General features: G+C 46.6%; 2 protein-coding genes across 4 annotated transcripts; one reads left to right on the top strand and one right to left on the bottom strand.

Moving 5' to 3' along the window:
* Positions 1 to 24712: 24712 nt before the first annotated feature.
* On the top strand, positions 24713 to 30068 carry LOC119296243 (probable inactive receptor kinase At5g58300). Its single transcript, XM_037574639.1, has 3 exons — positions 24713 to 24887; positions 27422 to 28775; positions 29238 to 30068. Exons 2-3 carry the CDS (start codon positions 27497 to 27499, stop codon positions 29870 to 29872), a joined length of 1914 nt encoding a protein of 637 aa, XP_037430536.1. The 5' UTR covers positions 24713 to 24887; positions 27422 to 27496; the 3' UTR covers positions 29873 to 30068.
* A 245-nt stretch (positions 30069 to 30313) lies between these two features.
* Positions 30314 to 35008, bottom strand: LOC119296245. Of its 3 annotated transcripts, none has more exons than XM_037574640.1 (10): positions 34877 to 35008; positions 33848 to 34322; positions 33504 to 33566; positions 33196 to 33258; positions 32982 to 33044; positions 32460 to 32522; positions 32282 to 32341; positions 31681 to 31818; positions 31402 to 31491; positions 30314 to 31201 (listed from the first exon to the last, which is right to left on the bottom strand). In XM_037574640.1, exons 2-10 carry the CDS (start codon positions 34277 to 34279, stop codon positions 30794 to 30796), a joined length of 1380 nt encoding a protein of 459 aa, XP_037430537.1. In that variant the 5' UTR covers positions 34280 to 34322; positions 34877 to 35008; the 3' UTR covers positions 30314 to 30793. The 3 variants fall into 3 exon arrangements, with proteins under 3 accessions (XP_037430537.1, XP_037430539.1, XP_037430538.1); XM_037574642.1 differs by having other exon boundaries at positions 33848 to 34319; positions 34877 to 35002; XM_037574641.1 differs by lacking the exon at positions 34877 to 35008 and having other exon boundaries at positions 33848 to 34845.
* Between the last annotated feature and the right edge of the window lie 36856 nt (positions 35009 to 71864).

Here is a 71864-nt window from a genome sequence, read left to right as displayed (position 1 = left end):
GGAGGGCTCCAACACCCTCCTAAAACCAAACCCTAGCCATCCCTGCGTATATATGGACACCCTCCTTCCAAATTTGGCAGCCTACCCCTTCCCTAACCCAGCCGCAGCAATCCCCCCTCCTCCTCGGGATCTCCGCCGCCTCCCACCTCCATTTCCACGCCACCCGCTCCAGCTCCGCCACTTGGCGCCGTCGCCGCCGCGCCCCGAGCCAACCGGGGACCTCCACGTCGCCCCAACACTCGCCTCCTCCAACCCGCGCCCTACACGCGTCCCCATGGCCTTCCTCGCGCCGCCCAGGGCCCGGCCGGCCCATCCGAAGCCCGCCGCAGACCGATCTAGGCCCGAGCGCCCCGCGCCTCCCGCTCCCGTTCTGGATCGAGGGGAGGATCCCTCGACCCCGAGCCCTCGTCGCCGCCACCAGCCTCCACCGCCACCGGTGCCCTCCGCCACTCCCAGGCCGTCCCTGCACCCTGGTCTCTTTCTTCTCCTTCCCCGTGCCCTCTCCCTCCTGACCGCTCTTGCCCTTTCATCGTCTGCAACAGGAAAACGCCATGGCCGCCCCTGAGCTCCGTCTGCGCCATCGTTGCCCGGATCCGGTGCCGGCCAGCCGGATCCGCCCTGTCCCCACCTCGTCGGGCCTTCTCTGCAGTCCCTCGCCTCGCCGCCCCTTTGCCTCGCTCGCCGGAGCTCTACTCCAGGCGCCGCCCGCAGCTCTGCATCGAGCAAAGGACGAGCGCCTCGAGCCCGCTCGCCCGCGTTGACCGCGGCCACTCCGGCGCCTGGGCTAGCGCCTCCCCAAGGCCTAGTGCCCCTTCCCGGCCTACCTCTCCATCGCCTGGGCTTGGCCCATGGTGAGGCCACCCCGCCGACGCCCCTGTGTTTTTTTCCTCTTGTTGGTCCAGCAGTTTCAGCCCATTCTTGTTTTTTTCTGTCCAGCGATTTTAGTAATTATCCAGGAATTAATGTTTTACAGAAAACCCCCTGTTGTCATGCATTTAATAACTCACAAAATATGCATCATATGTAAAAACTTCATACATGTAAAATGCTTAGAATTTTGCGTAGATTAATAATATGCCACTTTTATCCATGTTTAAAATGTTTAAAATGCTGTTTGCATTTATCTTTGCTAAATGCCATGTTAAAATGCTTTATTTCATAACTAATTAACCGTAGCTCCATTTTAAATAAACTTTATATGTAAATGGGGTGGAAAAATGCCTAGATTAACATGGTGCGCTTTGTTTTACTGTTTAACAACTCTAAAATTGTGTTTAGGGCAGAACAGTACCAAATTCATAAATTGCACATGAGGTTTTTCCGGAATTGTTGTTTGTTGTTCCGGCCTCATTTAAACTTGCCTAGATAGTTAGTTTATTTATGCTTCACCTCTTGCCATGTTTAACAACATTTAATATTGTTTGGTAGCTTAAACGAGATCAAACTAAATAATTGCTTGTGGTGTTTTGTCAATATGCAACTGGTTGCATATTGAGCTCCATTTAACTTGTAGTATTGTTTGGTTGCATTTGCCATGCCACGCCTCTTTAAACCGGACATGCATCATACTTGTTTGTGCATCATACCATGTTTATGCTTGTGCATTTACCATGTTGTTTGCTTCTTTCCGGTATTGCTTCTTCTTGATAGTTCCAGTAACATTGCGATTGTGAGGATTTGTTCGACTATGCCCATTCGTCTTCTTCATGGACTCGTTCTTCTTCCTAGCGGGATTTCAGGCAAGATGACCGCTACCCTGGATCTCACTACTATCATTGCTATGCTAGTTGCTTCGTTCTATCGCTATGCTGCGTTACCTATCTTTTGCTCATCAAGCCTCCCAAATTGCCATGAACCTCTAACCTTTGACACCCTTCCAAGCAAACCGTTGCTTGGCTATGTTACCGCTTTGCTCAACCCCTCTTATAGCGTTGTTAGTTGCAGGTGAAGTTGAAGATTGCTCCATGGTGGACAGGGTTTTGGTTGGGATATCACAATATCTCTTATATTATTAATGCATCTATATATTTGGTAAAGGGTGGAAGACTCGGCCTTATGCCTGGTGTTTTGTTCCACTCTTGCCGCCCTAGTTTCCGTCATACCGGTGTTATGTTCCCGGATTTTGCGTTCCTTACGCGGTTGGGTGATTTATGGGACCCCCTTGACAGTTCGCTTTGAATAAAACTCCTCCAGCAAGGCCCAACCTTGGTTTTACCATTTGCCTCACCACCACCTATATTTCCCTTGGGAGTAATTAACCCAAGGGTCATCTTTATTTTAGCCCCCCCCCGGGCCAGTGCTTGTCTAAGTGTTGGTCCAAACCGGGCAGACTGCGGGGCCACCTCGGGGCAACTCGAGGGCTGGTTTTACTCGTAGGCTGACCTATCCGGTGTTGCCCTGAGAACGAGATATGTGCAGCTCCTATCGGGATTGTCGGCGCATCGGGCGGCTTTGCTGGTCTTGTTTTACCATTGTCGAAATGTCTTGTAAACCGGGATTCCGAGTCTGATCGGGTCTTCCTGGGAGAAGGTATATCCTTCATTGATCGCGAGAGCTTATCATGGGCTAAGTTGGGACACCCCTGCAGGGTATAATCTTTCGAAAGTCGTGCCTGCGGTTATAGGCAGATGGGAATTTGTTAATGTCCGGTTGTAGATAACTTGACACCAGATCCGAATTAAAATGCATCAACCGTGTATGTAGCCGTGATGGTCTCTTCTCGGCGGAGTCCGGGAAGTGAACACGGTCTTTGGGTTATGTTTGACGTAAGTAGGAGTTCAGGATCACTTCTTGATCATTGCTAGTTTCACGACCGTTCCGCTTGCTCTCTTCTCGCTCTTGTTTGCGTATGTTAGCCACCATATATGCTTAGTCGCTGCTGCAGCCTCACCACTTTACCCATTCCTTCTCTTTAAGCTTTCCTAGTCTTGATACCCATGGTAATGGGATTGCTGAGTCCTCGTGGCTCACAGATTACTACAACAACAGTTGCAGGTACAGGTTATGCGATGATCATGACGCGAGAGTGATGTTTGCTTGTCTTGGAGTTCTTCTTCTGCTTCTTCTTCGATCAGGGGATAGGTTCCAGGTCGGCAGCCTGGGCTAGCAGGGTGGATGTCGTTTGAGTTTCTGTTTGTGTTTCATCCGTAGTCGGATGATACTCTTTTGTATTGTGATGTTGTATTCGTGTGGCATTGTATGCCTCTTTTATGCATCCCCATCTATTATGTAATGTTGATGTAATGATATCCACCTTGTAAAAGCGTTTCAATATGCGATTCTATCCTTGGTGGGACCTTCGAGTCTCTTTAGGATAGTATCGCATATTGGGCGTAACAAGTTGGTATCAGAGCCTCGACCGACCATAGGAGCCCCCTTGATTGTTGGCCGTTGTTGAGTCTAGAAAAAAAACTATTTTTGAGTCTTAGGATTATATATATCGGAGAGTAGGATTCTTTTTACTCCTCAGCCCCTTCGTCGCTCTGGTGAGGACTCTTAACGTAGATGTTTTGTCTTTCCTCTCCTCAAATTTCACTAAAAAAAATTTAGGATCACGCGGGTATCTTGGAATCGTTCCGATGGTTTTGTGACGAGAACATTGTTTTTGGTGCCTCCTGTCTATTATGTGGCTTTGACCCGGGGAGTTGAGCTCCGAGGTGTTGTCGTCACAATTTTATCGTTGCAGTTCTGGAATACCTGAGTTTTGCCGACATCGAAAATCTCTTTTATGTAGTTTTTGGTGAGATAACCTCGACGTCACCCAATACTGGGGGGTTCAGGAGTATTGCCATAGCTCGTATAACGGATGCTTTTCGAAGGTTGAGGTACATGATTTCCAGAGTTTTCTTGGTTATGTGTTGACGGATGGATACAGCTTGGATGTAGGTATTGTTAGTTTGGGTGAGATATATTGCTTCCCCTGTATCCCCAACACCAGATTGCATAACCAGAAAGTTTCGGGAGTTTATAGGTGGGAATTCAAGTAGCTCTAGTTTTATCTTTCCAACAGACACTTGATACGACATGGGGTCTATCATATGTTTGTTCCGGCTTATTCTGCAAGCCAAATCCTTTGTATTGTTTTACTTGTGGTATTCGAGTTGCTTCGAAGTCAAATGTTGAATCCATACCTTTCCTAAACGGTGTTCTCATATTGCTTTGTGAATACTAATCCTTTTGATCATTGAGGTTGTCATGTTAATCCTTTTCCAACTGGTGCGCTTCTCTTCGAGATGATCCCATCATTCTCCCCATCCGCAAGATCAATTCTAAGTTTTCTCAACGGTGTTTGTTTCGTTCATCCCAAGTTGCCTTTGTTTTCCCGCCCTCCCACCCTTTTCTACAAGGACTCATATATTTTAATTAAGTATCCATTTACTCATGTGAAGTCTCTTCATTCTTTTCAATCAATGTTCTGATCCGGTGATCCCTTGTGAAGATGCTCATGAGCTTCAAGTTCATCGTCCTTCATTGTTGTTTCTTCTCCAGTGGATTAATTCCAAGCTTTCAGTGTTGATCATATTCTTTTCCTCGTGTCAAATGCTTTTTCATACCGGTGCACCTCTTAATCTTTCATTTCTCGCTATTCATTTGTCCTGGAGTGCTGAAGATAATTCACAAGACTTGTGTTTCCATTCTCAATCCGTTCAAGATATTTTGAGGTTGTTATCTCATTCAAGCCATTTAATTCAACTGGTGCAATCCCCCCTTTCAATCAATCGTTCAACGGTGTATATTTTGAGTGGGCCCTAACCCACAGGTCTTTTCCCAGGATCTTACCTGACTCTTCGAATTATGAGGAGTGATTCTCAAATTCATTTGAAAGTTTGACGTAAAAATGAATTCTCATCAGTCATATGCCTTCTCCAAGGTCGTTTTCAAATTCTTTTCATCTTTGGCTCAACCTTTCCTCTTTTAATTCTCCCGGAGTATCTCAACAATTCATGGTGGTTCTCATATTCATTCTCAACATTTGAAGACCGAAGAAGGATTTCTCTTAAATCTTGGTCCATTCTCTTGAATATTCATGGTTCTGGCTTCATGCTATCCTCATAATTGTTTTGGTTGTGACAATTCTTTTCTTACCATCTGGAGCATTTCATGAGTTGTTTCCATTTCTTTCCTCCGAAGGCCATCATGTCATAATTCTTCATTCTCAGCGCGTAGCTATCATTCTCAAAATCTTACCGGTGAATCATTCTAATATCCTCTAAACAGTTCATGATCTCTTTGTTCTCAGGTAGCTAAATCCCCTCAAGTATCTTCATTCGTTTTCCAATTCTTCCGGGTGAATTGTGCCTTTGCTACTTTCATTCTCAATTCTTACGGTGGTTTGTTCAAGATTTCACTTCCTTCGTTATCATGTCAAATATTCGTTGTTTCAAACCCCACCGGTGGTTCCATCAATACCTTCTAAAGTTTGTGCTATATCTCTTTTAATCCTTTCTATGGGAATAAGTGGTGTGCCAAATCTATTGCTTGTCATCAATTGAATTTGATGAAGGATATGCATACCGTAATTCTTATTATTGTTTCATCCAAGTGATCTAGTTTCTTCTTTCCAGAGTTATTCATCATGTCACATTTCTTGGTTCTAGTGATCATCTTTTCTTTCCGGAGTTCCAAGTTTTCCGCTTTATCATCGTCACGAAGCTCCATCTAAATCATCGCAAGGCTTCACCTTGTGTTTTCAACTTCTCTTTCGTTTTATCATCTTTTTATTACCGGAGTTCTTCATAGAGGCTCTACATGATGGTTGATCAAGGATTTCTTTCATTCTCATTTTTGTTCTTCAAGATTTCTCTCGGAGCTAAGATCCGCCAAGCTATACTCAAAAAATAAACATGGTGCTCAACACATGTCTTGTTTTGAGGAGTTCAAGTATTCTTCATCTTGCATTCCAAAGTGCAATTCTTTCTACCTTATCTTTTGAGGTGGTGTTATGTCACTCTTGACAATTTCCTTCATGTTTCATGATTCATATGTTGTCAAGAATGAGGTATTTTAAATCCATCATTTTCTCTTCGTTCAAGAGATCTTTTCGACCAATCAACTTCTTCGTTGCAGTTATCTTGGGTTATATTTAACCTAAAGCCTTCCCTAAGGAATGTTGCTATTGTGGTGCTTATCAATGATCCAAGTTTTTCTCCTATCCTCTCGGCGAAAGGAGTTATCATCTCCATGTTGACCTCAATCCAATCTATTGTTTCCGTTAGTGGCAGAATTTTGCCTCAATTTTGAGAAGTTTTCCATAAGCCCACTACAAACTTGTGTTTTTCGTTGTTGATTTTCCAACAACTCCGTTCAATCCTTCTTTGCAAGGATGCTTTCCAAGTTCATTTGTGGCAGAAATTGTCATTTTCTTCTCCGCCCCTTTATCCCAACAATCTAGCTTCTATTCTTTCGTTCCGGAGGCATTGTGATGTTGCTCATTTCACTCATCATCTTGCTTTGGCAAGATCATGTTCTTCTCCTTGCTTCTCCATTTAACCGGAGTGTTGTGTCATCTCTTCAAGTTCTTTCATCTTATCAAGTTTTGCCTCTCTTTTCAACCTGAGTGCTGTCTGAAATCCTTCTTACCCATTATGTCATTCTTTCAATACTTCCGGAGGCAGTGTGTTGTTGATTTCATCAAGTATCTTCCCATCTTCTCAAGTTCATGTTCTATTCCTTCCATGTTCAACCGGAGTGCTGCCCGGATTCTTCCTCTCTCATCTTGTTGTAACCGGAATGGTTTTGAACCCTATCTTGTCCATTAAACTCTTGATTCATGTCTTTGCAACCTTCAAGTTATCGTAATGTTCCTTGTTCCTCTTTTCTAATGGATTGTTGCAATCTCATTCATCTCTGTTGTGTTCTTTTTTTCAATTTGTTCAACCTCTCAAGGTTCATGGTTTCACTCGTTTGTCGAAGAAGCAACTTAGTTTACCTCTTCTCTTCCTCTTCCGTTTCTCTCCGGTGCCATCCTAGATCTCGGGACGAGATCTCTTGTTAGTGGAGGAGTGTTGTAACGCCCCGGATTCGTTGCGCCAGGTGTCCGCCAGTTATTTGCCTTCGTTGCCATGTCATTTGCTTGCGTGTTGCATTTTACCATGTCATCATCTGCATTTCATCTGCATGTTTTTCAAAACTTGCATCCGTTCGGGTCCTCCTGGTTCTCTCCATTGTCCGTTCGAAGTCCAGACACACTCGCACGCGCCCGCGGCACCTCCGAAATATTATTTTATAAGTGGCATAAAAATGTTCTCGGAATGGGTTGCAACTTTCGTGCTGTCTTATTATAGTGTAGACAGGCCGCCTGCCAAGTTTCGTCGCATTCGGAGTCCGTTTGACTGCCCAACCGTTAAACGTAGCGGTACCGTTGCCGGTACCTTCGTCGGACGTTTTCGGTATCTGGAAACAATTGTCGGGCTGCATTTATTCCCTCTGCTCTCAGCCCAACCCTCTCTTCACAGCCCACCTAGGCCTTCCTAACCCCCCCTCGCGTCCGGAACCGCCCGATCAAGATCGGAGGGCTCCAAAACCCTCCTAAAACCAAACCCTAGCCATCCCTGCGTATATATGGACACCCCCCTTCCAAATTTGGCAGCCTACCCCTTCCCTAACCCAGCCGCAGCAATCCCCCCTCCTCCTCGGGATCTCCGCCGCCTCCCACCTCCATTTCCGCGCCACCCGCTCTAGCTCCGCCACTTGGCGCCGCCGCCGCCGCGCCCCGAGCCAACCGGGGATGTCCACATCGCCCCAACACTCGCCTCCTCCAACCCGCGCCCTCCACGCGTCCCCCTGGCCTTCCTCGCGCCGCCCAGGGCCCGAACGGCCCATCCGAGGCCCGCCGTAGACTGATCTGGGCCCGAGCGCCCCGCGCCTCCCGCTCCCGTTCTAGATCGAGGGGAGGATCCCTCGACCCCAAGCCCTCGTCGCCGCCACCAGCCTCCACCGCCGCTGGTGCCCTCCGCCACTCCCAGGCCGTCCCTGCACCCTGCTCTCTTTCTTCTCCTTTCCCGTGCCCTCTCCCTCCTGACCGCTCTTGCCCTTTCATCGTCCGCAGCAGGAAAACACCATGGCCGCCCCTGAGCTCCGTCTGCGCCGTCGTTGCCCGGATCCGGCGCCGGCCAGCTGGATCCGCCCCATCCCCACCTCGCCGGGCCTTCTCTGCAGTCCCTCGCCTCGCCGCCCCTTCGCCTCGCTCGCCGGAGCTCTACTCCAGGCGCCGCCCGCAGCTCTGCATCGAGCAAAGGACGAGCGCCTCGAGCCCGCTCGCCCGCGTTGACCGCGGCCACTCCGGCGCCTGGGCTAGCGCCTCCCCAAGGCCTAGTGCCCCTTCCCGGCCTACCTCTCCATCGCCTGGGCTTGGCCCATGGTGAGGCCACCCCGCCGACGCCCCTGTGTTTTTTTCCTCTTGTTGGTCCAGCAGTTTCAGCCCATTCTTGTTTTTTTCTGTCCAACGATTTTAGTAATTATCCAGGAATTAATGTTTTACAGAAAACCCCCTGTTGTTCATGCATTTAATAACTCACAAAATATGCATCATATGTAAAAACTTCATACATGTAAAATGCTTAGAATTTTGCGTAGATTAATAATATGCCACTTTTATCCATGTTTAAAATGTTTAAAATGCTGTTTGCATTTATCTTTGCTAAATGCCATGTTAAAATGCTTTATTTCATAACTAATTAACCGTAGCTCCATTTTAAATAAACTTTATATGTAAATGGGGTGGGAAAATGCCTAGATTAACATGGTGCACTTTGTTTTACTGTTTAACAACTCTAAAATTGTGTTTAGGGCAGAACAGTACCAAATTCATAAATTGCACATGAGGTTTTTCCGGAATTGTTGTTTGTTGTTCCGGCCTCATTTAAACTTGCCTAGATAGTTAGTTTATTTATGCTTCACCTCTTGCCATGTTTAACAACATTTAATATTGTTTGATAGCTTAAACGAGATCAAACTAAATAATTGCTTGTGGTGTTTTGTCAATATGCAACTGGTTGCATATTGAGCTCCATTTAACTTGTAGTATTGTTTGGTTGCATTTGCCATGCCACGCCTCTTTAAACCGGACATGCATCATACTTGTTTGTGCATCATACCATGTTTTTGCTTGTGCATTTACCATGTTGTTTGCTTCTTTCCGGTATTGCTTCTTCTTGATAGTTCCGGTAACGTTGCGCTTGTGAGGATTTGTTCGACTATGCCCGTTCGTCTTCTTCATGGACTCGTTCTTCTTCCTAGCGGGATTTCAGGCAAGATGACCGCTACCCTGGATCTCACTACTATCGTTGCTATGCTAGTTGCTTTGTTCTATCGCTATGCTGCGTTACCTATCTTTTGCTCATCAAGCCTCCCAAATTGCCATGAACCTCTAACCTTTGACACCCTTCCTAGCAAACCGTTGCTTGGCTATGTTACCGCTTTGCTCAGCCCCTCTTATAGCGTTGTTAGTTGCAGGTGAAGTTGAAGATTGCTCCATGGTGGACAGGGTTTTGGTTGGGATATCACAATATCTCTTATATTATTAATGCATCTATATATTTGGTAAAGGGTGGAAGACTCAGCCTTATGCCTGGTGTTTTGTTCCACTCTTGCCGCCCTAGTTTCCATCATACCGGTGTTATGTTCCCGGATTTTGCGTTCCTTACGCGGTTGGGTGATTTATGGGACCCCTTGACAGTTCGCTTTGAATAAAACTCCTCCAGCAAGGCCCAACCTTGGTTTTACCATTTGCCTCACCACCACCTATATTTCCCTTGGGAGTAATTAACCCAAGGGTCATCTTTATTTTAGCCCCCCCCGGGCCAGTGCTTGTCTAAGTGTTGGTCCGAACCGGGCAGACTGCGGGGCCACCTCGGGGCAACTCGAGGGCTGGTTTTACTCGTAGGCTGACCTATCCGGTGTTGCCCTGAGAACGAGATATGTGCAGCTCCTATCGGGATTGTCGGCGCATTGGGCGGCTTTGCTGGTCTTGTTTTACCATTGTTGAAATGTCTTGTAAACCGGGATTCTGAGTCTGATCGGGTCTTCCTGGGGGAAGGTATATCCTTCGTTGATCGCGAGAGCTTATCATGGGCTAAGTTGGGACACCCCTGCAGGGTATAATCTTTCGAAAGTCGTGCTTGCGGTTATAGGCAGATGGGAATTTGTTAATGTCCGGTTGTAGATAACTTGACACCAGATCCGAATTAAAATGCATCAACCGTGTATGTAGTCGTGATGGTCTCTTCTCGGCGGAGTCCGGGAAGTGAACACGGTCTTTGGGTTATGTTTGACGTAAGTAGGAGTTCAGGATCACTTCTTGATCATTGCTAGTTTCACGATCGTTTCGCTTGCTCTCTTCTTGCTCTTATTTGCGTATGTTAGCCACCATATATGCTTAGTTGCTGCTGCAGCCTCACCACTTTACCCCTTCCTTCCCTTTAAGCTTTGCTAGTCTTGATACCCATGGTAATGGGATTGCTGAGTCCTCGTGGCTCACAGATTACTGCAACAACAGTTGCAGGTACAGGTTATGCGATGATCATGACGCGAGAGCGATGTTTGCTTGTCTTGGAGTTCTTCTTCTGCTTCTTCTTCGATCAGGGGATAGGTTCCAGGTCGGCAGCCTGGGCTAGCAGGGTGGATGTCGTTTGAGTTTCTGTTTGTGTTTCATCCATAGTCGGATGATGCTCTTTTGTATTGTGATGTTGTATTCGTGTGGCATTGTATGCCTCTTGTATGCATCCCCATATATTATGTAATGTTGATGTAATGATATCCACCTTGTAAAAGCGTTTCAATATGCGGTTCTGTCCTTGGTGGGACCTTCGAGTCTCTTTAGGATAGTATCGCATATTGGGCATGACACCCTCCCCATATACCCATGGTATTTCCAGAGCGTAATTATGTACGCGTGGTACTGGTTTCGCAATTTCGTGAGGGCTGGGGTTGGGGCCGCAGTGCTACGCGTGCTCGAGACCTGCCAGGCGGTCTTGTTGTAGGTGACTCCGGGCACGCTTGACGGTGTCCGGATGTTTAATAGCCGGACTCGAGAATTGCCTTGAGAGGTTGCTTTGTATTTCCGCCGCGTGGGCCGTCGTATGCTCCTCCGTACGGAGAGATCGTTCGGTGTTTCCATTGACCGTAATGACTCCTCGAGGGCCTGGCATCTTGAGCTTGAGGTATGCGTAGTGCGGCACCGCATTGAACTTTGCAAATGCGGTTCGTCCGAGCAGTGCGTGATAGCCGCTGCGGAACGGGACTATGTCGAAGATTAACTCCTCGCTTCGGAAGTTATCCGGGGATCCGAAGACTACTTCAAGTGTAATTGAGCCTGTACAATTGGCCTCTACACCTGGTATGATGCCTTTAAAGGTCGTCTTTGTGGGGTTAATCCTTGAGGGGTCTATGCTCATTTTGCACATTGTATCCTGATAAAGCAGGTTTAGGCTGCTGCCGCCGTCCATCAGGACTCTAGTGAGGTGAAATCCGTCAATGATTGGGTCTAGAACCAATGCGGCGAATCCGCCATGACGGATGCTAGTGGGGTGGTCCCTTCGATCAAAAGTGATCGGGCAAGAGGACCACGGGTTAAACTTTGGGGCGACTGGCTCCATCGCATATACGTCCCTTAGTGCACGCTTCCGCTCCCTTTTGGGTATGTGGGTTCCGTATATCATGTTCACCGTCCGCACTTGTAGGGGGAAGCCCTTCTGTCCTCTATTGTTCGGCGGCCGGGGCTCATCTTCCTCATCGCTATGCAACCCCTTGTCATTGTTTTCGGCATTTTAACTTGCCTGCCTGCTTGAACACCCAACAATCCTTGTTGGTGTGGTTGGCTGGTTTTTCGGGGGTGTCGTGTATCTGGCACGAGCGATCGAGTATTCGGTCCAAATTGGACGGGCCCGGAGTATTTCTTTTGAATGGCTTTTTCCGCTGACCGGGTTTAGAGCCTCTGAATCCGGCATTGACTGCTGTATCCTCAGCAGTATCGCCGTTAATGCGGCGCTTGTGCTTGTTGTGACGCGACCTTCCGTTGGTGTCCTTGGTATCCAAATTACCAGGGCTCTTGGTCATGTTGTTACTACGAGCTAGCCAGCTGTCCTCTCCCATGCAAAAGCGGGTCATGAGCGTTGTGAGGGCTGCCATGGATTCCGGCTTTTCCTGTCCTAGGTGCCAGGCAAGCCACTCGTCGTGGATGTTATGTTTGAAGGCTGCAAGGGCCTCTGCGTCCGGACAGTCGACGATTTTATTTTTATTGGTTAGAAACTGTGTCCAGAATTGTCTGGCCGATTCCTCTGGCTGCTGAATTATGTGGCTTAGGTCATCGGCGTCTGGTGGTCGCACATAAGTGCCCTGGAAATTGTCAAGGAATGCGGCTTCCAGGTCTTCCCAACAACCAATTGACTCTACTGGCAAGCTGTTAAGCCAATGCCGAGCTGGTCCTTTAAGCTTGAGTGGGAGATATTTGATGGCGTGTAGATCATCACCGCGGGCCATGTGGATATGAAGGAGGTAGTCCTCGATCCATACCGCAGGATCTGTTGTGCCATCGTATGATTCAATGTTTACGGGTTTGAAACCCTCAGGGATTTGATGATCCATCACTTCGTCTGTGAAGCATAGTGGGTGTGCGGCGCCTCTGTACTGGGCTATATCACGACGTAGCTCAAATGGGTTTTGTCGGCTGTGTTCGGCCCGGCCGGATTTGCTGTATTCGGCATGACAGTTGTCGTCACGTGTAGTGAGGCGCCCACGTGATCCGTAGATCGATCTTGCCTGCCTTGCCTTGTCCTCCAATATATTTCACAGGTCTGGCGCATTTCCCCGTGCCTTGGTATTTCTTGAGTGGCGCTGAGGTGCGGCTTGAGTGGAGGGCCGAGAGGCCTCTCTGTCACGGCCACGAGGTGGCCAGTCGGCCGCATCATGCGCTGGTGATGTAGGTTTGGGTGCTTCATCCTCTAATCGGGGTAGCAACCTGCGTTTCGGGTAGCTCTTGGAGGGGCGTTCGAGTTCGTACTCTTCGGCCGCAAGGACTTCAGTCCATCTGTCAGCTAGCAAATATTGGTCAGCTCTAAGCTGTTGCTACTTTTTCTTGAGGCTGCTTGCCGTGGCCATAAGCCTGCGTTTGAAACGCTCCTGTTCGACGGGATCCTCGGGCACGACAAATTCGTCGTCGTCGAGGCTTGCCTCGTCTTCGGAGGGAGGCATGTAATTATCATCCTCTACCTCTCTGTCTGTCGCTCTCTCATGAGGGTTGGCTTCTCCATCCTCCTACGCTGAATCCTGCTGGAGGGGGTTGTCTTCGGCACTTTCCGGGGTGTTATTGTCTCCTGTGCTGGAATCACCATTTTTGCTGTGGCGGGATTTAGAGCGGCGCCGCTGACGCCGGCGCTTAGGCTGTTTCTTGGAGGGGTCATCCTCCGTTGTTCCATCTCCATTCCCATCTTTTGGGATGTCCATCGTGTATATGTCATATGACGAGGTGGCCTTCCAGTGCCCTGTAGGCGCTGGTTCTTGGTCGTCTCCTGCATCTTCGTCCATACCGTCGATGTCTTCGGAGTCGAAGTCGAGCATGTCGGTTAAATCATCGACAGTGGCTACGAAGTGGGTGCTGGGTGGGCTTTGAATTTCTTCGTCGTCCGCATCCCAACCTTCCTGACCATAGTCCGGCCAGGGCTCTCCTGATAAAGAGAGAGACTTTAGTGAATTCAGGATGTCGCCAAAGGGCGAGTGCTGAAAGATGTCCGTGGCGGTGAACTCCATGACCGGCACCCAATCGGATTCGATTGGCAGGGGCGCGGAAGGTTCGGAGTCCGGAGAGGAGTCCGGCACCTTGGAGTTGCGAGCCTTGCAAAGGACAAGGATGGTGTTCGGCTCAATCACTGTAGAGATAGCAGCCCCCGAGGCGGTGTCCAGCCACCCGTCCTCGATCGGCGCAGTCGGCTCCGAGCTAAGGGTCGGAGCGGACACTGGTGCGGCCTCCAGGGCACTATTCGGCGGCAGAGCTAGATCATGCCCATCGTGACAGTGCGGTGCGCTTGGCTGTGGCTCAAACCCGTCGAAGATCAAGTCTCCGCGGACGTCAGGCGTGTAGTTCAAACTTCCAAATCTGACCTGATGGCCAGGGGCATAGCTTTCAATCTGCTCCAGATGGCCGCGAATTGGCCCGCAGTGCAAAGCCGCCGAATACGAAGATCTGGGAGAAAGGTCTCACCCTGGACCGCATCGTTGTTGATGATCGGAGGAGCCATCGGGCCTAAAGATGACGACACAGAGGAACTCTCAATGAAAGCACCAATGTCAGTGTCAAAACCGGCGGATCTCGGGTAGGGGGTCCCGAACTGTGCGTCTGGGCGGATGGTAACAGGAGACAAGGGGCACGATGTTTTTACCCAGGTTCGGGCCCTCTCGGTGGGGGTAAAACCCTACTCCTGCTTGATTAATATTGATGATATGGATAGTACAAGAGTAGATCTACCATGAGATCAGAGAGGCTAAACCCTAGAAGCTAGCCTATGGTATGATTGTTGTTCGTCCTACGGACTAAAACCCTCCAGTTTATATAGGCACCGAAGAGGCTTAGGGTTACACAGAGTCGGTTACAATGGTAGGAGATCTACATATCCGTATCGCGAAGCTTGCCTTCCATGCCAAGGAAAGTCCCATCCGGACACGGGACGAAGTCTTCAATCTTGTATCTTCATAGTCCAGGAGTCCGGCCAACGGTGATAGTTCAGCTATCCGGACACCCCCTAATCCAGGACTCCCTCACCTGGGTTCTCCATTCATCAAGTGAGCTAATGTGAAATAGCCTCTTCTCACCGGTAAGTTTGAAATCATAGCTGAGCTCTTTAATAGCCCAATATGCCTTATGTTCTAGTTCAAGAGGTAAGTGACATGCTTTTCCATAAACCATTTTATATGGAGACATACCCGTAGGATTTTTATATGTAGTTCTATAGGCCCACAATGCATCATCAAGTTTCTTCGACCAATTCTTTCTAGATCTATTAACAGTCTTTTGCAAAATCAATTTAATCTCTCTATTACTCAATTCTACTTGACCACTAGATTGAGGGTGGTCTGGAGATGCAATTTTATGATTAACATCATACATAGCAAGCATTTTACGAAAAGCACCATGAATAAAATGTGAACCACCATCAGTCATTATGTATCTAGGGACTCCAAACCTCGAAAAAATAACTTCTTTAAGCATCTTAATAGATGTGTTATGATCAACACTACTAGTTGGAATAGCTTCTACCCACTTAGTAATGTAATCAACAACAACTAAAATATGTGTATACCCATTAGAGGAAGGAAAAGGTCCCATATAATCAAAGCCCCAAACATCGAATGGTTCAATAACAAGTGAATAGTTCATAGGCATTTCTTGACGTCTACTAATATTACCAATTCTTTGACATTCATCGCAAGACAAGACAAACTTACGGGCATCTTTGAAAAGAGTAGGCCAATAAAAACCAGATTGCAATACCTTATGTGCAGTTCTATCTCCAGCGTGGTGTCCTCCATATGCCTCGGAGTGACACTTGCGTAGGATTTGTTCCTTTTCATGCTCAGGTACACAATGTCTAATAACACCATCTACTCCTTCTTTATAAAGGTGTGGGTCATCCCAAAAGTAATGTCTTAAATCATAGAAAAACTTTTTCTTTTGCTGGTATGTGAAACTAGGTGGTATAAATTTAGCAACAATGTAATTAGCATAATCAGAATTCCATGGAGTAGTACAAGAAGCATTTATGACAGCTAATTGTTCATCAGGAAAGCTATCATCAATAGGTAGTGGGTCATCAAGAACATTCTCTAACCTAGACAAGTTGTGTGCAACGGGGTTCTCAGCTCCCTTTCTATCAATAATATGCAAATCAAATTCTTGTAGCAAGAGAACCCATCTAATAAGTCTAGGTTTAGCATCTTTCTTTTCCATAAGGTATTTAATAGCAGTATGATCAGTGTGAACCGTCACTTTGGAATCAACAATATAAGGCATGAACTTATCACAAGCGAACACAATTGCTAAAAATTCTTTTTCAGTAGTAGCATAATTTCTCTGGGCACTGTCTAGAGTTTTACTAGCATATTGTATAACATTCAATTTCTTATCAACTATTTGTCCTAGAACAACACCTACAGCATAATCACTGGCATCACACATAATTTCAAAGGGTAAATTCCAATCAGGTGGCTCTACAATAGGTGCAGAAATCAAGGCTTTCTTAAGTATTTCAAATGCTTCTACACAATCATCATCAAAAGCAAAAGGAACAACTTTTTGCAAGAGGTTACTTAGAGGCCTAGAAATTGTAGAGAAGTCTTTAATAAACCTCCTATAAAAACCAGCATGACCAAGAAAACTTCTTATACCTTTGATGTCCTTAGGACACGACATATTTTCAATAGCATCTACTTTAGCTTTATCAACTTTGATACCTCTTTCCGAAATTTTATGCCCCAAGACAATACCTTCATTAACCATAAAGTGGCACTTCTCCCAATTCAAGACAAGATTAGTTTCTTCACATCTCTGCAAAACTCGATCAAGGTTGCTTAAGCAATCATCAAAAGAAGTTTTGTAAACAGAGAAATCATCCATGAAAACCTCAACAATCTTTTCACAAAAGTCAGAGAATATAACAGTCATACATCTTTGAAAGGTAGCAGGTGCATTGTATAAACCAAAAGGCATGTGTCTATAAACAAAGGTACCGAAAGGGCCAGTAAAAGTGGTCTTTTCCTGATCCTCTTTTGACACAGGTATTTGAGAGAAACCAGAATAACCATCTAGAAAGCAAAAATGTGTATGTTTGTATAGTCTTTCTAGAATTTGATCAATAAAAGGTAGAGGGTAATGATATTTTCTAGTAGCTTTATTAATTTGCAAAAATCAATTACCATTCTATAACCTGTAACAATTTTTTGTGGGATCAATTCACCATTATCATTAGGAACAACAGTAATACCTCCCTTCTTAGGGACACAATGGACATGACTTACCCACTGACTATCAGCAACAGGATAAATTATATCTACTTCCAGAAGCTTTAGTATTTCATTTCTTACCACTTCTTTCATCTTAGGATTTAATCGTCGTTGATGATCAACACCTGGTTTAGCATTTTTCTCCAATTTTATTTTGTGTTGGCATAGAGTGGGACTAATGCCCTTAAGATCATCAAGAGTATATCCAATAGCAGCACGATGCTTCTTCAGAGTTTTCAATAATTTCTCTTCTTCATGCTATGAAAGATTAGCACTAGTAATAACAGGATATATCTTCTTTTCATCAAGATAAGCATACTTCAAAGTATCAGGTAATTGTTTAAGCTCAAACACAGGCTCTCCCTTGGGTGGAGGAGGATCCCCAAGGATTTCAACAAGCAAGTTGTGTTTCAAAATAGGTCCCTGTTTAAAGAATACTTCATCTATTTCCCTTCTTTTGTTCATAAACATATCATTTTCATGGTCAAGCAAATATTGTTCTAAAGGATCATTAGGAGGCACGGCAATAGAAGCAAGACCAATAATTTCATCTTTACTAGGCAATTCTTTATCATGGGGTTGTCTACGAAATTTAGCAAAATTAAAATCATGAGACATATCCCCTAAAACAACAGTAACAATATCCTTCTCGCGGTCTATCTTAGCATTAACAGTATTCAAGAAGGGTCTACCAAATATAATGGGACAAAATTCATCTTGTGGGGAACCAAGAACAAGAAAATCAGTAGGGTATTTAATTTTCCCACACAAGACTTCAACATCTCTAACAATCCCAATTGGTGAAATAGTATCTCTATTTGCAAGCTTAATAGTAACATCGATATCTTCTATTTCAGCAGGTGCAATATCATGCATAATTTCTTTGTATAAGGAATGAGGTATTGCACTCACACTAGCACCCATATCACATAAGCCATGATAACAATGATCTCCTATTTTAATCGAAACAACAGGCATGCCAACAACATGTCTATGTTTATTTTTAGTATCGGGTTTAGCAATTCTAGCAGCTTCATCACAAAAATAAATAACATGCCCATCAATATTATCTACCAAGAGATCTTTAACCATAGCAATACTAGGTTCAACTTTAATTTGCTCAGGGGGTGTAGGTGTTCTGGCACTACTCTTACAAACCACAGTTGAAGTTTCAGCATGATCCTTTATTCTAACAAGAAAGGGGGTTTCTCAATATAAGTGGTAGGAACAATAGGATCAACATTATAAGTAATAGTCTTTTCTTCAACTTTAATAGGTTCTACTACTTTCACTTCAATGGGAGTATGATATTTAAACCACTTCTCCTTAGGGAGATCAACATGAGTAGCAAATGGTTCACAGAAAGAAGCTACTATCTCAGAGTCAAGTCCATATTTAGTGCTAAATTCTCGAAAAGCATCGCTATCCATAAAAGATTTAACACATTCAAACTTAGGTGTCATACCTGAGTCCTTACCTTCATCGATTTCCCAATCATCAGAGTTATGTTTAATTCTTTCCAATAAATCCCATCTGAATTCAATAGTCTTCATCATAAAAGAACCAGTACAAGAAGTATCGAGCATGGAGCGATCATTATGAGAAAGCCGAGCAGAAAAATTTGAGTAATAATTTCTCTTGAGAGCTCATGATTGGGGCATGAATATAACATTGACTTAACCATCTCCCAAGGTTGAGCGATATTTTCTCCTTCACGAGGCCAAAAATTATATACATAATTACGATCACGATGAACCAGATGCATAGGATAAAACTTCTGATGAAATTCCAATTTCAATCGGTTGTAGTTTCATGATCCAATATCATCGCATAGCCTAAACCATGTCAATGCCTTTCCCTTCAAAGATAAAGGAAATACCTTCTTCTTGACAACATCCTCGGGCATACCTGCAAGCTTAAATAATCCACAAACTTCATCCACATAGATTAGGTGCATATCGGGGTGTAATGTTCCATCTCCTGTATAGGGATTAGCTAGCAGTTTCTCTATCATACCCGAAGGAATTTCAAAGTAAATATTTTCAGTAGGTTCAGTAGGTTGAGGAGAAACTCTTTGCACTTCTGGTTGGGGTGAAGATACCCCGAACAAGCCCCTCAAAGGATTACTTTTCATAGTAACAAATGACAGTAAATTTCAGCACACTATATAAATGTTTCCTTACCAAATTCCACCTACCAAAGGCGCTTCACTCCCCGGCAACAATGCCAGAAAAGAGTCTTGATGACCCACAAGTATAGGGGATCTATCATAGTCCTTTCGATAAGTAAGAGTGTCGAACCCAACGAGGAGCAGAAGGAAATGACAAGCGGTTTTTCAGTAAGGTATTCCTTGCAAGCACTGAAATTATCGATAACAGATAGTTTTGTGATAAGATAATTCGCAACGGGTAACAAGTAACAAAGATAACTAAGATGCAGCAAGGTGGCCCAATCCTTTTTGTAGCAAAGGACAACCCTAGACAAACTCTTATATAAAGCAAAGCCCTCCCGAGGACACATGGGAATACTGTCAAGCTAGTTTTCATCATGCTCATATGATTCGCGTTCGTTACTTTGATAATTTGATATTTGGGGTGGACCGGTGCTTGGGTACTGCCCTTCCTTTATGATGATTAACCCCTCTCGCATGCATCCGCGACTACGAAAGAAGAATTAAGGTAAACCTAACCATAGCATGAAACATATGGATCCAGATCAGCCCCTTACGAAGCAACACATAAACTAGGGTTTAAGCTTATGTCACTCTAGCAACCCATCATCTACTTATTACTTCCCAATGCCTTCCCCTAGGCCCAAATCATGGTGAAGTGTCATGTAGTTGACGTTCACAAAGCACCACTAGAGGAGAGACAACATACATCTCATCAAAATATCGAACGAATACCAAATTCACATGATTACTTATAACAAGACTTCTCCCATGTCCTTAGGAACAAACATAACTACTCACAAATCATATTCATGTTCATAATCAGAGGGGTATTGAATAGCATTGAGGATCTGAACATATGATCTTCCACCGAATAAACCAACTAGCATCAACTACAAGGAGTAATCAACACTACTAGCAACCCACATGTATCAATCTGAGGTTTTGAGACAAAGATCAGATACAAGAGATGAACTAGGGTTTGAGAGGAGATGGTGATGGTGAAGATGTTGATGGATATTGACCCCCTCTCGATGAGAGGATCGATGGTGATGACGATGGCGACGATTTCCCCCCTCCCGGAGGGATGTTTCCCCGGCAGAACAGCTCCGCCGGAGCCCTAGATTGGTCCTGCCCAGGTTTCGCCTCAAGACGGCGGCGCTTCGTCCGGAAATCTTCCTTATGATTTTTTTTCTAGGGCAAAAGACACCATATAGCAGAAGATGGGCATCGGGGCCCTGCCAGGTGGCCCACGAGGCAGGGGGGCGCCCTGGGGGGTAGGGCGCGCCATCCACCCTCGTGGCTGGTGGGTGGCCCCCCTCTTGTGCTTTCTTCGCCCAATATTTTTAATATATTTCAAACTGACTTTCGTGGAGTTTCTGGACTTTTGGAGTTGTGCAGAATAGGTCTATGATATTTGCTCCTTTTCCAGCCCAGAATTCCAGCTGTCGCCATTCTCCCTCTTCATGTAAACCTTATAAAATAAGAGAGAAAAGGCATAAGTATTGTGACATAATGTGTAGTAACAGCCCATAATGCAATAAATATCGATATAAAAGCATGGTGCAAAATGGACGTATCAGACGTCTATCCGAGAAAGTTCATCGGAGGATGGGACATGGGTTGATTCTTTTCGGGCAGCGCTAGGTTCGCCCACATCTGTCTCTTTCTCCTCCATGCTAGGCTTGGAGGGCATTTCTGGTGTGTTCTTCGGTGGGGACGGAATGACTTTCCCAGCAGACTCGGTTTTTTCTTGAACTTTCTCTTTGGGAGTGTTTTGCTCCGGTGGTACATTTTTATCAGCACGCGTCTCGTGAGAGACAACAATGTCCTCAACTTTTTCTACATAAGCATTGGGCTTAGGGATGAAAACTTCATCAGCACCAGCAAAATCGTTGTGCTTCTTCTAGAAGTGGTGAGGATGGAGCTTGTTTCTCGGGAGCACTCTGGCTCGATGGAACTGCTCCAGTGGCAACAACCATGAGGCGTTGATCAACATTTTATTTCGTCTCCTTAGCCTTGGATCTTGCCTTCTGGCGTTTTTCTTCAGCAACTTTTCTCTTCTCAGCTTGGACTTGATCATAAAATTTAATTGCGCTTCTTTCACACAGCCCGGATATTCTTTTGAACGTTTGTAGCTTGGACCGTGTTGGTATGGTTTGAGTAATACAAATTACTTTCACAAAAAAGCAGTTCATAGAAGAAGAGAAAGCATTCAATGTGAGCAATGGATTCAATCAATTGAAGCACATACCAATGATGTAGCAACACCCCCATACCCAGACACTCCCTTGCTAGACAACGAGTCGCCTTCGCCTAGGGTTCTTCCTCTCACGCCGCCATCTCGGCTCCTCTCCTCTCTTTCATACGGTGGCCAAGCTTGCGACCGGAGGAGTGAGGGCTCATCCGCTTCATAACCGTTTAAATTGGTCCTATTTTTCCTTTTGTTTTTTTCATAGTGACATCGGCGATGACGCGTTAGAATAAGGTCTCTTTAGGCTCTTCGGATTTGTTGATATCTTCGAAGCTTAACAGTTGGGGTGTCTATCAAGAAAAGCAATTGGCTGCTTATTGGCGCGACACCTTCAACCTCTTCATTTGTTTTGTTCCGTGGCAATGTCCGGTTTCTACAACCCTCTGGGCTCGTGGTGAAGGATTACAAGCCCGCACTATGGGTGCTGGCACGACCGATGTTCCTTCAGGGGCACTAGATCTCGTTGTTCGCGGTGAGTGACTGTTGCGGTCTTCAAAGCCATGTACAATGAGTGCGTTTTTTTTTTTGCAGGTATCCTTATCCTTTATTGTTTGTTCAGTGTATTTTTTTTAAGCTTTGGCGGATGTCGAGCAATCGAAGGAACGAGACTGCTACTATGATTTTGATGTAAATATTTTGATGTATAAAATTGAGTCACTTACTTTGGGACGGAGGGAGTATATTGTTTGTCACTCAAACATATGTATATTGCAAAAAACAAATTATGGTGTTTTTAATACATAAGAAAACAGAAGTAGTCAGCAGTTTGGCGCAGCCCACAAAAAGTTAGATGGGTCATCCATCATTGAAGTCTGTCTCCCGCAATTTACCGATAGACGATGAGTTATTGATGAGGGATGTATGGACTCGCTGGTCTGGTCCGGCGCTGCACTGGTTTGGCCCCTTCACTTGGCTCCTTTATCCTTTCTTTCTCCCTCGCGGCTTTTAAGCTTTGAGACGAGGTGATGCAAAATCTTAGCGAGTAAGAAACTAAAACTGAACCTGGCTACCTGTTATTCGTGGCAGCGATAGGTGGTGGAGAGAGACCTCAAGCGCGACTCCATCCCGTCTGATCCCGTTCGGGTAGAACGGACAAATCAGATGGCCCAGCGCGTGATCGATTGGACTCATCATATCCGTTTTGTGTCCGGCTCGACCCATTTTAAGCGTAAACATGCGCCTGGTTTGGGTCCAGACGGACAGCAAACGGACGCGCCGCTCGTCCGCATCGTGGCCGCGTGGTAGGCGGTCGCTACCTCCCACCGGCCAACATTAATGCGCACGCGTGGTCAGTCCCACCTGTCATCCGCCCAGGCGCGCGGTAAGCGTCCTTCTTAAATGCGAAGCCGTGGACCTGTCGCAGTCCACGCTCCCACTCCAGCCTCCTCGAAACAAGACACCCAAAACCTATCTCGCTCTCCCTTCCCCTTCCTCGAGCTCGCTGGCCACCGACAGCCATGGTGTGGTGGAGCACCGGCCGCAAGGGGGCGCACGATCACGAGGTTGGCTCGTCCTCGGGCCGCCGCTGCCGCGGCGTCAAAGCTGAGCCTGCATCACCACCACGGAGGGCCCCCACGCCTCCCGCATTCACCATCGCCCTTATGGCCGTCGGCGAGCGCGACTGGCACTACATCCATGCGGATGTTTGCCGACGTTATTGGGAGACGAGGAGGCCGCTCCCCTGGAGTGACGTGCACCTGCCCAATAACTGGCATTTGTCCGCGGATCGGGTGCCGATCCCGCCGGTCCCGACGAGCGACCGTGCGCGCCGCAAGGAGATTGAACGCCGCCGCCGCCTCCTGCCAGACGACCTCTACTACGACCCCAGGTACGCCGTCGACTCCGACCTCTAGGACACGTGGTTCCGGGACAAGCATGACACACGGCGCGCATCCTTCTTTGTCGGCACCTCATCGGGGCCGCGGCGGACACGTGAGCGCCGCGCGCGTGCTCCGAGCCCTCCCAAGTGCGCAGGCGTAGGGTGGTGCATGGCATCACGCCGACGCCTTCGTCGTCGCCCTCTCCGTCGCCACCACCACCTCCTCGCATGACAGAGGAGGAGGAGGCTTGGCTCCTTCAACGTGTCATGGAAGACTACATGAACACGCACGATGAGCGCCAATGGGAGGGCCTAGAGACCATGATGGCCCTCTCTGCGGCCGGCGACATGGCCGTGCCGGAGCTGGAGATGAGGGAGCAGCAGCCCGTCCCCGCGCTCCACGGGCATGATGGGCCAGCGGTGGAGCTGGTCGTGCACGGTCACGGACATGACCGACGTCATGGGGGTGTGAACTGGTGCCCCACGCTGCCGCGGTCACCGGAGCGCAAGACGTCGCCAACGGGGGAGGTGGTGCAAGCACCTCCCACCTTCCAGCAAGCTCCCGTCTATCAGGCACCACCGTCCCACCTCTGGACGCCGCCGGCCTACGTCGACCTCGTCAGCGACGAGGAGGACAACGACGACGCGTGAGAAGACGGCGACGACTACGGCAGGAACGCGCAGGCGGCAATTTTCTTTTGTTTTTTATGTTAATTATGTCTATGTGAACCGTGGGACGGGGCTATTATGTGGTCGTGATGTTCAATTATGTTCTTTTTTATTTTATTCGTTTATTTTAGTTTTTGTGTTTTTTTAATCACGTCCATCTCGGACATGATTTGGGGTGTGGCCACGTGTTGGGTGCATCGACACGACAATGGCCTCAAATGAACATGAACAACCTCATTACCGCCTCAAACGAAACAAAAGCAGGTCAAACGGGCGTCCGTTTGAGGTGGTACGCTGGAGTTGGCCTCACGAGATTAACGAACAAAATAGTACTCCCTCCGTTTCAAAATATAGCGCGTCCTCGGTTTCCGTGCTTCAACTTTGACCATTAATTTAATCAACAAGACCGACTGCGGCGGGCGAAAAAATTATACCAATGAATTCGTATTCAAAAAAAGTTTTTAATTATATAATTTTTGATCCCGCCGCAGTCGGTCTCGTGGGTTAAATTTATGGTCAAAGTTGAACCTCGAAAAGCGTGGGCGCGCTATATTTTGGAACGGAGGGAGTAGTATTAGTATGGCTCAGCTGGCGCGGTAGAAAGACAAGAGAAACCAATTCAAAAGAAGAACAAAACTGGTGAGCGGACTAGTGCCGTGCAGCGGTTACAGTCCGGGTTTGACCAGCTAGGTGGGACATGTGCAGTGCAGGTGGTGGGGCACGAGGGTAAAAGCGCATAGGCAGCGAGAAGAGCGTGCCGCTGCGCAGAAAGTTATTGCGGCTCCACTCCATCCGGGCCGGCCCAAGCCTAGTGACTAGTGTCAGGCAGCCAGGCAGCGCTCCTCCTCGTTTTAAACGCTCCGTCCTCTCTCCATCACCTCTGCTCTGCTCTGCTCTCGACTCGCACCGGCACCACCGCCGCCGCCGTCGCGTACCCAGGCCATCTCTACACCGGACGGGGACCCCTTCCGCCGCGCGCGCTCCAGGTACCGCACCGCTCTTGCGCCCCTGCATTTCCCTCATTTTTCTTACCTTCTTCTCTGCGCCTGCTTGGTTCATGTTCAGTTCCACGGACACGGAGGGAGGTGCTTGTTTTTAGACGTTTTGGTTTGAATCCTCCTGCTTCTACTTCTCCTTCTCCCTCCTGCGATCCTTTCAGTTACTACAAGGAATTGTGACCACGGTCGACTTATGTGCGGCTCTATGGCCGGTTTTATCGGCCAGACGCTCCTCAATTCCCGTTTCTAGTTGTTACCCGTCCACTATTATCTCGTAACACCCTGCTTCTCATCACTAATTAAACGACTCTATGTTTGTACAGTCGATTACTGCCCTTTCAAGGTTTTTCTGTTTTTTGCCAAGGCCCAACCAGGAACCAGGATAACCAACAGTTTCCAGTAAATAATGAGTCTGCCGCTTGCCGGCAACAGCAATACCAAACGCTAGATTTGCTCTGCACAAGAAAATACTGCCCTTATAAGCTGAAAAGAAGGCCATACAAAATTGAACGTATTTGTTAGCTATACATTTGTTCTACAGACTAGTACTCCATCTGTAAAGAAATATAAGAGCGTTACAGTCTTTATATCTCTTTACGGAGGGAGTAATAGACAAAAAAAAAGGGACTATGTTCACAATAATGCAGAGGCCGGAGGTCTAACCTCCTTTTTGAAACAAAATAGACTATGTGTTTTAATCTGTGTCTTACCTATATTTCTTGTTTTTTTCCTGGTATAGATAGATCTAGCACTAGCAGTAAAGCATCTATGCCATGAAGCCTTTTAGTAGTACACTAGTACTGTACAGTACTCCCTCCGTCGGAAAATACTTGTCATCAAAATGGATAAGAAGAGATGTATCTAGAACTAAAATACATTTAGATATATCCCCTTTTATCCATTTTGATGACAAGTATTTCCGGACGAAGGGAGTACATTCTTTTTCTTTTGCTTTAAAAGAAAAGCCACACTTCTACTGCGCTAAAACGTCTAGAAAAACGAAGCAATATTACACACGGCGACACTGGTTTTGATGAGCTTTTAAAGGCTGCAAAGGCGTCAACTCTGAACCCTTGAAAAATCATGTCCTCGGCATTGGTTTTGGAGGACCGGCCAGTACTCGATTGTTCCATGAAATTAAAAATACCGTACCACACATTTAACTTGGTAGTACTACTCAGTAAACAGTTGCACGCTAACCTACATCTTGTACTGAGTAAACAATGCTGCTGCTCCAACCCTGGGGTCCAATTGCATGTGCAAATCTCACTCTGGATCTTCTCCCACACACTAAGCATCTCCATGCCACTGCCCTAGCTTCCCGACTTCACATAGTTAGGCTAGCCTGGTTCAGATTTGCCTTTATCTGTGTCACTTCTCCTTCAACCTTTATTTAGTTTAGTGGGATTCTCCTATCAATCAGCAGCTTTTTATATTGGCAATTACCTTGCATACTGCGCTTTTTATCCTGAAAAAGAAATGAATGAACATCATGTGTGTTGATTTCACTTGCTAATGGATTAGCTCAAAACTGGTGATGAGGCTGCTGCAATCATGTAAGATCTGACTGATTGGACTGTGAGCTTTAGCGTGCTGTCCTCTACAGTATACTTAGCCTGTCTTAGTTAAGCTGAGCCCACTTCAACAAAGTGCCACATGATGTGGTTTCCTGATGTTGGAAACGAGCCTTAGTGTCTAGACTATATTTGGTTTGTGGTAATCCTACTTTGGTGTTCCATTCAAGAAAGTTGTGTGTGATATGATGTGCTCATCTTGGAGACCAGTATTCATGAGCTTTAGTTTCCTCCTTGCATCCCCTTTCTCTGCTTTATTGATGCCTTCCGTCTTTTACATCATTGCATCTCGACCCTACCACTATGTTTTATTTTTTACTTTTAGTTACTTTCTTGTGCAACTTTTTATCTCATGCTTGTATTGCCTTTCAATGAGCGCCGTTCTTTGGATGCATAATTCTTGTCCCTGGTGTTGATTAGCTGTTATTCATTTGTTATCCTGTGATTTGACAATGCTTCAGGGGCATAGGGAATCATCTCCGTAGTGAATAAGAAGGCTCAGTAAAGGGCTTGGTTGCAAAACCAGCCTAGAGGCTTCCCATGCATAATTTCTGATCATTCACACTATTCGGTTTCCTCCGCTTTATTTGACTTCCTTTTAAAAAGAGAAGCAAGCTGCACTAGCTTCAAACACAAGTTTATAAAATTATCAGGCTTCAGTAGGAATATTTTTCTTTTGATAGTGCTTTGGTCTTTCATGGCATGACAGTGTGGGCCTTTGCCTTTGTGGTTTGTTCTTCCTGAGTCCTCATTACGTCTTCGACAGGTGCGCGCATCTACACACTGGCACAAGGAACTGTGTTTCCTCCCACACTCCGCGTGCACACACACATATCTGATGTCATTGCTTGCAGTTTTATAACGAGTTAAAAGGCAAATGGAGTTATGTTTAAAGTTGTTCTTTCAGTTTATCATATTTTAGCACTAAAGTGTTCATTTTTATTGCAGCTGTTTGATTATTACATTGGCCTAAACAGATGAAGTTGTCTCTCATTTAGTGACATTGACTCCGAGAGATCACTAATGGGCTATCTAAATCTTAGAGGCCCTTTGCTTCCATTGCTCTGTCTGCATCTGCTGCTATCACTATTCATCCCATTTGCTACAGCAGACATAGCCTCTGAGAAGCAAGCTCTTCTTGCTTTTTCCTCCGCAGTCTACCATGGCAAGAAGCTCAACTGGGGTCAAAACATCTCACTGTGCTCATGGCATGGTGTAACATGCGCAGAGGATCGATCACATATATTTGCGCTTAGGGTACCAGCTGCTGGGCTGATTGGTGCAATTCCTCCAAATACTCTTGGCAAGCTTGTCTCCCTTCAGGTGTTAAGCCTGAGGTCTAATCGGCTGAGCGGAAGCATTCCTTCTGATGTCACTTCACTTCCTTCTTTACGTTCCATATTTCTTCAGCATAATGAACTGTCAGGAGATTTGCCTTCCTTTTTTTCTCCCGGCCTCATTACCCTTGACCTTTCCTATAACTCCTTTACAGGGCAAATGCCTACAAGCTTGCAAAATCTTACTCAGTTATCTATCCTGAATTTGGCAGAAAATTCTTTGTCTGGACCTATTCCTAATCTCAAACTTCCAAGCTTAAGACAATTAAATTTGAGCAATAATGAGCTGAATGGCTCAATTCCTCCCTTCCTCCAAGTATTCTCAAATACTTCATTCCTGGGGAACCCTGGATTGTGTGGGCCTCCTCTAGCTGAGTGTTCTGTTCTTCCTTCGCCGACACCCTCGTTACCGCTGTCACAAACATTGCCACGACATGGAAAGAAAGTGGCTACTGGATTTATCATTGCGGCTGCCGTTGGAGGCTTTGCTGTATTTCTGCTAGCTGCTGTGGTTTTCACCGTGTGCTTTTCAAAGAGGAAGGATAGGAAAGAAGCGCGAGCGGATTACAAGAGCAAGGGAGCCGATGGTGCAAGGATTGACAAGCATAAAGCGGATGTCAGCAGTGGTGTCCAAATGGCTGCCAAGAACAAGTTGGTTTTCTTGGAGGGATGCAGTTACAGCTTTGACTTGGAAGACTTACTGAGAGCTTCTGCAGAAGTCCTTGGCAAGGGGAGCTATGGAACCGCCTACAAAGCTTTACTCGAGGATGGCACTATAGTGGTTGTCAAGAGGCTCAAGGATGTTGTGGCAGGGAAGAAAGAATTTGAGCAGCAGATGGAGCTTATCGGGAGGGTAGGCAAACATGCAAACCTCGTGCCTCTGCGTGCTTACTACTACTCAAAGGATGAAAAGCTTGTGGTTTATGAATTTGTTACTACTGGAAGCTTTTCAGCCATGCTACACGGTACGCTATTGCCTTTCACCGCTTCATTTTTTTTGGGTTTACATTAAATTGATTACTTTGCAAGTTAGGAGGCTAAATATCCATTGTTTTGTTAGCATGAGACAAACATACCTACCGTCCCTCGCAAAATTTACATGCACAAAAAGGCCATGCAGATAGCAAAGCTATGATATGTACTCCCTCCGTTCCTAAATGTAAGTCTTTGTAGAGATTCCACTATAAAACTGCATACGGATGTATATAGATGCATTTTAAGTTTAGATTCATTCATTTTGCTCCGTATGTAGTCCACCTAGTGGAATCTCTACGAAGACTTACATTTAGGAACGGAGGGAGTAGAATATACACATCCATGAACTTCATTTTCTAGTTCTGTTAAGAGGACATTGTTCATTATCCACTCACTGAACGTGGCTCTAATTGTTGATCGATATCGGTTCTGATTAAAGTGCTGATGAACAGGCATTAAGGGTATTGTGGAGAAGACCCCATTGGACTGGAACACCAGGATGAAGATTATACTTGGAACAGCACATGGCATTGCACACATCCATGCAGAAGGAGGCCCCAAGCTTGCTCATGGCAACATCAAGTCCACCAACGTGCTCCTCGATCAAGACCACAACCCTCACGTCTCAGACTACGGGATGAGCACTCTGATGAGCCTCCCGATCAACACATCCCGGGTGGTGGTCGGCTACTGCGCCCCGGAAACCTACGAGTCGAGGAAATTCACCCACAAGTCGGACGTGTACAGCTTCGGCGTGCTGCTCATGGAGATGCTGACCGGAAAGGCCCCCCTCCAGTCGCAGGGGCAAGAGGACGTGATCGACCTGCCCAGGTGGGTGCATTCCGTGGTCCGCGAGGAGTGGACCGCCGAGGTGTTCGACGTCGCGCTGATGAAGTACCATAACATCGAGGATGAGCTGGTCCAGATGCTGCAGCTGGCCATGGCCTGCACGTCCCGGTCCCCGGACCGGCGCCCCACCATGGCAGAGGTGATCAGGATGATCGAGGACCTCCGGCAGTTCACCGCTTCCGAGAGCCGCGCCTCTTCCAATGAAAACCCCAGGGACTCCAACCCTCCATCGGCGTAAACGCTGGCTCTGCCTGGCTTGTTCTCAAGCACTTGCTTGTATTCATGAACAAGTGTTGTATCCTTATAACTGTTCCAATATTCCACGCGTGCATGTTAATTGGTAGTGTCTTTAACATGTAATCCTAATACATTGCCTCTGCTCGTGGGCATCAGACATTGTTGTGTCAATTGACGACATTGATTATCTTCTAGTACCTGCTTGCAAGTAGCAGATGCGCATACATGGCACAAGATCGCACCCAAGCAATAGATGAAGAACTACTCCCTCCGGTCACAAACATAAGATGTTCTAACCTTTTTGTGTGTTTGTTCACTCGTTTCAATCTGTATGTCGGGTGTTTGTTCACTCATTTCAATCTGTATGTTGTCTATATTGAAATATCCAAAACAATTTGTATTTGTGATCGAAAAATGTTATGATACAACATAGAAAGAAACATGCAAAAACTCCATCCATTCCATAGTATAAGTGTCTTGCACTACATCAGCGACACTTAACACTTACAGTAGAACGGAGGGAGTAATAACCAATCAAGGTGGCCGTATCACCCACATACCAGAATTCAGAGAATACAAGGCATACCAACATTTCAGATGTTACTATAACATAAATCTGGCCAGTACAGCTTCTCACATGGTCAGACAAAGCCCTCTTGTATAAACCGGGAACAATAACTTCTCACGCCCCTGATAAAATTACAGGGGAGGAAGAAAAATCTATCGGCAGCAAGCACCGCCACTAATCACCATAGCATCCATATCTCTGCAGAATCCAATGCACCCGTCCAACATATTCGCCACCATCTTAATGTTACGAAGAAGTTCCAAAAGCTTACTGAAAACTATGTCAGTGCAACAAAAAACAGGACTCCTCTTTCCAGCACACAGATCTCGAGCAGCCCGATGGGCAGATGTAGAGTTACTTTTGGTTCACCAAGTCTGCACCACTGACATACCTAGCAACAAACGAGATCAACCGGAAGGGTGCGCCAACAATGGGGGCATCGGTGAATGGAACCTCCTCAGCTGTCTCAACATCTGATCCCGCTGGCTGTGGATCATCTTCATGAATCAGTATATCATCCAACGGAACCGGCACGATTTCACCACTTGTTCTTGGTTCATCAAATCCTTGGCGCGCATTTGCATTCATGAGGCTCTGGCCAGCACCATTGCTGCTCGTTGCTTCTGGAAAGTACACCAAAGTTTCATCTGCATGATCACTAGCATAGGCACCGACAGGAATGTTGCTGACATGACTGTAGATATTGTCCGAAGTAACTGCCAGCGAACTGTTCAGACCTCTATCAGCAGTAGGTTCGTTACCCTGCACACAGGGAAACATTGCGTTTAAGCAATTATGGATCATTGCAACACGTAAGGAAATCACATTCCCAACAAGTGGGGAACTGAACTGTAATCCCCCAGAATGGATATTCATGTAAATGAACTACGTACATAGATAATTTTTGGGTACAGTAACATCCTTGCGGAAATGGACAAACATTCGCATAGTAACATACTTACTTTACTCATCACGGTCGTAAAATCAGTGGTCTGCTTATGGAGAAATGAACCGGCCAGATCTGTTTGATTCATCACCTCAGTTTCAGGAACCTGCATCATAAAAAAAATCAGTTTTATAGAATAGTCTGGATGCTAAGAATTTATTACAAAGAGGTAATAAATAATACATATTTCTGACCAGGCAATTTCATTGGAGATTAAATATTCAGTTGTAGGTTGGTAGAAATCAAATGGGTATAAACATAAGAATCACTAGAGCGATGTTCTGGACAAACTTACCTCTTTAGTAATGGAGGCTTCAGTAAGTGCAATCTTTGCTTCAAGGGTTTGTAATCTTGACTCCAATTCATCCACACTTACCACCAACCGCTGATTTTCCTCAACAGTACTTTTTGAAGTTTCATCCAATACCTTCACCTGCCAGGCTTTGTTATTAAATAGTAATATCAGAATATATAAGTAAATGTGCACATGCTACATATGAAAATCGAACAATTGAAGGTCCAGATCTGACAGATTCATATACCAACATATGAACTATTAGACTCTTTTTTTTAGGTTTATTAAGGCCCCGTTCGGAATCCTTCCGCTCCTTAACTCCTCTGTGGAGCGGAGCGGCATACAGTAGGAATTTGGGGAGCGGCCAATAGGTTGCGCCGCTCCCTGGTGAAGGAGCGGAGGATTGCCGAACACAGCCTAAGTATAAACAACTACTCCGCAGAACCAAAGTACGTATGCTGTATCTCCTTTCAGAAAAAACAACTAATGCTTGCCCATAGGATACATATTGCGATATTAGTATTTCACTAAGGATTCATTTTTCTCAACCAGCTACAATGAAGAAAAATTAACAGTTGGAAACAGACGGTGTAATTCTTACCTGCTCCTGTAATGCTTTGTTGGTTTCCTCCAGCAAACTTAATCTTTCTTTAAGAGAAGTCTGAAGAAATTAAGCAGCATGTCAACCCAAAACAGTTAAAGAGAGAAATGATATAAGTCCCCGAAGGCATAAAAAACGCGAAGAGAAAGTAGTGATAAGTAATCTCTCTGAACATTACCTCCTGATGAGTTAGGACACCATTGACATCCTCAACGCACTTGACTTTGTTATCCAAAACCTCCTAAATGAAATTGGGAAATAAATATTATATTGGTGTTACTGTTTCAGCAACTTTAAATAAATCAAGCCTGATTAGTGATTTGCTCCATACATGAAGTTTGAGCTGCTTTGGCCGACCCAAAGACATATATCGTCCCAACGGCATATCTAGTGATTTTGATTCATCACTTGCATTAAACTAAACTACCGATTGAGTGAACAAGCTAAATATCATGGCTTTGCAACCCATGGCACTAAATTAACAAGCTAAAAAAGATGATCCAGTCATTTTGGGATGATCATCCTGTAAAATGGAAGTAAGGTACTTCATTGTATTTTTGAAACTGCTTTTAGTTTTTACCATTGTCAAAGCCTAAGCTCAAACCAAAGTTAATCGGTAAAGTTTGACCTCCTATACAACAAGACTGGCACATAGACCTTCTCATCAAAGAAATAAATAAGTAGAAGGAACAGCAAATACCTCCTTTTTAACCAGCATATCGTACCCATTCTGTAGATTATTAAGTTTTTCCTCCAAAATGACCTAAAATAAAAGGAAATATGAGGTAAGAAAATTCAATTCATTCCACCTAGCTACAAGGAAGAAAATAAATAGTAGACTCGAGAGAGTAAGATAATTTCCCAGCTGCATTGATAAAATCAAATGGTGATTACATCCAGCACATAAAACATACCTCATTTTGTGCATGATAACCCACTTTGTTATGCAACTTTTCAAGTTCGCTCTCCATCTTGTTCTGCAGGAAAAGAAATATAAGAGTATTTTGTATGAGATGTTTCTAGTAGTGTGCAAAATAGTTTTTTCATGTTCAGAAGTGAACATCTGGTTCAGATAATAAGCAGACAACAGACAGGCTTTGCATCTGTTGATCCATAATCCCTTTGCTCAATTACCCTTAAACAAATAAATGATATTTCCCGCAAAAAAGTACATGATACTGTTATGTATGTCGATGTTAAAAACAGGGGCAAGCATACATACCACTTTTTGAAGCCATAAACCTTTCTCATCTTCCAATTGCTTTATTGTATCGTGTAATTTCTCCTGCGGTGGCAATGAGTGTATTTACAAGGATGAACAGCACAAAGAATCAAATGAGCAAATGCGGAGCTGGAAGTGCAAACTGAGAAATCCAAGTAGTGTTCACTGATGAAAGAGCAGGTATCTAGCAACAATATTGCAGAAATCATAACATTCTTCTTTACAGGAACGGTTACATGGTAGGTATGCATGATCAGGGGATGTTCACAGTGAAGATATATCAAACTTGAATTGAAAAGATAGAGGCCGTTGACAGTGCAGTTACCGTTTACAGAAGAACTTACAAGCTTTGATTCAAAAAGTCGGTCCTTGCCAAGTTCCACGGTAGAATCTGAAATCCCAATGCTCCTCTGATCTGCGTAGGCTGTATTACTGACCTTGTGACTCTCGTGTGTCATGGTAGGTTCGTGATTCTCATCGCATGGAATCACCTCACCAACAGACGACGATATGGTTTCATCAGCGTTTGCAATATTGTGCTTTGCATGTGGAATCTGCTCGTGATTCTGGTACTGTGTTCCCTCTCCAACACTGGACACTGCATCTCCAACACTGGACACTGCATCATCTGCATCGGCACCACTATAATTTTCTTTTGGAGCCAAATCATCATTGTGGCTCTGAGGAACAGCTTCATCGGCATTGGTCACCGCATCACCAGTATTCTTCCCTTGGTTTCCCTTCTTCTTCCTGTTCCTCTTCTTTTTGCCATCCATCTCTTGTTTTGCAGCTTAGCCCTTAAATTACTATCTGTATCTACTAGCATGGCGACAACGAACAAAATGAACTTTCAGCTAATTTGTTGAACAGGCCTTTTTATCAGATAGATTAAGTATCCTGAGTTTCATGGCAATCTATTGGTGAAAAATGAAAACAGATTATGTGCGTAATATTTTTATCTTCCTGCCATAAACCATACAATTTAGTCATTTCGGTAACAAGTCATATCCCTATCTTGATTCATGAACGCCACAAGAAAGGAAACCTCACACTTCATTCAACCAACGGCAACACAAGGCCGGAGATTACGAGCAAAATAATAATCTCAGCTTGTGATTTCAGCCACTGCGCGCCTATGCCCATGCGTGTGTCTATATGTAAGCAACGGATTCGTACATAACAAAAGTTTCTACTGACAAACGCCGGCAGAACACACAGCCGGCGACCCCGGAGGTGGTTCTGCGGCGACCAAAGGGGAACACAAGATCATTTTTTGTACTACTAATAACTTGATGACGAGTTCGAATAGAAATTTCAAGGGTACACGGCGGAGAATTAAGATAAGGAAATGCCAACGGCCCGGTGGTACTAACCCTAGAAACGCCGCCGCTTCTGCTGGCCACGGATTGGGGAGGTTGGGGATCTGGAGGAGGGCGATGGGTTAACTAGGTGGGAAAGTGGATTTTTGGGGGAGCGTTTGTTTAGGCCCTCTTTGATTCGCAGGATTTTCAAATCGTAGGAATAGGAAAAGTATAGGGTTGAAGTGGCATGCACACATGAATCCTACAGGATTAGCATGGAGTGTTTGATGGCACAGAAAAAGCAAAGGAATTGTAAAAGGAGGTTGGAGTGGATGTTAGATTTCCTATGAAATGTAGTACAAAAGATTCCATAGGAAAAATTTCTATGGGATCCAATCCTATGAATTAAAGAACCAACATAAAAAAAATTCTTAAGGATTTCAATCCTCCAGAAATCCTATAGAATTCCTTTGAATCAAAGGAGCCCTTAAATTGAAAAGAGATCTTGGTAGGAGGGAGGGAGGGAGGGAGGAGGACGGCTAGGGCGGAATGGTCGGTGGCTTGACGCTGCGCGAGCCTGCGCGCACGTTCTATCTATTTTTCTCGCCGAAACTTTCATTCTTCCTTCGCCACTAGTACTTAGTACTCCCTCCGTCCCATAATATAACACATTTTTTTGACTCTAATGTAATGTAAAAAACGTCTTACATTATGGGACGGAGGGAGTACTTGTTATCTTATGTAAATGCAGAATTTTGCAGACAGGAATTCTGCATTTTTATATTATTTGACATTGCGGCGACAAGATTTTGTTGTATGCTTCCATTTCCATACCAAATTTGTTGTCGTAATATTATTTTTTATGCTCAAGGCTAACATTTCGTTCTAGGTTGTAAAGTAAGCTTATTAGGTCTTATTTATTCGGAAAAGAAGATTAGGTCTTAATTTTCCATCAATATCTTTTTTGAAAGGCAAATTTTCCATCGATATCCATACGAGCTATTTCGTTGTTGTTGTGAGTACTTTCGTTGAGCAATAAGAGGCAAAGTGACGCGAGAAAAGCAAATATTAAGGGGCCCTTTGATCCACGGGGTTCTAAAAATGTGGGAATAAAAAAAACATAGGATTAGAATGTCATGCTCATCTTAATTCTACAGGATTTTTTTTGTTGTTTAATTGCATCACCGGAAAAACAAAGGATTTTTGTGTGGATGCTAGAAAATCCTATGGGAAGTAGAGAAAAAAATACTTGAAAAAAATTCTATAGGATTCAATCCTATGAATCAAATAACCAACATAGAAAAAATTCCTATGGATTCTAATCCTCCAAATTCCTATAAAAATCCTTTGAACCAAAGGAGCCCTAATAGACTCCAATCTCCATTAAGGCCTCCTTCAATTTAAAGGAATATTGTAGGAATTGCGAAGGATAGGAACTTTGCAGGAAAATTTCCTTTGGAGCCTTTTGGATTGTAAGGATGGACTCTTATTCCTACGTAGGATAGGAATCAATCCTTCACATTTCAAAGAAAAAAATATTAGCCTAGACTCAATGAAAAAAATCCCTATTCTATGCATCAAATGACATCTCTTTCTCTATAGGATTGAGATGCATGTCATCTCACTTCCTATGAATTTTCTGTTTCTATACTATTTGTAAGGGCATATTTATCCCTTAGTAGTTTTGGTGATTGATGAAAATGTTTTTGCGGACTAATCGTGTGCATTGAGATTTCAGATATATCATGTCAAGATGATTTGGTGCCCCTCAAAGACTATTGAAGACGGCGTTTTTCTACGTTTCTTTTCGGTGGATTTGAGTCGTAGGGAAGCCATACTATTAAGAGGGGGTCCGCGTTGGAAAGGTTTGGGTGGAATCATCACGTACACGTCTGTTCCTTTCTGCACCTTCTTTCCTTTGGCTCTTTGGAGCATCCTCCGTCTCTCCATGTCTCTGCAAAATGAAGGACTACTAGTAATGCTGAACTGAGGCAGGCGGTAGTACTACTCTTCGGAGCGGTACTACCGCAGACCCTTGCGGTAGTACCGGCCACAAGCGCGGTAGTACCATAGGTGCTCACGGTAGTACCGCTCCTTGGGAGCGGTAGTACCATCTTGGGAGCGGTAGTACCATGGCCGCAGGCTAGGCGCAGCTGCTCGAGCGGTAGTAGGGGCGGATGTAATTTTTTATATCCGTGTCCTACGCGGTAGTACCGCTCCACGGGCGCGGTAGTACCGTGGGCTCTCGCTAGGCATAGCAGCATGAGCGGAAGTAGGGGCGGATGTAATTTTTTACATCCGCGCCCTACACGGTAGTACCGTTCCAGGCTTGTGGTAGTACCGTGTCGGATTTTTGCATAGATCAAAACTCAGTGGAAGTAGTCACGGATGTATTTTTATATGTCCGTGCCTTCTCAGCCTAGACTATTCCTGCCTTGCGGTAGTACCGCCCCAGCGGTTCTACCGCTCCCTGCCTTAGCGCATCAGGACTGGTCTTAGCCCCTGTTGTGCCAGAGGTAGTACCGCATCTCTCTGCGGTAGTACCGCAAGCCCTTGCAGTAGTACCGCTTGTATGATGCGGTAGTGCTACCTCTTGAGCACTGCGTTGGTTTTCCCTTGAAGAGGAAAGGGTGATGCAGCAAAGTAGCGTAAGTATTTCCCTCAGTTTTTGAGAACCAAGGTATCAATCCAGTAGGAGGCTCCTCACAAGTCCCTTGCACCTACACAAACAAACAAGAACCTCGCAACCAACGCGATAAAGGGGTTGTCAATCCCTTCGCGGTAACTTGCGAAAGTGAGATCTGATGGAGATAATAAGATAAGATAAATATTTTTGCTATTTTTATGATATAGATTGAAAAGTAAAGATGCAAATAAAAGTAGACCGAAAACTTATATGATAAAAGATAGACCCGGAGGCCATAGGTTTCACTAGTGGCTTCTCTCAATATAGCATAAGTATTACGGTGGGTGAACAAATTACTCTCGAGCAATTGATAGAAAAGTGCATAGTTATGGGATTATCTAGGCATGATAATGTATATAGGCATCACGTTCGCAACAAGTAGACCGACTCCTGCCTACATCTACTACTATTACTCCACACATCGACCGACTCCTGCTTGCATCTAGAGTATTAAGTTCATAAGAACAGAGTAATGCATTAAGCAAGATGACATGATGTAGAGAGATAAACTCAAGCAATATGATATAAACCCCATCTTTTTATCCTCAATGGGAACAATACAATATGCGCCTTGCTGCCCCTGCTGTCACTGGGAAAGGACACCGCAAGATTGAACCCAAAGCTAAGCACTTCTCCCATTGCAAGAAAGATCAATCTAGTAGGCCAAACCAACCTGATAATTCGAAGAGACTTGCAAAGATAATCAATCACAAATAAAAGAATTCAGAGGAGATTCAAATATTTCTCATAGATAAACTTGATCATAAACCCACAATTCATCGGATCTCAACAAACACACCGCAAAAAGAGTTACATCGAATAGATCTCCAAGAAGATCGAGGAGAACTTTGTATTGAGATTCAAAGAGAGAGAAGAAGCCATCTAGCTAATAACTATGGACCCGAAGGTCTATGGTAAACTACTCACAACTCATCGAAGAGGCTATGGTGTTGATGTAGAAGCCCTCTATGGTCAATTCCCCCTCCGGCGGAGCGCCGGCGAAGGCTCCAAGATGGGATCTCGCAGATACAGAAGGTTGCGGCGGTGGAAATAGTTTTTCATGGTGCTCCTGGATGTTTTCGGGGTACGTAGATATATATAGGCGAAGGAGGTAGGTCAGGGGAGCCACGAGGGGCCCACGAGGGTGGGGCACGCGCCCACCCCCTAGGGCGCGCCCTCCTGCCTCGTGGTCGCCTCGGCTGCTTCTTGATGTCCACTCCAAGTCTCCTAGATTGCGTTTGTTTCAAAAAGATCACTCCCGAAGGTTTCATTCCGTTTGGACTCTGTTTGATATTCCTTTTCTTCGAAACACTGAAATAGGCAAAAAAAACATCAATTCGGGTTGGGCCTCCGGTTAGTAGGTTAGTCCCAAAAATGATATAAAAGTGTAAAGTAAAGCCCATAAATATCCAAAACGGGTAATATAATAGCATGGAACAAACAAAAATTATAGACACGTTGGAGACGTATCAAGCATCCCCAAGCTTAATTCATGCTCGTCCTCGAGTAGGTAAATGATAAAAACAGAATTTCTGATGTGGAATGCTACCTAGCATATTTCTTAATGTAATTTTCTTTATTGTGGCATGAATGTTCAGATCCAAATGATTCAATATAAAAGTTCATAAAACATAAAAATAGTAATACTTCAAGCATACTAACAAGTAATCATGTCTTATCAAAATAGCATAGCCAAAGAAAGCTCATCCCTACAAAATCATATAGTTAGACCATGCTTCATTTTCATCACACAAAATACTCCCATCATGCACAACCCCGGTTTCAGCCAAGCAATTGGTTCATATTTTTTAACGCACTTCAGCTTTTTCAACTCTCATGCAATACATGAGCGCAAGCCATGGACATAGCACTATATGTGGAATAGGGTGGTGGTTGTGAAGACAAAAAGGGAGAAGATAGTCTCACATCAACTAGGTGTATCAACGGGCTATGTAGATGCCCATTAATAGATATCAATGTGAGTGAGTAGGGATTGCCATGCAAGAGATGCACTAGAGCTATAAATATATGAAAGCTCAACAAAAGAAACTAAGTGGGTGTGCATCCAACTCGCTTGCTCACGAAGACCTAGGGCATTTTGAGGAAGCCCATCATTGGAATATACAAGCCAAGTTCTATAATGAAAAATTCCCACTAGTATATGAAAGTGACAACATAGGAGACTCTCTATCATGAAGATCATGGTGCTACTTTGAAGCACAAGTGTGGAAAAAGAGATGGTAACATTGTCCCTTCTCTCTTTTCTCTCATTTTTTATGGGCTTCTTTGGCCTCTCTTTTTTTTGGGCTTCTTTGGCCTCTTTTATCTTTATAAAGTCCAAAGTCTCATCCTGACTTGTGGGGGAATCATAGTCTTCATCATCCTTTCCTCACTTGAGACAATGCTCTAATAATGAAGATCATCACACTTTATTGATTTACAACTCAAGAATTACAACTCAATACTTAGAACAAAATATGACTTTACGTGAATGCCTTCGGCGGTGTACCGGGATATGCAATGAACCAAGAGTGACATGTATGAAAAATTATGGAGGTGGCCTTGCCACAAATACGATGTCAACTACATGATAATGCAAAGAGCAATATGACAATGATGGAGCATGTCATAATAAACGGAACGGTGGAAAGTTGCATGGCAATATATCTCGGAATGGCTATGGAAATTCCATAATAGGTAGGTATGGTGGCTGTTTTGAGGAAGGTAAATGGTGGGTGCATGATACCAGCGAAAGTCGCACGACATAATAAAGGCTAGCAATGGTGGAAGGGTGAGAGTGCGTATAATCCATGAACTCACATTAGTCATAAAGAACTCATATACTTATTGCAAAAGTTTACTTGCCCTCGAAGCAAAGTACTACTACACATGCTCCTAGGGGAAGGGTTGGTAGGAGTTAACCATCGCGCGATCCCAACCTCCACACATAAGGAACACAATTAAAAGAGCACCCCATGCAACAAATTTGTCACACAACTTTTACCATACGTGCATGCTACGGGACTTGCCAACCTTAACACAAGTATTTCTCCATTTCATAATTACCCAGCTAGCATGATTCTAACATTACCACCTTTATATCTCAAAACAATTATCAAGCATCAAATTGATCATAGTGTTTAATGCACTTTCTATGATAGTTTTTATTATACCCAACTTGGATGCCCATCATATTAGGACCAATTTTATAACCATAGTAAATACCATGTTGTTCTAAAAGACTCTCAAAATAATATAAGTGAAGCATGATAGATCAATAATTTCTACAAAATTAAGCCACCGTCGTGCTCTAAAAAGATACAAGTGAAGCACTAGAGCAAAAATTGTCTAGCTCAAAATATATAAGTGAAGCACATAGAGTATTCTAATAAATTCCAAATCATGCGTGTCTATCCCAAAAGGTGTGTACAGCAAGGATGATTATGGTAGACTAAAAAGCAAAGACTCATATCATACAAGACGCTCCAAGCAAAACACATATCATGTGACGAATAAAAATATATCTCCAAGTAAAGTTACCGATAGACAAAGACGAAAGAGGGGATGATTGTCCTTGAATTATCTTGGGGTTCCAGCATCCCCAAGATTAGGCTCTTGTCACTCCTTATTCCATAGTCCATCAAATCTTTACCCAAAACTTGAAAACTTCACAACACAAAACTCAACAGGAAATCTCATAAGCTCCATTAGTGCAAGAAAGAAAAACCACCACATAAGATACTGCAATGAACTAATTCTTTATTTATATTGGTGTTAAACCTACTGTACTCTAACTTCTCTATGGTTGATACCCCCCCCCCCGATACTAGCCATAGATTCATCAAAATAAGCAAACAACACACGAAAAACAGAATCTGTCAAAAACAGAACAGTCTGTAGCAATCTGTAACTTTCATACTTATGGAATCTAAAAATCCTACCAAAATAGGAAGCCCTAGGAAATTTGTCTATTGATCTACTGAAAAAAGAATCAACTAAAAATCACGTTTCTGTGATTTACTAAAATTATTCTCGTGCGCACAAAAGTTTCTGATTTTCAGCAGAATCAAATTAACTATCACCCAAGATGATCCTATAGGTTCTACTTGGCACAAACACTAATTAAACATAAAACCACATATAAACAGAAGCTAGATGATTAATTTATTACTGAACAGAAGCAAAAATCAAGAAACAAAAATAAAATTGGGTTGCCTCCCAACAAGCGCTTTCGTTTAATGCCCCTAGCTAGGCATAAAAGCGAGAATAGATCTAAGTATTGCCATAATAATAAGATAAATCACGAAAACTCATCTCATATTCTCTGCATTCAGCGGCAAGTTTTCTTTGTGGCAAGCAAAAGTAATCAAAAGGGCTAAATTTAATGGGACAAAAGTCCCCAAGATCAATCTCGGGAGGTATGGGTTCCTCTTTTGGCCCTTCATATTACACAACCAATTCATCATTATAAGCATTCTTTTGGCAAAAAGTCATGAGCCTATACTCAAGAGAATATCCTAACTCATTGTTTCGAATAGCAAAATCATTATTAAGTTCGGAAATTCTATCAACTAGAACATTGGTAGGAACCTTTTTTCTAAGGTTTTTGTTAAAAGCAACATAATCTAAAGATTGAAAACGCATGATGGCCTCTTGATCGAAGAGGATTGCCTCTATGGGAGGACGGCAAGCGTCCACCCTATAGTGCACAAAATTTCTTTGGCTTCTTTTATTATAAATCTGAACTCATGAGCCAAAAAGATAGTAGTTGCACGCTTAACAAAAGAATGCTCAATGTTGGAAAATTCTAGGAAAATTCTTTATATGCAAGGATGCATATGCATAAATTGTCTTTCAAGTTCAACTATAAGCAAGGATATAACATTCGCAAGACTACTAGTTCTATGAAGAATAGATCCACCCATAGTTGGTAAAGCACCGACACAAGTAAAGAAATCTTGAATAACCCCTTTTCCAATATATTACCACTACCGATCGAAACTTTTTAGTATGTAAGATGGGTGGTTCTTCAACAGGATCAACAAAAGCATCAAAATTTTCCATGTTATTACTATTGTTCTTATCAATTATATCCTCCTTGGTTTCAAACATAGCAGCAGAAAATACGAGGAGCAAGCGAAAAAGAGAGGCGAACGGAAAAGAGAGGGCGAATAAAACGGCAAGGGTGAAGTGGGGGAGAGGAAAACGAGAGGCAAATAGCAAATAATGTAATGCGAGGGAGATGAGTTTGTGATGGGTACTTCGTATGTCTTGACTTGAGCGAAGACCTCCCCGGCAACGGCGCCAGAAATCCTTCTTGCTACCTCTTGAGCACTATGTTGGTTTTCCCTTGAAGAGGAAAGGGTGATGCAGCAAAGTAGCGTAAGTATTTCCCTCAGTTTTTGAGAACCAAGGTATCAATCCAGTAGGAGGCTCCTTACAAGTCCCTCGCACCTACACAAACAAACAAGAACCTCGCAACCAACGCGATAAAGGGGTTGTCAATCCCTTCACGGTAACTTGCGAAAGTGAGATCTGATGGAGATAATAAGATAAGATAAATATTTTTGGTATTTTTATGATATAGATTGAAAAGTAAAGATGCAAATAAAAGTAGATCGGAAACTTATATGATAAAAGATAGACCCGGGGGCCATAGGTTTCACTAGTGGCTTATCTCAAGATAGCATAAGTATTACGGTGGGTGAACAAATTACTCTCGAGCAATTGATAGAAAAGTGCATAGTTATGATATTATCTAGGCATGATAATGTATATAGGCATCACGTCCGCAACAAGTAGACCGACTCCTGCCTGCATCTACTACTATTACTCCACACATTGACTGACTCCTACCTACATCTAGGGTATTAAGTTCATAAGAACAGAGTAACACATTAAGCAAGATGACATGATGTAGAGGGATAAACTCAAGCAGTATGATATAAATCCCATCTTTTTATCCTCAATGGCAACAATACAATATGCGCCTTGCTGCCCCTACTGTCACTGGGAAAGGACACCGCAAGATTGAACCCAAAGTTAAGCACTTCTCCCATTGCAAGAAAGATCAATCTAGTATGACAAACCAAACTCATAATTCGAAGAGACTTGCAAAGATAACCAATCACACATAAAAGAATTCAGAGGAGATTCAAATATTTCTCATAGATAAACTTGATCATAAACCCACAATTCATAGGATCTCGACAAACACACCACAAAAAGAGTTACATCGAATAGATCTCCAAGAAGATCGAGAACTTTGTATTGAGATTCAAAGAGGGAGAAGAAGCCATCTAGCTAATAACTATGGACCTGAAGGTCTGTGGTAAACTACTCACAACTCATCGGAGAGGCTACGGTGTTGATGTAGAAGCCCTCCATGGTCGATTCCCCCTCCGGCGGAGCACCGACGAAGGCTCCAAGATGGGATCTCGCGGATACAGAAGGTTGCGGCGGTGGAAATAGTTTTTCGTGGTGCTCCTAGATGTTTTCGGGGTACATAGATATATATATAGGCGAAGGAGGTAGGTCAAGGGAGTGCCTCGTGGCCGTCTCGACTGCTTCTTGACGTCCACTCCAAGTCTCCTGGATTGCGTTTGTTTCAAAAAGATCGCTCCCGAAGGTTTCATTCCGTTTGGACTCCGTTTGATATTCCTTTTCTTCGAAACACAAAAATAGGCAAAAAAAATAGCAATTCGGGCTGGGCCTCCGGTTAGTAGGTTAGTCCCAAAAATGATATAAAAGTGTAAAGTAAAGCCCATAAACATCCAAAACGAGTAATATAATAGCATGGAACAATCAAAAATTATAGATACGTTGGACACATATCAGGTAATATCACGTGTCACGGGCTGAGTTGGTGGATAACGGTTGGATTTGTCCCTTGACTATAAAAGGGGAGTCTTCTTCTCCGAGTTGACCACCTATTCCACCTCTAAGCTTCATTGATGCTCTAAGCTCCATTTTCGCCCGATCTCTCTCCCTAGCAAATCAAACTTGTTGATTCTTTATGGATTGGTTGAGAAGGCCTTGATCTACACTTCCACTAAAAGAAATTGGATTCCCCCCACTAATTCCTTGCGGATCTTGTTACTCTTTGGTGTTTGAGCACCCTAGATGGTTGAGGTCACCGCGGAGCAATAGTCCATTGTGGTGAAGCTTCGTGGTGTCGTTGGGAGCCTCCAATTCAGTTGTGGAGATTGCCCCAACCTTGTTTGTAAAGGTTCAGTCGCCGCCTCCAAGGGCACTAATAGTGGAATCACGGCATCTCGCATTGTGTGAGGGTGTGAGGAGAATACGGTGGCCCTAGTGGCTTCTTGGGGAGCATTGTGCCTCCACACCGCTCCAACAGAGACGTACTTCCCCTCAAAAGGAAGGAACTTCGGTAACACATCCTCGTCTCCATCGGTTCCGCTTTTGGTTATCTCTCACCTTTACTTGTGCAAGCTTTATTGTGTTATATCCTTTTCTTGCTTGTGTGCTTATTGTTGTTGCATCATATAGGTTGCTCACCTAGTTGCATATCTAGACAACCTACTTTGATGCAAACTTTAATTTGGTAAAGAAAATCTAAAAATTATTAGTTGCCTATTCACCCCCCTAGTCAACTATATCGATCCTTTCAATTGGTATCAGAGCCTCATCTCGTAATTAAGGGCTTTACCATCCTAAGAGTATGGTTGACACCATAGACGGTGAGGAGGAGCACCCCGGTGTGAATCCTTCTTCGTCTACGGCCGATGGGGGATCCTCGGTCTCACGTGAGGAATTCAATGTGGCTTTGGACACATTGAAAACCTCCATGGCGACCGAGGTCAAAGGCATGTTCAAAGAGTTCCTTGATGGTCTTAAATTATCCACCGCACCTTTGGAAGTGGCCGCTCCCACTAACAAGGTGGCGGATGCCAACTCCAATAAGGGGGAAGCTTCTAGTGATAAAGTTCCTTTATCTAGTGGTAGAAATTTTAGCGGCATCTTTGCCCATGTTGAACCACCTCTTACTTATGGAGGACCGGTTCCCTCCACTCATTTAAATCATGTGGGTTCTCCTCCTAAGATTGTGAAAAATGAGGATTTTGACTCTTGGGTCTATCGCTTTAAACGTCATTTAAACCATGTTAATACTAACCTTTGGAGAATTATTGAGCAACGTTTCTATCCGCATGACCTAAGAAACTTTACCTCGGGAGAAGCCGTGGATCATAAATTCAATGGGAATGCCCTCTTCATCATCTAAGACGCAATTCCACCCGAAGACATTGCACATCTCCGTCCGTTCACCGTGGCCAAGGAAGCTTGGCACCATGTTGTTTCTCTTTACAAGGGAAGCGCAAGCATTCAACGCTCCAACTATGAAGTGGTGCAAGATGAAGCCAATGAGTTTGCAATGAATTAAGATGAAGAACCTCGTGAGCTTTACCGAAGATTAACCACTCTCGTGGTCTCTCTTCGAGATCATGGTAGAAAGGATACGGATGATAATTGGATCAAGCACAAATTCCTCAAGGCCATGATGCCTTACCACAAGGCCATGTCCTCCGTTATCCGTCAAAGGTCGGACTTACACACCTTGTCCTCAAGTGAAGTGTTGGATGAGTTTGTGGCGATGAGGATCTTGGACAAGACTACCGACAATGCGGTGTTGCATTCTCAAAGAGCAAAAGAAGCCCAACCTTGCCTTGAAGGCCAAGGCTAGTGTAGAAGAAGAGGATGAAGAGGAAGATGAGGAGAGCAACCCCGAAGATACGAAATATGATTATCATGAGCACATGGCTCTTGCTTCAAGACAATTTTGGAGCAAGAAGAACTCAAGGCCAAATTTGAACAAGAACAACTCAAGTGGCTTCAAGGGCAAGCAATGTGTGAGAACATGTTACAATTGTGGAAATGTGAGCCATTTGGTTGCGGAGTGCCCTTACGAGAAGCGGGAAGACAATGGTGGCAAGCTCATCTTAAAAGACAAAGCCAAGTCCTTCCCTAACGAGAACAACTTCACCAAGAAGACTCCGACCAAAGGGTTGCTGCCATAAGAAGAATACAATGAGGATGATGATGATGAAGATAGTGAAGACATGGCCATGGCCTATATTTCCATTGCCACAACTCCACGGGTGTCTCTCTTTGATTCATCCAACGAGAACATCACCGCCAAGTGCCTCATGGCCAAAGCCACCAACAAGGTAACCCCCAACATCAAAACTACCATCATTACTAACCCTTCCTTGATGGATTGCATTGATGAAAGTGAGGGATCTAATGAGGAAGTAAATGAATTTGAGTCTTTTATGAGTCACTTCGTTGCTCTCTTGGAACAACTTGGTGAAGCCAATGACATGATCGAGGATCACGAAGAAACCATCTCTAAGATGGAAGGTCATAGTCGTGACTATGCTGATGAGATATCGATCTCTCCAATGCTCTTGAGGAAGAGCATGTTCATCATTTGACTCTTGAGGAGTCACACAACGATGACCATGCTAAATTAAAGAAAGATCTTGATCATGCTCTTGTTGTATCTTGTGTGCTCGTTTCCGAGAAGGCTGAACTTGGGTTTGACCATGATAGACTCAAGGAGGAGTTTGATATACTTGACAAGGCTCACAAGGCCTTGAAGGGTCCTCATGCTAGCCTCAAGGAGTCTCATGATCAACTCCAAGTGAAGCTAACCAAGGAGAAAGTCATTTTTTCCTCATATGGTCTTAATTGAGAATGCAAATGTTACTAACCCGTGTTGTGAGCATGTGCATCTTGTGGAGGAGAATGCCAAGTTGAAGGAGCAACTTGAGAAAGGCCTTGTGTCTTGCATACAAGGTGAGAAGAATCTCATTGACCTTTTGAGCAATCAAAATGAAGTTGTAGCCAAGGAGGGAGTTGGGTTCGCACCCAAGTCCAAGAACAAGAAGAAGAATGACAAGGCCAAATGACCTCCTCCTCTCAAGCAAACTTTTGTGAAGGAGGGAGAGGGTGATTCTAAGGATAAGAAGAACAATGTGAAGGGTGGTGATGTCAAAAAGGGCAATTCCACCCCTACCAACAAAGCTGGTGACTTTAGTCCTTCTTATGTGTTGTGTTGTGCTAGTGATGGGAATGTTTATTCTAAATTTGTTCGTTCTCATTATGAGTACATTGAATGGTATATTTGGGTTCCTAAGACCCTTGTTACTAACATCAAAGGACTCATTACAAAATGGGTACCTAAAACCAAGCATTGATCTCTTGTAGGTGTTTGCTTCCGGTGGGGGATCATGGTTGCTCGATAGTGGAGCCACAAATCATATGACCGGAAGCAAGGACTTGGTGGTGGACGTGCACAAGATCCCATCTATGCCCACCAATGCCAAGTGGGGTGATGCCTCGTCTTCTAAGGTATTGGGTCTTGGCAAGGTAGTCATTTCTCATGATCTCACAATCGAGAAAGTCATGCTTGTTGAGTCCCTTGCATACAATTTACTTTTCGTTTGTCAACTTGCAATCATGGGTTTTGCCACATTCTTTGATATTGATACGGTGGCCCTCTTGTGGAGCAAGACTCTCAAAGTAGCCTTTTTTGGGCATGTCGAGAACGGTCTTTATGTGATTAACCTTTTGGAGCGACCCACTAAGACCGCGACATGCCTAATGGCTAAAGTTGATGTGGGATGGCTTTGGCATCGCCGTTTAGCCCATGTCAACATGAGATCTTTGCAAATTCTTCTCAAGGGGGGCCATGTTCATGGACTAACAAATGTTAGCTTTGCCAAAGATCGTGCTTGCAATGCTTGTATCGAAGGAAAGTTACATGAGAAGGCTCACCCTCCCACGACTATCATCTACTAGAAGAGACCCTTGGAGCTCCTTCACATGGATCTTATGGGCCTCCATCCTTTGATAGTCTTCGGGGTAGAAAGTATTGCTTGGTGATTGTCGATGATTACTCAAGGTACACTTGGGTATATTTCTTCAAGAGGCAGAGTGAAACTCAACAAACTGTCATCGACTTTGCAAATGAAGCTCAACGTCAACACGATGCAAAGATCTTGACAATAAGAAGTGATAGCGGCACCGAGTTCAAGAACTACACCTTGGATGAGTTTCTTAGTGATGAGGGGATCAAGCATCAATATTCTACACCATACACCCCTCAACAAAATGGTGTTGCGGAGAGGAAGAATCAGACGTTGATGGATGCGGCAAGGACCATGATGGCGGAGTTCAAGTCTCCTTACAACTTTTGGGCCGAAGCCATCAACACCGCGTGTCATGCATCCAATTGGCTCTATCTCCGCAAAGGCTTGAAAAGACTCCTTATGAAATACTCACTGGTAACAAGCCCAACCTCAAGTACTTCCGGGTATTCGGTTGTAAGTGTTTCATTCTCAAGAAAGGTGTTTGTTTGTCGAAATTTGATGCTAGAGCTCATGAGGGCATATTTTTTGGTTATGCTACAAACTCTCATGCTTATCGTGTCCTCAACAAGTCCACGAGACTCATTGAGGAGACGTGTAATGTGGAGTTTGACGAGAATAACGACTCCCAAGTGGAGCAGAGTGGTACTTGTGATGTAGGTGATGAAATTCCTCCCCAAGCCATAAGAAGAATGGGTGTTGGTCATATCCTACCCATTGAGGAACCCCTTGTGGCTGAAGGAGAAGGGCAATGCTCCAGTCAAGTGGAGCCATCACCGACCCAAGACCCACACGCTTCCGAAGAACAAAGTGAAGGCCCTCAACCAAGTGAACAAGATCAACCTCAAGATGGGGGTGAGCCACCAAGTGATGCCCAAGGTCGATTTCTCCCCTCCGAGCAAGTTCAAGATCAAGAGCAACCTCAAGATCAAGAACAAGCTCAAGACGGCGCTCAAGGTGATCAACTTTCCACTCCTCTTCTCACATGTGAGGAGGAGTTGGAGCGTCGTGCCGCTAAGATTGCATCCAAGCTCACAACCAAAGGTCATCTCATGAAGAATGTTCTTGGAAGCATAAGAAAGGGGGTAAGCACTCATAGACAATTATCAAACTATTGTGAACATCACGCGTTTGTTTCTTGTGTCGAACCCCAAAAGGTCTATGAGGCGCTTGAGGATCCGGATTGGCTCAATGCCATGCATGAAGAACTCAACAACTTCGAGCACAACCAGGTATGGAGATTGGTGCCAAGGCCAACGGGGAATCATAATGTCATTGGAACCAAGTGGATATTCAAGAACAAGCAAGATGCTCATGGGATCATTGTTCGCAACAAGGCTCATTTGGTGGCACAAGGCTACTCCCAAGTCGAGGGTATCGACTATGGTGAAACCTTTGCTCCCGTTGCTCGCCTTTATTAATTGCTTATGCTTCTCATCATAACTTCAAGTTGCAACAAATGGATGTGAAGAGTGCTTTTCTTAATGGTCCTATTAATGAGTTGGTGTATGTCAAACAACCCCCGGGGTTCGAGGATCCCTATTTCCCTGATCATGTGTACCAACTCGACAAGGCACTCTATGGCCTTAAACAAGCCCCACGTGCGTGGTATGAGCATATTACCGAGTTGTTGCAAGATCGCGGGTTTGAAATTGGGAAAATTGACCCCACTCTTTTTACTAAGAAGATCAAAGGGGAGTTGTTTGTATGCCAACTATATGTTGATGATATTATCTTTGGTTTCTCTAACAAAGCTTTCAATGAGGAATTTGCCGCTCTCATGACCTCAAAGTTCAAGATGTCTATGCTGGGAGAGTTGGAGTTCTTTCTCGGGTTCGAAATCAAGCAAATAAGAGAAGGAACGTTCATCAACCAAGCCAAATACACTCAAGACATGCTCAAGAGATTCAAGCTAAGTGATGTCAAGCCGACTTCCACTCCAATGCCCGTCAAATGCCAACTTGACATAGATCCCAATGGTAAAGTAGTGGATCAAAAGGTATATCACTCCATGATTGGCTCCTTGCTTTACCTTTGTGCATCTAGACCCGATATCATGTTGAGTGTGGGAATTTGTGCACGGTTTCAAGCCGCACCTAAGGAAAACCACTTTGTGGCAGTCAAGCGAATCTTTCGATATTTGGCTCATACCCCAAACTTTGGCTTATGGTACCCAAGAGGAGCCAACTTCGATCTTTTGGGCTATTCAGACTCAGATTGGGCGGGAGACAAAGTGGATAGGAAGTCCACCTCCGGAGGGTGCCAATTTCTTGGTTGCTCTTTGGTGAGTTGGTCTTCCAAGAAGCAAAGTTGTGTGTCTCTCTCGTCCACCGAGGCAGAGAATGTGGCTGCCGGGAGTTGTTGTGCTCAACTTCTATGGATGAGGCAAACTTTGAAGGATTACAGTGTCAATTGTGATGAAGTGCCTCTTTGGTGTGACAATGAAAGTGCCATCAAGATCTCTCTCAACCCGGTGCAACACTTCAAGACGAAGCATATTGAGATTCAGTATCACTTCATTCAAGATCACATTAGGCGAGGGGAGATCAAGCTCAAGTATGTCAACACTCATGATAACCTTGCAGATATTTTCACGAAGCCCTTGGATGAAGCAAGATTTCGCGAGTTAAGGCATGAGCTAAATATCATTGATTCGAGCAATGTAGCTTGAACCCTTGCACACCCCACCATACTCAACTTGATATCTTGTTTAGGTGTAGGCATGGACATAGGGGGAGTGTTGTTCTCTCAATGAACTCTCCCTCCCCCCCATTATGCATAAATTGATCAACTCTTTCACATTAGCCATTTTTGATGGTACTTGTGCTTTAAAGACGAGTTTTGGTCATGGGCCCAAGGATAATTCTTCGTGGTGCCATACCAATTGACTCATACATAGGTGGCTCCGGCCACCGCCCTCTCCTCTTGAGAGTTTTGTTTCGTGTTTGGTCTTTGTTGTCTTTTGCCTTCTTTTGAGCCGTGTTTTTGTTTGTGTTGCCTCGTGTGCTAGCTCTTTGGTGTGTCCGTTTGCATGAAGGTTGCATTGCAAAGGCTGTTTTTCTCTCTTGTTTGTGAAACTTGTATTTTCTTGGGTCTACGGTACTACCGTGGCTCGCCACGGTACTACCGCAGGAGTTGTGCACGGTACTACCGCAACCAGCACGATAGTAATTTTTTACTGCCACTGGATGAGTGTTACCACTGCCCATCGTGTGATACTTCCGCCCGGGCGGTACTACCGTAATGACCCACGGTACTACCACACAGTCGTGAGCGCGTGGGGGTTAAGAGCGGGCAGGGGGAGTTCTAACTCCCCCATACCCATTCAACTCCTTTTCCCGACATCGTCTCTCTCTCTCCTACCCAAGAACGGCGCCGGAGCACCTCATCGGATCTCCGTCTCTGGCCGCTCTCCTCGCATTCCGACCGGTGGGATCGTTCCCCACCTCGACCTCTTGCCATGGACCAAGGTTTCTCCCCAAATCCCTCGCTCTTTGCTTCGTTGTTTTGTATCTAGGTTTTTGGGGAGATGCATGTTGTTCTTGAGAGTTTAGGCCAAATCTTTGCAAGAGTAGGATGGAGGAGAGTAGTAGTGCTGTAGAGATGCTATTTGGTATGTTGCCACACGGAATTTTTGATCAACCGTAGTACCACTCCGCTGTTGCGGCTGTGCCCAGATCTGATTCACTCCGGATCTAACCCGAGCGGTACTACCGCATCTCCCGTGCGGTACTACCGCTCTGGCCGTTGTCGCCTCCTATGGTACTATCGCTCCTTAGGAGCGGTATTACTGCGTGTTGCGCGGTACTACCGTGCCATCCTGGCGCGGTACTACCGCGGCTGGAGCAGTAGTAAAATTTTAGTTTCGCATAACGGTGCGGTACTACTGTTGCAGTCGAACCTTCCCTGTGGCAACTACCCAATGTTATTTCTACTTGTTTCATTTGTTTTGTTGTGGTCTTTGCATTGATCCTTCTCATTTCTCTTGCGTATTCTTGTGTTGTGTGTCATAGGTGGTGGCTCCGGTTCCAATGTCCGTCGGTCGAATCATGTCTGCGACACGGGCTTGAAGCGCCTGTGCAACCAAGATGAAGCTCCAGAGGGCTCGAATGCCCCCAATATAGAACCAAGACCACCGCCACCAAGATCAAGGAGCCAACAATGGGCGTGCATGAGATACCACTGGCTGATTTTGTCACTCGAAGGAAGATCAACGCCTATGTGAATCCCCGTGCAAACTTCAGAGGGAATGATTTGTTCTGGACCAAGCAGCAGAATCTTATCTATCTGGATGTGATCAAGGCCAAGCAGAACATCTACATGGATGTGTACTGGATTGACATCAATCATATGAGGCAGGATAAGCACCATGACTATTTTGGTGAGGCTTTGGACCTGGTGGAGCAATTTGGCATTGAGCACTTGCTTACTTTTCACCTGGACTTTGACCCGACGATTGTGGCCCAGTTCTTTGCTTCGGTCCACTTCCATACTAATGAGGAACGGACCATGACCTGGATGACCAATGGACAACAGATGACTGCTAAGTGGAAGGACTTCATGGATTTGCTTCAGGTTCCTGATGAGGGGCTCAACATGCCCGTTGGTGTTCACCCTCATGCCAACCCCGAGTCAGCCAACAAGAACAAGCTTCAACCCTTCTTTGTTGAGAAGATGCTTCCCAGTAAAAATAAGGCATGGGTGCTAAACTCTTTCCTGGACATCATGCATCAGATCTTTCGCAACCCCCTCTTTCCGCGCATTGGTGACAAGGATAAGGTGCATGCCTATCTCGTGGATATGATGCTCATTTGTGAGGAGGCGCGTCATTCTCAGACGCAACCACTTGATGTCTCACATATCATGTGGTGTGAGCTACAGTTTGCTGTGTTCAACCGTAAGGTCCCCATCTTTGGACCTTACATGTTTCTCTTGATCACAAAGACTTGGGAGAAGCTCTATCCCGATGATGAGTTTATTGCCCCTGACTGGATTCGTCATGAGCCCATCAAGCTCTGCATGAAGAGCCAATGGGCTAACACCACTACCCGTGCCAAGGCAGAGGCTGCTCAGATGGATGTGGATGAGGATGAGATCGAGGAGGAGGAAGCGGATGAGGGCAGCTCTAATGGATACACTCCTCCCTCTACTGAGCCCACTTGGGCTAAGAAGCTGAAGAACAAGATGAAGGCTATGTTCTGCATGCAGGCCAAGGGGCAGTATAGGTCACATGTTGCTTCCAAGGAGAGTCGCCAACACGATAAGAAGATCTTGAGGACCTTTGGCGAGATTGTGGAGAGTGGTTCAGAGGTGAACATCACTCTGGAGGCTGACTGGATAGCCAAGCAGGGTTACCAGTGGACTGACTCAGAGGAGGAGCCCATTCCCGCTGCCGAGACCGATGAGGAGCATGAGGAGTGATCACTGCAGTTTGAGCTACCACCTGTGTCGTAGGTGTCCTCTCTGCCTTTTTGGTGTCTCAATGCCAAAGGGGGAGAGAGTGTAGGATTTGCAAGTCTTGTGTCGTGTTGTTTCGCTTTGTCGCTTTGCTTTCGTTCTATTGAACCTTGTTTGCTTTGGTTTGGTTTGTGCTCGTAAGACCTAGTTCTCTATCATATGGTGTAAGACATATGCTCTCTAGCGTATTTTATTGTCTTTAATGCTTAGTAGCTCGTGAGCCTATGCTATCTTGTGCCCATTGTCATTATGCTCATAATTATTATCTTGCCTACTTGTTTAGTGTTAGTTGTATTGTTGCAAGAGATGCCTTGTCTATAAAATATAGGGAGAGTGTTGATCCTAGTATGTGTGCCGTGCAGTCGAAAGCACTTCTCTAGAGTGCACACATCTAGGGAGAGACCGTCTATATTTTATAGATGGTGGGTTTGCCTTTGTTTCATTTTATATCCCTATGTGCAAATCCCGTATTGTCATCAATCCACCAAAAAGGGGGAGATTGTAAGGGCATATTTATCCCTTAGTAGTTTTGGTGATTGATGACAATGCTTTTGCGGACTAATCGTGTGCATTGAGCATTTCAGATATATCATGTCTAAATACAAGACAATTTGGTGCCCCTCGAAGACTATTGAAGATGGCATTTCTCTACGTTTCTTTTCGGTGGATTTGAGTCGTAGGAAAGCCGTACTGTTAAGAGGGGGTCCGTGTTGGAAAGGTTTGGGTGGAATCATCATGTACACGTCTGTTCCTTTCTGCACCTCCTTTCCTTTGGCTCTTTGGAGCATCCTTTGCCTCTCTGTGTCTTTGCAAAATGAAGGACTCCTAGTGTTGCTGAACTGAGGCAGGCTGTAGTACTGCTCTTCAGAGTGGTACTACTGTAGGCCCTTGCGGTAGTACCACCCACAAGAGTGGTAGTACTGCTCCTTGGGAGCAGCAGTACCATGGCCTCAGGCAAGGCGCAGCTTCTCGAGCGGTAGTAGGGGCCGATGTAATTTTTTACATCCGTGCCCTACGCGGTAGTACTGCTCCACGGGTGCGGTAGTACCGTGGGCTCTGGCCAGGCACAACAGCATGATTGGAAGTAGGGGTGAATGTAATTTTTTACATCCGCGCCCTACACGGTAGTACCGCTCCAGGCTTGTGGTAGTACCGTGTTGGATTTTTGCATAGATCAAAACTCAGCGGAAGTAGTCACGAATGTATTTTTATATGTCCGTGCCTTCGCAGCCTAGACTATTTCTGCCTTGTGATAGTACCACAAGGGGGTGCGGTAGCACCACGCCAGCGGTTCTACCGCTCCCTACCGCTCCCTGCCTTAGCGCATCAGGACTGGTCTTAGCCCCTGCCGTGCCAGCGGTAGTACTGCAAGCCCTTGCGGTAGTACCACTTGTATGATGCGGTAGTACCGCGTGTTGCAGGCTGAGTTGGTGGATAACAATTGGATTTGTCCCTTGACTATAAAAGGGGAGTCTTCTTCTCCAAGTTAACCACCTCTTCCACCTCTAAGCTCCATTGATGCTCTAAGCTCCATTTTCACCCGATCTCTCTCCCTAGCCAATCAAACTTGTTGATTCTCTAGGGATTGGTTGAGAAGGCCTCGATCTACACGTCCACCAAGAGAAATTTGATCCCCCCCACTAATCCCTTGCGGATCCTGTTACTCTTGGGTGTTTGAGCACCCTAGATGGTTGAGGTCACCACAGAACCATAGTCCATTGTGATGAAGATTCATGGTGTCGTTGGGAGCCTCCAATTTAGTTGTGGAGATTGCCCCAACCTTGTTTGTAAAGATTCGGTCGCCGCCTCCAAGGGCACCAATAGTGGAATCATGACATCTTGCATTATGTGAGGGTGTGAGGAGAATACGGTGGCCCTAGTCGCTTCTTGGGGAGCATTGTGCCTCCACACCGCTCCAATAGAGACGCAGTTCCCCTCAAAAGGAAGGAACTTCGGTAACACATCCTCGTCTCCATCGGTTCTGCTTTTGGTTATGTCTCACCTTTACCTGTGCAAGCTTTATTGTGTTATATCCTTTGCTTGCTTGTGTGCTTATTGTTGTTGCATCATATATGTTGCTCACCTAGTTGCATATCTAGACAACATACTTTGATGCAAACTTTAACTTGGTAAAGAAAAGACCCCCCCTCTAGTCAACTATATCGATCCTTTCGCTATTCATATCTGTAAGTGCATCTAGTGCCACCCCTAGTTGGTTTTGGAGTATTGACGACAAACCTGGTTGAGGGACTAATGTGTTTGTGAGAATTGCAGGATAACACAGGTAGTAGTCCCTCATTGATTCGTTTTACCTACCGGAGATGACCCCTAAAAATGTGTGAAGACATTGAAGACAATGGTGGTCTGTGAAGCTATTCACGTTGAAGACTATGACATGAGAAGACATCACATGAAGACTATGGAGCGCGAAGACTTAGTTGTTTCGTTGTTCCCGTTTACTCTTTGTTGAGTCATAGGAACCACCGCACTGTTAAGTGGGGTCCAAGTGAACAAAGTCAGAGTGACTAAAGTGATGCTCAACCAAATCCTATGTCTTCGAGCGAAAACAATGAGAGCAAATCTTATCGAGAGTCGGATGAGTCAGCTTTACTTATAGCCCAAGTCAAGCTGCCGCGTGTGTTTGAAATCTGACCGTTGGGACACGTGTCAGTTCCTTAGTGACCCAGGGTCATTGTCGGTGTCAAAACCGACGGATCTCGGGTAGGGGGTCCCGATCTGTGCGTCTTAGGCTGATGGTAATAGGAAGCAAGGGACACAATGTTTATCCAGGTTCGGGCCCTCTCGATGGAGGTAAAACCCTACTTCCTGCTTGATTAATATTGATGATATGAGTAATACAAGAGTAGATCTACCACGAGATCGTAGAGGCTAAACCCTAGAAGCTAGCCTATGATGATTATGGTTGTAGTTGTGAATGGCCTTCTAAGGACCAACCTCTCCGGTTTATATAGACACTGGAGAAGGCTAGGGTTTACACGGAGTCGGTTACAAGGAAGGAAATACAATATCCGGATCGCCAAGCTTGTCTTCCATGCAAAGGAGAGTCCCATACAGACACGGGACGGAGTCTTGAGTCTTGTATCTTCACGCTCCAATAATCCGGACGAAGTATATAGTCTGGCTGTCCGTATACCCCCTAATCTAGGACTCCCTCAGTAGCCCGTGAACCAGGCTTCAATGACGATAAGTCCGACGCCCAGTCTTGTCTTCAGCATTGCAAGGCGGGTTCCTTCTCCAAATACTCCAAGGTAATCATCGAACATGTAAACCATGTCCGGATCTGCAAAATGATCTTCACATACCATCATAGAGAGAATGACATTTCAGCTGACACTTTTTTAGATGACGTGATATGTCATCACGGTCGGGTCATTATTCGAGCCGTTTTCCCACAACCAGCAACAATGCATATTGCGAGGCGGTTTCCTTGACACGTCTTGTCAAAGCAGAGATCGTGTCCCCTTATCACGGGATTCTCATCAATATGGGTATGGGTAATCCCATCACGCCATCAATCGTGACGCTTGGGAAGTAAGCGATTCTCAACGGGCAAGTGGGGAGGTGCACCGCTTTCCTTACCTCTTATAAAGGGATAAGAGTTCCCCATTTTTACCCATGCCTTCTTCCTCCTTTGCTCACCCTTGCCTCCTCGAGCTCCAGCGCCCTAGCCCAAGTCTTCTCCACACAGCTAAACATGTCCGAAGCAGGAGGCAAGTGGGTGGCCTCCACCGTGAAAGAGAAGCATATCACGAATCTTCGGGCGGCCGGATACTTGGCCGCAGACATCACGCACCGGCTACCGGACAAAGGGCAGGCCATTCCAACCCCGGAACCTCACGAGAGGGTTGTGTTTGTTGCCCACTTCATCCGTGGACTGGGATTTCCACTTCATACCTTCGTCCTCGGGCTCATGTTCTACTACGGGCTAGATTTCCATGATCTAGCCCCAAATTTCGTCCTCAACATCTCGGCGTTCATCGTCGTATGCGAGGCCTTCCTCTGCATCAGGCCCACTTCGGCATGTGGCTGCAAATCTTCTGTGTGAAGCCGAAGATCGTGAGCGGCCAGCAAGCAGAGTGCGGAGGGGCCATGGTGGGCAAGATGCCTAACGTCACCTGGCTTGACGGCTCCTTTGTAGAGACCGTGAAAGGGTGGCAGTCGGGGTGGTTCTACATCACCGAGCCGCGCGGTGCCAACTGGGCAGCGGCCCCCGAGTTCCGATTTGGAACCCCCATGCGGCTCACCTCCTGGGAAAAGAAGGGCCTGGCCTGGGGCGAACCTATAGAGCTGACCGGACTCCAAAACTGCATCAAGAGCATGAAGGACAAGAACATCAAGCTTGTCAATGTGATCCAGGTCATGCTCGTTCGCCGGATTCTCCCGTGCCAAAGGCGGGCATTTAATTTGTGGGAGTTCGTCCCGGCCGAACACCAGATGCTTCGGAGGCTCTACGGCATGACTCATAAAGATGCACGGAAGGCGCTGTTCAAGGCCTCCGAAGTACCTCCTCCCACATCCGAGGACCGCAGACTTCACGCCGCGCGGCCTCCTAGTCCGGTGAGTTTTCTGACTACCACCGGATTCAGCTCTTCCCAATATATTCGTGGGGGAGTCTTAAGTAATTGTGCATATTTAATCAGGATTATGTGGAGATAGCGGAGAGGATTGACTGTCTAGCTCTGCTGCCAGAAGGCCCAGCTGATGCTCTCCTAACGGAGATGCTAGTCCCGGCGCCCTACAAGGCACCGGAGAAGAAGGCCGAAAAGAAGGCCCCGGGGACCAGGAAGGGTCTCCGGCATAAGGTTGTACCAGAAGCCTCGTCCGAAGACGACGAGGCACACTCCTCCCCCGAAGGGGAGGAAGAAGAAGAAGGGGCCACCCCATCCGGAGCGGATGGGGGGCCTGAGAAGGCGGACCAGGGGCCGGGAAAGGCCCCCGGCGCAAGGCCGTCATACCCTCGTCGTCCGACGACGACGAGGCAGATTCCTCCCGCGGAGGCGGGGGGAAGCAAGAAGAAACTCTACCACCCCGCCCTAGGGAGGAGAAAAAGAGGAAAACCGCCCTGGAGGAGGAGGCTGGGACATCCAAGAAGGTGAAGGTGTCCCTTCTGGACTACTCCGCCAAGGCCGCCCATAGCGAGGAGGGGTGGCTGCCCAGGGGGAAGCGCCTAGTGCGATCGTAAGTATCCGCACTCTATCATGACTTTACTTCATGGTCTTTTTATAACGCCGAACATATATGCAGTCCGGCCAGGGTTCATCCCGAGGTATCATCTTCAGATGGGTCCCTGAGCGATTCAGCGATGAACTCGCTCCTGACAGCCACTACTCCTCAGCCCGTGGATGACATGGAGGTGTTGTCCCGAAGGCTCCCAGGGTGAGGGGAGGTGACTCTGGAAACGCCTCAAGGCGGAATTCCAGATGTCGGACACGCGGGGTTCAAGATCCCCGCAGATCGTGTTGATGAGAGCCGCAGTAGGCCGGGCTCTCAGCCTAACACTGTTCCGAAACCTCCAACGGTTCCGGACTCAGGCGGGCAGCCCCTCGTTAGGAAGGGCGAGCCGTCCATGCCAAGGACTTCCGTTATGCCCGAGGCGTCGGATTATCTGCTGGAAGCGCTTCGCGGCGCTTCCATGGATGAAGAGCACCGTACTCTTATGAGTGCGGTGATTCAGAAGGTTTTGTCCGCCAAGAGCGGATTGCGAAGCTTGCACCAGCCTCCTGACAGGCTTTGAGGTAAGTAATAAAAGTGTGAAATTACCACCCGTTAGGTAGTAGCCCCTGATACTCTGTTTGGTGTTCGGAAAGAAAAGCCAAATGGAGGGTCAATTATAATCCGCAGGAGTCTAATAATAAGTGTGCATGTAAATAAGCAGGCTGTGCTGCTTGCCGCTGCTGTCCGCATAGCCGAGGTCGCCAGACTAAAGCGGGACCTGGAACAGGCGTAGGGAGAGCTAGACCTCACAAAGAGGCAGCTCGAAGAGAACAAAGGTGAGTGATTTCCCGCTCTCATACAATGAAGGACAAATAAAATTGGTTAGTCTAACGACGGAGCGTCGTGACTGTGTAACAGGGGCCACCACCGAAGTGGCGTCCCTGAAGAAAGCGCTATCCGAGGCCGAAGACAAGGCGGCCTTGGAATGCAAGGAGCGCGAAAAGCAAGATGCTAGAGTGGGCGAGGTACAACAAGAGCTCCGGGACCACGGCAAGAAGTTCGAGTCCATGGAGCATGATCTGAAGATGAAAGAGGCCGAGCTTGCGAAGGCCCTTCTGAGTATGAGAGACGCCAAGGCCGAAGCCGACAAGGCACAGCAGGAAATCCAGGCGGCCAAGAAGATAGCGGCGGGTAAGACATTCTTTATGCAAAGCAAACATGTGGAGGAGGCGTTTCTTTTACTTACCCGAATTCGGAGCTCTCTGAGGGAGTCCTAGATTAGGGGGTATCCGGACAGCCGGACTATATACATCGTCCGGACTATTGAAGCGTGAAGATACAAGACTCAAGATTCCGTTCCGTGTCCGGATGGGACTCTCCTTTGCGTGGAAGACAAGCTTGGCGATCCGGATATTGTGTTTCCTTCCTTGTAACCGACTCCATGTAAACCCTAGCCCTCTCCAATGTCTATATAAACCGGAGAGGTTGGTCCTTAGAAGGCCGATCACAACTACAATCATAATCATCATAGGCTAGCTCCTAGGGTTTAGTCTCTACGATCTCGTGGTAGATCTACTCTTGTACTACTCATATCTTCAATATTAATCAAGCAGGAAGTATTGTTTTACCTCCATCGAGAGGGCCCAAACCTGGGTAAACATTGTGTCCCTCGCTTCCTGTTACCATCAGCCTAAGACGCACAGATCGGGACCCCCTACCCGAGATCTACCGGTTTTGACACCGACATTGGTGCTTTCATTGAGAGTTCCTCTGTGTCATCGCTGCAAGGCTCGATGGCTCCTTCAAACATCGTCAATGACACGGTCTAGGGCGAGACCTTTCTCCCCGGACAGATCTTCGTGTTCGGCGGCTTCGAACTGCGGGCCAATTCACTTGGCCATCTAGAGCAGATCGACAGCTATGCCCCTGGCCACCAGGTCAGGTTCGGAAACTTGAATTACATGGCCGACGTTCACGGAGACTTGATCTTCGACGGATTCGGGCATGTGCCAGAAGCACCGGACAGTCACGACGAGCACGGCTTAGACCTGCCGTCGGACGATGCTCGGGATATCACCCCTGCGGTAGCCCCGGACCTAAATCCGGAGCAGGCTGTGTTGCCTAAGGATGGAGGGATGGACCCCGCCTCGCAGGCCGCACACTCATCAGCGGTGGAGCTGAACACAGGCCTCACCTCTGTGGAAGCCCGTGACTCCGGACCCCCGGACTCTTATCCGATTGTTGGTTCCAGTCCGCGCACTCTCGAGCCAGCCGAGCCAGGTTGGGCTCCGGTAATGGAGTTTACCGCCGCAGACATCTTCCAGCACTTGCCCTTTGGCGACATGCTAAACTCATTGAAGTCTCTCTCTTTGTCAGGAGGCTCCGGGCCGAACTATGTCCGGTTTGAGTGGGAAGCAGGCGACAAAGGAATTCGCTGCCCACCCACCACCCACTTCATAGCCACGATCGATGATCTAACTGACGTGCTTGACTTCGACTCCGAAGACATCGACGGTATGGACAACGATGCGGGAGAAGTACAGGAACCGTCGCTCACAGGGTGGTGGACAGCCACCTCCTCATACCGGAGAGGGAAACCAATGGTGATGAGGCAACGGAGGATAACCCCTCAGGGAGAAAAACTAAACATGGGCATCGTCGGCGCCGCTCCAAGCCCCGCCATAGCAATACAGGCCCAGGAGACGAAAACAATCCGGATGGCGCCGAAGAGGAATACAACCCTGATCAGCCCGCCTTCAAGCAGGATGAGCAGGATGATGAGCAGGTTAGCCCAGATGAACAGGCGACCGACGGAAATCCGGAGGAGGACAACTACATGCCCCCTCCGAAGACAAGATAAGCCTCGGCAATGACGACTTCGACGTGCCTGAAGACCCAGTGGAGCAAGTCCGCTTCAAGCGACGGCTCATGGCCATGGCAAGGAGCCTGCAGAGGAAGCAGCAGCAGCTTAAAGCTGACCAAGATCTGCTCGTGGACAGGTGGACCAAGGTACTGACCACCAAAAAATAGGGACTCGACCGCCCCGACAAAGGGCATACACGACACAACTGGCTACCTCAACCTAGGCAGGGAAACCCAAGGCGCATACCCCGACGTCAACACATTACTACGGTCCAAGACAATGCGAAGGACACACAAAGAGGCATCCTCAAACCTCGGCGCAACGGTCATAAACGCCAAGTCAGAGAAGCTGGTGCCAAGACCAGCAACTCCCATTCCGGTAAGCGGACAAAGAACAACCCAAGCCTATCCGGCCCGAGCCACACACTCGATCAATCATGTGAAATTCATGGTACTCTAGAAGGATGGCAAAGCATACGAATAGAGAATGCCGGATCCTCAAAACAAAGCGGCGGGTCATGTGCCGGAAACAATGAGGGGAGGCGTCTAATCAAGAGCCCCCCTAGAGCATGAAAGTACGGCCGATCGGCCCTGATCACATCAACCACTGCAATTCAATTGCAGTACCTCTAGACCTAGTAGTCTGGGGGCTCCATAACATATAAAGCCCCCGCGGGTATGAAACCACAAATAACATCTTTTAAAAGATGCCAGGTGCAGAGGCCAATTTTTATTGGCCCACCACTCTAACGATGACCTTCGGATCACCAAAAACTGTAACGCCAAAGAATAAATCTTCGGCACCTTCCCCTCAAACGGTAATTTACCATATGCTAACGGGATGAACCACGTTGACTAGACTCCATGTGGTAAACCATTAGGCCAACACCGTGTGACATAACCACACCTATGGGCAAGGCCGAACCCCGCCCTGAGAGCGGAAATCATACAGCTGCCGGAGTAGCGAGTCGCGCATGCCTATCAAAATTCTGATATGACATCCAACTATCCGGACACCGACCGAGGAGTCCGCGCTACTTCACGGCATATCGGCTGGGCTAACCAGGGACCGATCAGGAACCCTTGGACCAGCCAAAAGAGGACGTTCAGCTGCCTACAAGCAGTTGCCTTTACAAACTAACCTTGACGCAGAACAAGATCGGCGACGTGGAATCGGCCCGGACACACAAGGGCAGGAACATGCATGTGACCCCCCCTAAAGAAGGCAGTCCGGATTCACTTCAGATCCACTCACAGCCCCCTCTAGTCTGGTCACCACAGGTTCCTCCGAAAACACCTCTTTTTATAATCATAAATCATACTCATATGCATAGACATATCATCTTACTACAATGCATAGACTTAAATAACACTTACCGGCCGTCGTTTTTCATCGACACCTCGTGTTATGCCCGATTATGCCAGGGGCTTCACAATACGACAATAAAGTCCGACCACCTTCTCAGCTACTCGGCACCCCGAACTTATAGCACTATATGCATCAGCTCCGAATCATGTCTTGGGTCATTGGTTGGGTTTGCCTGGCTCCCTTGTTCGGGTACCTTACGTTCCGTTATATCGGCTAAGGTAGCACAGGGAGAACTACTGCGATTGTGTCCCGGTTCTTTCGGACGAGCACCTCAGTAGAGAAAGCCAAAAACCAAACATCATGATACAGCGAGAGCCGGTCAGTTGTTCGAGAGGTTGTAAAATCCTTAAAGATTTATTCCGCATAACGCCATTATAAATGCAGAGTGCGACGGATCGGTCTTCCGATCAGGCGCTAATAGAGCCCCTAGTTCGGCCTTCCGAACACTAGGGGCTGCGCCGACCATACTCGAATTCCTATGGCTAAGTGAGAGTGGTAAAGCCCTATAGTCCGATTGCCTGGTTCGTGGTGAGGAACACCTCCTTAAAAGGACCCAGCCATGGGATAAAGAGTGTTTAGGTATGACCCGAACACCCCCTGAATTTCTTTCATGGGGGCAGAAGCCGACGACTGGCCAACTCTCAGTATTTATATACACTAAACAACTGCACAGGAAGAACAAGTGTTCAAACAAAACATGCAATAAATAATAAAAGTGCCAGTATCCCATATTACAAAGGACGGCACGAATGCTCTCAGGGAAATATAATATCTTTCGTACACTTATCCGCCGCAAGGCGGGCTCCCTTCAGTACACCTTCATAGTGTAGTTCGGGCTTACGGTGCTCCTTCCCCTCCGGCGGCCCCTTAGTCATCAACTTCTCCGCGTCAAGCTTCCCCCAATGCACTTTTGCATGGGCAAATGCCATGCGTGCACCCTCTATACAGACTGATCGCTTGATAGCATCAAGCCGAGGATAGGCGCCCACAATCCGCTTCACGAGTCTGAAGTAACTGCTTGGAATTGGTTCCGCGGGCCATAGCCGGACAACCAAGTCCTTCATGGCTAGTTCGGCCGCCTGGTGCAGTTCGACCAGCTGCTTCAGCTGATCGATAAAAGGCACCGGATAGTTCGGCACCAAATACTGCAACCAGAAGTTGCTCTCCGCAGGCTTCTTCTCCTTGGTCCGGTAGAATTGGGTGGCATCTGATATGCTGTGAGGCAGATCCGCAAACTCCCGTGTGAAAATAAGAATTCAGCTTGTCGCTTAGAGTTCTCCCCGCTATCATGTAAAAATGGCCATGAATACAACATGCCTTAACAGCCGCAACTTTCCGGGCCTCATGAATGTCCCATACAACACCTCGGGCTTCTTCCCGAGCATCTTCCGCGGCTTGGAGAGCTTGGGCGAGTTCAAACTCTTTCCCTACTAGACTCTGCTCCAAGCCCTCGCTTTTCCTCACGGCCTCCTGGAGCTCCTGTTCAGCGGTGATGACCCTGGCCTCGTGTTTTTCATGAAGCGCCTGTTCAGCGGCAGCCTTCTCGTTGGCATTAGCCACAACCTTCTTCAGTGCCTCATACTCGGCACTTGCTCCTAGGGCATACGACACAAATGCTTTTCAATAGGCACAATTACTCATTTGTGCCTAATGCAATACAATGTTTCAACATACCTTGCTTGTCCTCTAATTGCTTCATCACACGGCCAAGTTCCTCCTCGGCCCGTTCCAGGCTCTGCTTCAGTTCGGACACTTCTGCATTACGAGCGGCCGTCTTCTCCGCAGACGCCTATTTTCACACAAAGGGGTATACATAGTTAAAAAAGGTTCCCACGAAAACAGAGGATTTGATCCCCTGCCCGGCTCTCTCTTCCGCCGAACAGTGTATGAGGGGCTACTACTCATATTATGATGATTCCTCAAAGGTTTCTTAGAAAACATACCTCAAAAGCCTTTATAAGGCCAAGGCAGGACTCATTCAGCCCGCTTTCGACAGACTGAATCTTTTCAACCACCGCATCCATGAGGGTCCGATGTTCATCGATGATAGACGCGTTTTTTAACGCTGTCGATAGACCGCCTGGCAGCTCTGCTTGGACAGAGGTTGCCGGCGGAGTAGGCAAGCCTCCCACAGTCAAAGGTGGCTGCTCGCCCGATCCTGGAGCCTTAAAAGTCTCCAGGACTGTGTCCGGCCGTGGTCCAAACTCGAGATCGCCCCCACCGTCGACACGCTTGGGGGCCATTGCTCCCGTGTGTCCGGCTTCGGAGATAGGACCCCCCAGTATGGGTCCTGTTGAGACGACACCTCAGTGTCGCGCCTAGACTTTGGGGAAGGGGCCTTTGGAGGTGTCTCGCTCGCCAAGGCTTCTGAGCTCAGCGAATCCTTCGATGAGGACTGTTCGGCGTGAGACCTCGCCGGGCTGTACGAGATACGACGACAGTTAAAACTACTATGCCCAAACAACCCCGGACGCACGTGCGTGTTCGGATTTCGTATACTTACGACTTTTCGAGGGGATGGGCCCTGGGATCCCACTTCGGGATGCTGTCGGCAGCCATGGTGGATGCCTCTGGGAGGGAACCTTTCCCCCTCTTGGGTGATTCGGCCTCCAGGGATGAGGAGGCCGTCCTTTTATTCCCACCTCTAGAGTTAGGCTCGTCCTCCTCTGCTTCCTCCTCTTCATCTTCGGAAGGAGCGTCGCTGGAGTCTTTGGATTTTGCGTCCGAAGCCTCGTAGCGACAGAGGCCACTACGGGTCTTTTTGACCCTCCTGGAGGCCTCTTTCTTTGGCGCCTCGTAAGGCGCCAGGACCAGCATCTTCATAAGAAGAGGTCCGGCCGGTTCCTCCGGCAGCAGGGCTGGACAATGTATCTGCTCTACCTTTTTTATCCATCCATGGGGTCATAATAGAGCACGATAAAAATGTCTCCCTCAGGACATGACAACTAAAGCCTGGATGGACAGAGCGTGGCTATAACTTACTGGGCTTGCAGAATGGGATAATTGGTACCCACGGTCCTCAGCGGAGCCCGGCCATGATTTGCCGGACTTAAAGAGCACCTTCCAGATATCCTCGTGGGAGGAACCATAGAGCTCTTGGAGGGTTTGGTGCTCGGTTGGGTCGTACTCTCACAAATTGCAGGCTCGGTGCTAGCAAGGGAGAACCAGGCGAACTAACATCACCTGGACTATGTCGACGAGCTTGACGTCCTTGTCGACTGAGGGAGTCCTGGATTAGGGGGTATCCGGACAGCCGGACTGTGTACAACGTCCGGACTATTGAAGCGTGAAGATACAAGACTCGAGACTTTGGCCCGTGTCCAGATCGGACTCTCCTTAGCGTGGAAGGCAAGCTTGGCGATCCGGATATTGTGTTTCCTTCCTTGTAACCAACTCCATGTAAACCCTAGCCCTCTCCGATGTCTATATAAACCGGAGAGGTTGGTCCTTAGAAGGCCGATCACAATTACAATCATACCAACATAGGCTAGCTCTTAGGGTTTAGCCTCTACAATCTCGTGGTAGATCTACTCTTGTACTACCCATATCTTCAATATTAATCAAGCAGGAAGTAGGGTTTTACCTCCATCGAGAGGGCCCGAACCTGGGTAAACATCTGTGTCCCTTGCTTCTTGTTACCATCAGCCTTGGCACACAGATCGGGACCCCCTACCCGAGATCCGCCGGTTTTGACACCGACATTGGTGCTTTCATTGAGAGTTCCTCTGTGTCGTCACTACAGGGCTTGATGGCGCCTCCAATCGTCAACAACACGGTCCAGGGAGAGACTTTCCTCCCCGGACAGATCTTCGTGTTCGGCGGCTTTGCACTGCGGGCCAATTCGCTTGGCCATCTGCAGTAGATCAACAGCTATGCCCCCGACCACCAGGTGAGGTTCGGAAACTTGAACTACACGGCGGACATTCGCGGAGACTTGATCTTCGACGGATTCGGGCCTGTGCCAGGAGCACCGAACAGTCACGATGAGCATGGCTTAGACCTGCTGTGAGATGATGCACGGGATATCACCCCGGCAGAAGCCTCGGATCTAAATCTGGAGCAGGTTGCGTTGCCTAAGGACGGAGGGCTGGACCCCGCCCCGCAGGCCGCACACTCATCGGCGGTGGAGCCGAACACAGGTCTCACCTCTGTGGAAGCCTGTAACCTTGGGCCCCCAGACTCTTATCCGGTTGTAGGTTCCGGTCCACACACCCTTGATCCAGCCAAGCCAGGCTGGGCTCCGGTAATGGAGTTTACCGCTGCGGACATCTTTTAGCATTCGCCCTTTGGCGACATGCTGAACTCATTGAAGTCTCTCTCTTTGTCAGGAGGCTCTGGGTCGAACTATGTCCGGCTTGAGTGGGAAGCAGGCGACGACGGAATTTGTTGCCCACCCACCACCCACTTCATCGCCACGATTGATGATCTAACCGACGTGCTTGACTTCAAATCCGAAGACATTGATGGTATGGACGATGATGCAGGAGAATTACAGGAGCCACCGCTCACAGGGCGATGGACGGCCACCTCCTCATACGATATATATATGGTGGACACTCCGAAGGAAACCAATGGTGACGAGGCAACGGAGGATAACCCCTCAGGAGGAAAAGCAAAGCATGGGCGCCTTCGGCGCCGCTCCAAGCCCCGCCACATCAACACCGGCCCCGGAGACGAAAGCAATCCGGATGGTGCCGAAGAGGAATACAGCCCTGATCAGCCTACCTTCAAGCAAGCCAGACCGGTCATGATGGGATATTTGGAGAGGGATAACTATACACCCCCCTCCGACGACGAGGTAAGCCTCGGCAATGACGAATTCAGCGTACCTGAAGATCGAGTGGAACAAGTTCACTTCAAGCGACGGCTCATGGCCACGGCAAGGAGCCTGCAAAGGAATCAAGAGCAGCTTAAAGCTGACCAAGACTTGCTAGTCGATAGGTGGACCAAGGTACTGGCCACCGAAAAGTACGAACTCGACAGCCCCAACAAAGGGCATACACGGCACAACTGGATACCTCAACCCAAGCAGGAGAACCCAAGGCACACACCCCGACGTCCACACATCATTATGGTCCAAGACAGTAAGAAGGATACACGAAGAGACACCCTCAAGCCTCAGCACAATGGTCACAAATGTCAAGTCAAGGAAACTGGCGCCAGGCCCAGCAAACCCCAGTCCGGTCAACGGACAAAGAGCAGCTCAAGCCTATGTGGCCCGATCCACACACTCGATCAACCATGTGAAATTCATGGTACTCCTAGAAGGACGGTAAAGCATACCAATAGAGAATGCCGGATCCTCAAAACAAGGCGGCTGGTCGTGTGCCGGAAACAGTGAGGGGAGGCGTCTAATCAAGAGACCCCCTCAGAGCATAAAAGTACGGCCGATCGCCCCTGATCACACCAACCACAACAATTCAATTGCCGTACCCCTAGACCTGGTAGTCCGGGGGCTCCATCACACATAAAGCCCCCACAGGTATGAAGCCACAAATAACATCTTCTAAAGGATGCCAGGTGCAAAGGCCAAGTTCATTGGCCCACCACCCTAATGGTTGTCTTTCGAATCACCAAAAAATACCACGCCAAAGAGTAATTCTTCGGCACCTTCCCCTCATACGATAATTTACCGTATGCTAACGGGATGAACCATGTTGACGAAGACTCCACGTGATAAACCATCAGGCCAACACCGTGTGATACAAGCACGCCCACGGGCAAGGCCGGACTCCGCACTTAGAGAGGAAACCACACAGCTGCTGGAGTAGCGAGTCGCGCATGCCCATCAAAATTTTGATATGACAGCCAACTATCCGGACACCAACTGAGGAGTCCGCGCTATTTCACGGTATAACGGCTGGGTTCACCAGGGTCCGATCAGGAACCCTTAGACCAACCACAATAGGACGTTCAGCTGCCTCATAGCATTTGCGTTTACAAACTAACTTTGACACAGAACATGATTGGCGGCATGGAATCAGCCCGGACACACAATGGCAGGAACATGCAGGTAGAAGGCAGTTCGGATTCACTCTTGATCCACTCACAACCCCCTCCAGTCCGGCCATCACAGTCCGCCAAAAACACCTCTTTTCATACATTGTACTCATATGCATAGACATATCATCCTACTACAATGAGTAGATTTAAATAACACTTATCGGCCGGCGTTTATCGCTGATGCCTCTTTGCCAAAAATGGCAGCCATCCTTCGTGTCACACCCGGTTATGCCAGGGGCTGCATAATACGGCAATAAAGTCCGACCACCTTTTCGGTCACTCGGCACCCCGAACTTATAGCACTATATGCATCAGCTCCGAATCATGTCTTGGGTCATTGGTTGGGTTTGCCCGGCTCCCATGTTTTGGTACCTTATATTTCGTTCTATCGGCTAAGGTAGCGCTGGGAGAACTACTGCGATTGTGTCCCGGTTCTGCCGGACGAGCACCTCAGTAGAGAAAGCCGAAAACCGACTGTCATGATGCAGCGAGAGCTGGTCAGCTGTTCGAGAGGTTGTAAAATCCTTAAAGATTTATTCCGCACAATGCCATTATAAATGCAGAGTGCGACGGATCGGTCTTCCGATCAGGCGCCAATAGAGCCCCTAGTTCGGCCTTCCGAGCACTAGGGGCTGCACCGACCATACTCGAATTCCTATGGCTAAGTGAGAGTAATAAAGCCGTATAGTCCGATTGCCTGGTTCATGGTGAGAAACACCTCCTTAAAAGGACCCAACTATGGGATAAAGAGCGTTCAGATATACCCCGAACACCCCCGTATTCTTATCTGCGTGGGGACAGAAGCCGACGACTGGCCAACTCTCAGGATGTACATACAATAAACAGCCGCATAGGAAGAACATATGTTCAAACAAAACATGCAATATATAATAAAAATGCCATTATCCCATATTACAAAAAGCGGCACGAATGCCCTCAGGGAAATATAATGTCTTTGGCACACTTATCCGTCGCAAGGCGGGCCCCTTTCAGTACACCTTCATAGTATAGCTCGGACTTGCGGTGCTCCTTACCCTCCGGCGGCCCCTCAGTCATCAGCTTCTTCGCGTCAAGCTTCCCCCAATGCACTTTTGCACGGGCAAATGCTATGCACGCGCCTTCTATACAGACTGATCGCTTGATAGCTTCAAGCCGAGGACAGGCGCCCACAATCCGCTTGACGAGTCCGAAGTAACTGCTTGGAATTGGCTCCGCAGGCCACAACTGGACAACTAAGTCCTTCATGGCTAGTTCGGCCGCCTGGTGCAGTTCGACCAGCTATTTCAGCTGATCGATAAAAGGCACCGGATAGTTTGGCGCCAAATACTGCACCAGAAATCCCTCTCCGCAGACTTCTCCTCCTTGGTTTGGTAGAATTGGGCGGCATCTGATATGCTGCGAGGAAGATCCGCAAAAGCCCCTGGAAAAATAAGAATTCAGCTTGCCGCTTAGGATTCTTCCCATTATCATGTACAAAGGGCTAAGAATACAGAAGGCCTTACCAGCCGCAACTTTCCGGGCCTCCTGAATGTCCCGTGGAGCACCTCGGGCTTCTTCCCGAGCACCTTCCGCAGCCTCGAGAGCTTGGGCGAGTTCGGATTCTTTCCCTATTAGACTCTGCTCCAAGCCCTCGCTTTTCTTCACAGCTTCCTGGAGCTCTCGCTCAGCTGCGATGACCCTGGCCTCGTGTTTTTCACGAAGCGCCAGTTCGGCGGTAGCCTTCTCGTTGGCATCAGACACAACCTTCTTTAGTGCCTCGTATTCGACACTCGCTCCTAGAGCATACAATACAAACATTTTTCACTGATCACAACTATTCATTCGTGCCAACTTCAAGACAAATGTTTTCAACATACCTTGCTTGTCTTCCAACTGCTTCTTCACACGGCCAAGTTCTTCCTCGGCCCGTGCAAGGCTCTGCTTCAGTTAAGACACTTCCGCATTATAAGCGTCCGTCCTCTCTGCAGATGCCTGTTTTCACACAAAGGGGTATACATCATTCACATAGGCTCCTGTGAAAGCATAAGATTTGATCCCCTGCCCGGCTCCGTCTCCTCCGCCGGACAGTGCATCAGGGGCTACTACTCATATTATGACAATTCCTCAAAGGTTTCTTAGGAAACATACCTCAAAGGCGTTTATAAGGCCAAAGCAGGACTCGTTCAGCCCGCTCTTGGCGGACTGAATCTTCTCAACCACCGCGCCCATGAGGGTCCGATGCTCATCGATGATAGACGCGTTCTTCAACACCGTCGATAGACCGTCGGGCAGCTTTGCTCGAACAGAGGATGCCGGCGGGGTAGGCAGGCCTCCCACCATCCAAGGTGGCTGTTCGCTCGGTTCTGGAACCTTAGAGGTCCCGGGGGCTTTATCCGCCCCCGTGTGTCCGGCTCCAGGGATGTGTCCTCCCTGGTTCGGGTCCTGTGGAGATGACACCTTAGTGTCACGCCTAGACTTTGGGGAAGGGGCCTGCGGAGGCGTCTCGCTCGCCAAGGCGTCTGAGCCCAGCGAATCCTCCGATGAGGATTGTCCGGCGCGAGACCTCGCCGGGCTGTGCAATGGCAACGGTTAAATCTACTATATCCAAAAAACAATCTCGGACGCATATGTGTGTGCGGA

This window comes from Triticum dicoccoides, chromosome 4B (assembly GCF_002162155.2).
Source record: "Triticum dicoccoides isolate Atlit2015 ecotype Zavitan chromosome 4B, WEW_v2.0, whole genome shotgun sequence".
Classification (NCBI taxonomy): Eukaryota; Viridiplantae; Streptophyta; class Magnoliopsida; order Poales; family Poaceae; genus Triticum; species Triticum dicoccoides.
Note: the sequence above shows the minus strand (reverse complement) of the source record. Positions and strands in the feature narration are given on the sequence as shown.

What these genes read in the sequence shown, in the direction of transcription:
- LOC119296243 (XM_037574639.1), top strand. Translation starts at nt 27,497, where the DNA reads ATGGGCTATCTAAATCTTAGAGGCCCTTTGCTTCCATTGCTCTGTCTG. An exon ending in CTTTTCAGCCATGCTACACG is followed by an intron (nt 28,776 to 29,237) that starts GTACGCTATTGC and finishes GCTGATGAACAG; the next exon opens with GCATTAAGGGTATTGTGGAG.
- LOC119296245 (XM_037574640.1), bottom strand. Translation starts at nt 34,279, where the DNA reads ATGGATGGCAAAAAGAAGAGGAACAGGAAGAAGAAGGGAAACCAAGGG. An exon ending in ACAAAGCATTACAGGAGCAG is followed by an intron (nt 31,819 to 32,281) that starts GTAAGAATTACA and finishes AAAGCCTGGCAG; the next exon opens with GTGAAGGTATTGGATGAAAC. An exon ending in TTACGACCGTGATGAGTAAA is followed by an intron (nt 31,202 to 31,401) that starts GTAAGTATGTTA and finishes CCCTGTGTGCAG; the next exon opens with GGTAACGAACCTACTGCTGA.